General features: G+C 57.2%; 3 protein-coding genes and 1 long non-coding RNA gene across 4 annotated transcripts in view; 2 read left to right on the top strand and 2 right to left on the bottom strand.

The window, feature by feature from the left end:
• The first annotated feature begins 7,843 nt into the window (after positions 1 to 7,843).
• On the top strand, positions 7,844 to 13,489 carry CMTM5 (CKLF like MARVEL transmembrane domain containing 5). The gene is made up of 5 exons (XM_038369997.2): positions 7,844 to 8,275; positions 9,078 to 9,230; positions 10,884 to 10,979; positions 12,033 to 12,117; positions 13,250 to 13,489. Exons 1-5 carry the CDS (start codon positions 8,180 to 8,182, stop codon positions 13,270 to 13,272), a joined length of 453 nt encoding a protein of 150 aa, XP_038225925.1. The 5' UTR covers positions 7,844 to 8,179; the 3' UTR covers positions 13,273 to 13,489.
• Positions 13,490 to 17,492: 4,003 nt separating this feature from the next.
• LOC119841796 (myosin-6) lies at positions 17,493 to 50,316 on the bottom strand. Its single transcript, XM_043496003.1, has 41 exons — positions 50,251 to 50,316; positions 49,851 to 49,884; positions 49,381 to 49,582; positions 48,846 to 48,989; positions 47,760 to 47,916; positions 41,005 to 41,032; positions 40,782 to 40,890; positions 40,517 to 40,609; positions 39,856 to 39,919; positions 39,643 to 39,741; positions 39,363 to 39,466; positions 38,644 to 38,782; positions 38,199 to 38,317; positions 37,699 to 37,848; positions 36,567 to 36,737; positions 35,591 to 35,900; positions 35,009 to 35,082; positions 34,649 to 34,736; positions 34,064 to 34,181; positions 33,522 to 33,645; positions 33,284 to 33,420; positions 32,872 to 32,998; positions 31,689 to 31,817; positions 30,977 to 31,219; positions 30,436 to 30,612; positions 30,046 to 30,191; positions 29,879 to 29,969; positions 28,840 to 29,229; positions 28,127 to 28,253; positions 27,651 to 27,769; positions 27,194 to 27,390; positions 25,667 to 25,850; positions 24,471 to 24,636; positions 24,204 to 24,328; positions 21,893 to 22,201; positions 21,548 to 21,751; positions 20,368 to 20,493; positions 19,882 to 20,157; positions 18,757 to 18,852; positions 18,056 to 18,190; positions 17,493 to 17,626 (listed from the first exon to the last, which is right to left on the bottom strand). Exons 3-41 carry the CDS (start codon positions 49,579 to 49,581, stop codon positions 17,606 to 17,608), a joined length of 5,817 nt encoding a protein of 1,938 aa, XP_043351938.1. The 5' UTR covers position 49,582; positions 49,851 to 49,884; positions 50,251 to 50,316; the 3' UTR covers positions 17,493 to 17,605.
• LOC119841797 lies at positions 22,722 to 25,829 on the top strand. Its single transcript, XR_005288621.2, has 3 exons — positions 22,722 to 22,921; positions 24,500 to 24,656; positions 25,697 to 25,829. It is a non-coding gene; the product is annotated as an uncharacterized LOC119841797 (long non-coding RNA).
• Positions 50,317 to 58,848: 8,532 nt separating the features above from the next.
• LOC119841795 (myosin-7) overlaps positions 58,849 to 67,452 on the bottom strand; it is a 25,277-nt gene continuing 16,673 nt past the window's right edge. The window contains exons 30-40 of the mRNA XM_038369434.2: positions 66,967 to 67,163; positions 65,701 to 65,884; positions 64,268 to 64,433; positions 63,999 to 64,123; positions 63,314 to 63,622; positions 62,975 to 63,178; positions 61,626 to 61,751; positions 61,224 to 61,499; positions 59,721 to 59,816; positions 59,168 to 59,302; positions 58,849 to 59,008 (exon numbers count right to left, since the gene is read on the bottom strand). Of these exons, the coding sequence (XP_038225362.1) occupies positions 58,988 to 59,008; positions 59,168 to 59,302; positions 59,721 to 59,816; positions 61,224 to 61,499; positions 61,626 to 61,751; positions 62,975 to 63,178; positions 63,314 to 63,622; positions 63,999 to 64,123; positions 64,268 to 64,433; positions 65,701 to 65,884; positions 66,967 to 67,163 (1,839 nt within the window). The 3' untranslated portion in view covers positions 58,849 to 58,987. The remainder of the gene's footprint in view (positions 59,009 to 59,167; positions 59,303 to 59,720; positions 59,817 to 61,223; positions 61,500 to 61,625; positions 61,752 to 62,974; positions 63,179 to 63,313; positions 63,623 to 63,998; positions 64,124 to 64,267; positions 64,434 to 65,700; positions 65,885 to 66,966; positions 67,164 to 67,452) is intronic.

The raw sequence follows: 67,452 nt of genomic DNA, 5'->3' as shown, positions 1-67,452 counted from the left end.
TGACCCACCAGCCTAGGGTGACCAGATGTCCCGATTTTATAGGGACAGTCCCGATATTTGGGGCTTTTTCTTATATAGGCTCCTATTACCCCCCCGTCCAGATTTTTCACACTTGCTGTCTGGTCACCCTACAGCAGCCCCCATTCCCCTCCCAGAGCCGGGGAGAGAACCCAGGAGTCCTGGCTCCTCATCTTTCCTCCTCGTTCACCCTGGTGTCTCCCCTCCAAGCCACAAAGCAACCTGTGGGGAGAGCTGCTGAGTTAACCCCAGGGTTTGGGCAAGGGGCTTCAGCCCCACACCCAAGGGAACAGGGGTGAACCCAGTCCAGGGCTATTAAATATGATGGGGGGGCAGGCCTCATGATTAGCAGCCCCTATACAGGGAGCCCCCACAGACTGCCCCATGGAAACTGAGGCACACAGGGGCATGTGAATGAAACCCAGGAGTCCTGGCTCCCAGCCCCCTCCCTACCCTGCTCTAGCCACTAGACCCTGCTCCCCACCCAGGATTGGACATTAACCAGGCCTTTATCTCTGGGCCTGAGTGGGGCGGGATTCACAGCTGGGGGTCACCTTACTGCCTGTCTTGGAGCATGGGGGAATCAGGGCCCTGCACCCCCACTTCCGGCGATTCCCCGTGACTCTCAGCCAGCCAGTAACACAGAGGGTTTATTAGCCGACAGGATCACAGCCCAAAACAGAACTTGTAGGTACAGACAACAGGACCCCTCAGTCAGGTCCACCTTGGGGGTTAGGGATCCCAGACTTCGGTTCTGGGGCTCCCTCTGTCTCCCCAGACAGTTCCAAACTGAACCCCCCTCCAGCCCCTCTTCTGGCCTTTAGTCTGGGCCACCTGATCTCTGTGTTCTCCAACCCCTTCAGCTGGCACCTTGCAGGGGGGGGCCCAGGCCATCAGTGGCCAGGAGACGGGGTGTCGGCCATTCTCTGTGCAGACAGCATCACACTGGCCCTCTAGGGCTCTGCAACAATCACACCCTCTTATCCCACCGCCTAGATACTTCAGAACTGCATAGGGGAAACTGAGGCACCCCCACCATATTCAGAGAAAACATTAAGAACAGTCCCACTTCATCACACTGCCTCACTCCCAGCCACTTCTTGGAGCCCTGGCCCCACTGCCCATAGCCCTGCTGGTGCCCCTCACTCTCCCCAACACGCAGCCCCTGCCAGCCCAGCTCTGCCCCCCCTCCGCCCTGCCGGAGCCCCTCACTCCTGACCCACAGCCCCTGCTAGCCAAGCTCTGCCAGTGCCCCTCACTCCCAACCTGCAGCCCCCCTGCCAGCCTAGCCCTGCCGGTGCCCCTAACGCCCAAATCGCAGACCCCCTGCCAGCCCAGCCCTGCCCCCCCAGCCCTGCCGGTGCCCCTCACTCTCCCCAACACGCAGCCCCTGCCAGCCCAGCTCTGCCCCCCACCCCCCAACAGCTCTGCTGGTGCCACTCATTCCCCACACGCAGCCCCTGCTAGCCCAGCCCTACCCCCTGGCCCCGCTGATGCCCCTCACTCCCAACCTGCAGCCCCTGCTAGCCCAGCCCTGCCCCCCCGCCCTGCTGGTGCCCCTCACTCCCGACCCGCAGCCCCTGCTAGCCTAGCCCTACCCCCTCCCCGCTGGTGCCCCTCACTCCCGACCCGCAGCCCCCGGCTAGCCCAGCCCTGGGACCCCCCGCCCTGCTGGTGCCCCTCGCTCCCGACCCACAGCCCCCAGCTAGCCCAGCCCTGGGACCCCCCGCCCTGCCGATGCCCCTCGCTCCCGACCCACAGCCCCTGCTAGCCCAGCCCTGCCCCCCTGCCCTGCCGGTGCCCCTCACTCCCGACCTGCAGTCCCAGCCAGCCCTGCCCACCCCCCGCCCTGCCGGTGCCCCTCACTCCCGACCTGCAGCCCCCTGCTATCCCAGCCCTGCCCCCTCCCCGCTGGTGCCCCTCACTCCCGACCCGCAGCCCCCGCTAGCCCAGCCCTGTTCCCCCACCCTGCCAGTGCCCCTCACTCCTGACCTGCCCTGGGCGCTGGGCTGTTTGTGTTGCTATGGGCACTGCTGTGTTGTGGTTTGGGATCAGAGCCACCCGAGCGGGGTGACTCCCCAGTATCCTATGCAAATCTTCCTGCCCACGGAAACCTGCTCCCAAACAATCCCTGTGTTCCCCGGAGACCGGACCCTGCCCCTCCCCCATGGGGCTAGCATCCCCCCCCACCTGTGGGCTGCCCTTAGGAGGGGCTAGCAGTCCCAGGGGCGGCGTGGGGGTCCCAGGGAGGGGGCTGAGGGGGCTAGAGGTCCCGGGGGAGGCCTGGGAGACTTGGGGAGGGGGCTGGGAGTCCCGGGGAGGGGGTTGGAGTGCTGGAAGACTTGGGGAGGGGGCTGGGGGTCTCTGGGGGTGGAATATATCAGGGAAAGCCCTGAATTAATGCCCTTAATGTGGTATGTCACTGTACAGGCAGGCTGGTTGCCAGGACTCCTGGGTTCTCTCCCAGCTGTGGCTGAGGTTTCTTCATCTGATCTCACTATTGTGACACCCCCCCACCCCCGAGCATTAAACATCCTGATTTCTGCTGCAATCCAGTCAGAGAGAATTGGGGCCGGGCTCTTCCCCCTCCCACCAGAGCTGGGCCCTGAGTCCCTTGGCCAAGCCGACGCCAGCCCAGGACTCCAGCACCTGGTGATTGAAGACAGGGGCAGCTCGTTCCAGGCTCTCTGGGCTGGGCAACCCCTAGTGATGGCGCTGGCAGTGCCCCTCACTCCCAACCCACAGCCCCTTGCCAGCCCAGCCCTGCCTACCACCCAGATCTGCCGGTGCCCCTCATTCCCGACCCGCAGCCCCCTGCCAGCCCAACCCTGTCCCCGACTCAGATCTGCCGGTGCCCTCATTCCCGACCCGCAGCCCCCTGCCAGCCCAGCCCTGCCCCCCGCCCAACTCTGCCGGTGCCCCTCATTCCCGACCCGCAGCCCCCTGCCAGCCTAGCCCTGCCCCCCGCCCAGCTCTGCCGGTGCCCCTCACTCCCGACCCGCAGCCCCCTGCCAGCCCAGTCCTGCCCCCCGCCCAGCTCTGCCGGTGCCTCACTCCCGACCCGCAGCCCCCTGCCAGCCCAGCCCTGCCAGTGCCTCCCATTCCCGAGCTCCGCGTGGGGTGCCGTGGGATTGTGAGCGCTGGAAATTACCCTAATCTGAAGTGAACATCCAGGAAAAAAAATTTGCATTGGTGATACGATGGAAATTTGCCCGCTATAAAACAGGGACTCCCAGCATGGGCAGGTCGCAGGTGACGGAGGAGAGCGGGCATGGCTGAGACGCTGCAGGTAAGAGCCCGGACACCTGGGTTCCGTCCCCAGCTCTGGCAGGGGAGTGGGGTCGAGGGGTCGGAGCAGGGAGTGACTCCGGGCCAGGACGCCTGGTTTCTACCTCGGCCTTGTCCTCCAGCCCGGCCCTCTGGCACCGCGTCCCAGGACAGAGCATGACCCCAAAGATCCTTCCTGGGCTGGGGGCCTGGGCATCACCCACGAGACCCTCACGCTCTGCGGCCCATGGAAGGGACAAGCCCGGCTTGGGGTGTGGGGGTGACAACGGCTCAACAAGCATCAGGGAGTTCCGCTGGCTAACGCTGCGCATGGACTTGGGTTTGTTACCTTTGCTTGCTGGCTCCCAGGGGTATCCATTAGGAGGGGCCAGCCACCCGTCCCCACTTACCCCTTCCCTCCATTCCTCTGTGCTCCCTCTGTCCATCCCCATGTCCCCCTGCCATCCCTCCATCCCCCTGTCCCCACATACCCCTGCCATCCCTCCATCCCTCCCTCTGTCCCTCCCTCGCTCCGTCCCCACATACCCCTGCCATCCCTCCATCCCTCCGTCCCCCTGTCCCCACATACCCCTGCCATCCCTCCATCCCTCCCTCTGTCCCTCCATCCCTCCGTCCCCATGTACCCCTGTCATCCCTCCATCCCTCCCTCTGTCCCTCCCTCGCTCCGTCCCCACATACCCCTGCCATCCCTCCATCCCTCCGTCCCCCTGTCCCCACATACCCCTGCCATCCCTCCATCCCTCCCTCTGTCCCTCCATCCCTCCGTCCCCATGTACCCCTGTCATCCCTCCATCCCTCCGTCCCCCTGTCCCCACATACCCCTGCCATCCCTCCATCCCTCCCTCTGTCCCTGCCTCTCTCTGACGCTCTCTCTCGCCCCCCGCAGGCCGTGCTGTTGGTGGTGCTCTGGGTGGCGTCCCTGGGCAGGGCCCAGAGATGTCTGGGCGACACCGAGTGCTGTGAGCTGGGGGAGGTGGAGAAGGCCGGGGTGTGGCTGAGCGAGGGGCGCTCCCAGGAGCCCCAGAGCTGTCACTTCATCTCCCAGCCCACCCGCCAGGGGGAGGAGCCCCAGTGCCAGGGGCGGTCCCATGGGCCCCCCAACACCCGCTCCATCGCACCCTGGAGATACCGGTAAGAGTGACCCCCTATCCAATCCCCACCCTTCTGTACCCCAATACACGCCCCTGACCCTCAACCCTCACCCTGATACCCAGCCCCCACCCTCTGTACCCCAATACACAGCCCTGACCCTCAACCCTCACCCCGACACAGCTCCCTGCTGCTCTGTACCCCAATACACAGCCCTGACCCTGGCCTCCACCCTGGAACCCACTGACCCTGCTTCTGACCCCCCCCGCCCCGCTTCCTGTCTTGGGCCTAGGATCTCTCTGCATCCCCAACTTGCTCGGTCCCAGACCCACTCCCAGTCTCGCTCCCCCTCGGTCCCAGACTCCCCCCCTCGGTCCCAGTCCCTCCCCTCGGTCCCAGTCTCTCTCCCCCCTCGGTCCCAGTCTCCCCCCTCGGTCCCAGTCTCTCTCCCCCCCTCGGTCCCAGTCCCTCCCCTCGGTCCCAGTCTCCCTCCCCCCCCCTCGGTCCCAGTCCCTCCCCTCGGTCCCAGTCTCTCTCCCCCCTCGGTCCCAGTCTCCCCCCTCGGTCCCAGTCTCTCTCCCCCCCCCGGGGTCCCAGTCCCTCCCCTCGGTCCCAGTCTCCCTCCCCCCCCTCGGTCCCAGTCCCTCCCCTCGGTCCCAGTCTCTCTCCCCCCCTCGGTCCCAGTCCCTCCCCTCGGTCCCAGTCTCTCTCCCCCCCCTCGGTCCCAGTCTCCCTCCCTCGGTCCCAGTCCCTCCCCTCGGTCCCAGTCTCTCTCCCCCCTCGGTCCCAGTCTCTCTCCCCCCCTCGGTCCCAGTCCCTCCCCTCGGTCCCAGTCTCTCTCCCCCCCTCGGTCCCAGTCCCTCCCCTCGGTCCCAGTCTCTCTCCCCCCCTCGGTCCCAGTCCCTCCCCTCGGTCCCAGTCTCTCTCCCTCCCCTCGGTCCCAGTCCCTCCCCTCGGTCCCAGTCTCTCTCCCCCCCCTCGGTCCCAGTCCCTCCCCTCAGTCCCAGTCTCTCTCCCCCCCCCTCGGTCCCAGTCCCTCCCCTCAGTCCCAGTCTCTCTCCCCCCCCTCGGTCCCAGACTCCCCCCCTCGGTCCCAGTCCCTCCCCTCGGTCCCAGTCTCGCTCCCCCCTCGGTCCCAGCTCCCCCCCTCAGTCCCAGTCCCTCCCCTCGGTCCCAGTCTCGCTCCCCCCTCGGTCCCAGACTCCCCCCCTCGGTCCCAGTCCCTCCCCTCAGTCCCAGTCCCTCCCCTCGGTCCCAGTCTCGCTCCCCCCTCGGTCCCAGCTCCCCCCCTCGGTCCCAGTCCCTCCCCTCAGTCCCAGTCTCTCTCCCCCCCCCTCGGTCCCAGACTCCCCCCCTCGGTCCCAGTCCCTCCCCTCGGTCCCAGTCTCGCTCCCCCCTCGGTCCCAGACTCCCCCGCTCGGTCCCAGTCCCTCCTCTCGGTCCCAGTCTCTCTCCCCCCCCCTCGGTCCCAGTCTCCCTCCCTCGGTCCCAGTCCCTCCCCTCGGTCCCAGTCTCTCTCCCCCCCCTCGGTCCCAGTCTCCCCCCCTCGGTCCCAGTCCCTCCCCTCGGTCCCAGTCTCGCTCCCCCCCTCGGTCCCAGCTCCCCCCCTCGGTCCCAGTCCCTCCCCTCAGTCCCAGTCTCTCTCCCCCCCCCCTCGGTCCCAGTCCCTCCCCTCAGTCCCAGTCTCTCTCCCCCCCCTCGGTCCCAGACTCCCCCCCTCGGTCCCAGTCCCTCCCCTCGGTCCCAGTCTCGCTCCCCCCTCGGTCCCAGACTCCCCCCCTCAGTCCCAGTCCCTCCCCTCGGTCCCAGTCTCGCTCCCCCCTCGGTCCCAGACTCCCCCGCTCGGTCCCAGTCCCTCCTCTCGGTCCCAGTCTCTCTCCCCCCCCTCGGTCCCAGTCTCCCTCCCTCGGTCCCAGTCCCTCCCCTCGGTCCCAGTCTCTCTCCCCCCCCTCGGTCCCAGTCTCCCCCCCTCGGTCCCAGTCCCTCCCCTCGGTACCAGTCTCTCTCCCCCCTCGGTCCCAGTCCCTCCCCTTGGTCCCAGTCTCCCCCCTCGGTCCCAGTCTCTCCCTGTCTCTCTCACTGCGCCCCCTCTCTCGCTCTCTCCCCGCAGGGAGGACTGTGACAGCACCCGCTTCCCGCAGCGCCTGCTCCAGGCCGAGTGCCTCTGCCCGCACTGCGTGTCGCTGGCCCCCCCGCACCACCGGGACCGCCGGGGCAACTCGGCGCGGGTCAATGCCAGCACCACGGTCTATTACCGGCGCCCCTGTCCCGGCCGGCCTGGCGCCTACTTCCTGGAGCCCCGGCTGTATCCCATGGCCGTGGCCTGCATCTGTGTCCTGCCGCAGTTCTGAGCCACAGCGGGACCCCAGCGGGGTGTGGGACACGCCGCGGGACCCTGGGGGGCAGAGGGATTCGGAGACCCAGGGGGCCATAATGGGGTGGGGACGTAACTCAGGGGGATGAGGGACCCAGAGAAAAAGGGAGAAACCCATTGGGAAAATCCAGGGGGCTTGGGGGGCACAGTGGACCCTAATGAGGTGGGGGAACCCCAGAGGGCCTGGGGGGCAGGTGGCAGAGAAGGCTGGGGGGCCAGTCGAGGAGGGGGGGTGACCCTGGGAAAGGCCTCACCAGCCATGGGGAAGAGGCACCTTCAGGGCTGAGTTTTGGGGGGTGCCTGGGTAGAATGTTGGCGGGTCCCTGGCTCTCATTTTAGGGGACACAGAAGAGGACTGCGTTTAGGAATGAATTTCGGTCCACTTTTGGAGACTGCCTGGTTCTAGTTTGGGGGCACCCATGGGGCTGTTTGAGGGGGCAAAGCTAACTCCCATTTTTGGGGTGTCTATGGGGTGACCCCAGAGCTCAGTTGGGAGGGTGAACAGCCTGAATTTTAGAACGGAACTTGGAGGACCGTTTCGAGGTGAAGGTGAGCTGAGGTGGGGGTGAACCTGGCTGTAATTTAGGCTGCACCTCAGGATGAATTTTTTGTGGAGGCAATTAGAATTCCTGCCAGGCCCCCCTTCATTTTGGGGGTCCTCTCAGCCCCCCCAACACCTGCTGTTACATTGATCCCCATTTAATCTCTTGATGGTGTTGAGAAGCTAAAGACCTTGGTTTTTATGGGCAATAAAAGTTTTACAATGATCGTAATTGGTGTGAAATTGGGGTGCGGGGGAGAGTATTATTATTGAGGTCCCCAAACACAGTGCCCCCTGCTGGTAGAGGCTGGAGTAGCCGGGAGCTCCCACCACAGCCAGTGTCCCCACCCTGCTCCCCACGGCACCCCCTGCTGGCAAAGGCCGGGGCTGGCATATCCCGGAGCTGGAGAATGGACCCAATTCAGAGCCCCCAACAATCAGCCCCCTTGTTTCCCACGTACCAGCTGCTCCCAGCCCCATGGGACAAGCCGCCTTTGTCCAGTGCCAAAGGGCAGCTGGGCAGACCCGTCCTGCAGTCGGGGGGAGGATATGGGGGACCTGGAGGACGGCTGGCGACATACGTTCCCCAGGGCCCAGACTTCACTTTCTGGGGCTTCTTCCTCCTTTTTCACCCCTTCCACACTCCCCCTTTCATTCGCCTGGCCTGCGTTTCACTCCTCCCTTCCCTTGCCGCACCTGCTGGCCTCTTTCTTTCTTTCTTTCTTTCTTTCTTCTTCTCCTCTCCCTGATTTCTCCCCCCCCGTGGAGTCTGGGGAGGTGGGGGCAGGCCAGGCTGGGAACACACCCTGTCTTCATCCCGCCCCATTCCCTCCTTCCCAGCCCCAGTGAGAGGCAGCGCGGGCTCCGGGATGGGGGAGCCGGGGGAGCCCGGGGGGCTGCGGGATCTGGCGCTGGACTGGCAGTTCCTGCGCTCCACCAAGGGGGCGCTGCTGGGCACCGAGCTGGTAAATGGACCCCCAGGACGGACCCTCCCAACCTCCTGCCCCACAGACCCTGCCACCCCCAAGCCCTGAGACTCCCACCTCTGAGACCCCCAGAACCTGCCACCCCCAGTTCAGAGACCCCCTGGCTCTGAGATCCCCACCCCCCTGGTCCCCTCTGACCCTGCCTCCCCCCCAGCCCTGAGACCCCCAGCCCCCCAACTGCCATACCCCCCACCTCTGAGACACCCTGGCCCTGAGAACCCCAGAACCTGCCATCCCCACCTCTGAGACTCCCTGACTCTGAGACCCCCAGAAACTGCCACCCCCACCTCTGAGATGCCCTGGCTCTGAGACCCCCACCCCCTTGTCGCCCCGACCCTGCCATCCCCCCCAGCCCTGAGAACCCCCTGGCCCCTCAACTTCCATACCCCCACCTCCTAGCTCTGAGAACTCCCCCACCTTTCAGCCCCCCCAAACCTGCCAAAACCCCTTACTCCCAACCCCTCGACCCCCCTGAACTTAATGGGAGAAGGGCGGACACCCGGGAGGGGGGGGTTCAACTGGAAGCAGACTCATGGGGGGTTGGGGGGGAATGCTGAGAGTGGGGACAGGGGGCAGTGGATGTGGTGGGGGACAGGAGTGGGGGTGCCAGTGGGGGTGTGTGACTAGAAGCCCCAGGAGAGAGTGTGGGGGGGGATACCTGGGCTGGGAACCCTGGAGAGGCAGGGGGAGGGGGACGCCTGTGCTGTGGGTTGGTGGAGGTCAGGCTGGGGGGGGTGCCCCAGCCCCACACTCACCCTCTACTGTCCCCCCCCCGCCCCAGGCCCTGTGTTTTCTGATCTTCCTGCTGCTGACAGTCTCGGCGTCGGCCTACATGGCGCCCGCCCTGCTGGAGACGCTGCTGACGGCCACTGCCCTGGGCCTGCATCTCACCCACTGCCAGGAGAGGGCGCCCCGGATCCACTGGCCCTGCCTGGTGCGTGGGACCCCCCCCAGCCCCCCAGCCCCTGCCCCGGATCCACCGACCCTGCCTCGTGCGTGGGAACCCCCCCCACAGCCCCCCCAGCTCCTGCCCCGGATCCACTGGCCCTGCCTGGTGCGTGGGACCCCCCCCCAGCCCCCCAGCCCCTGCCCCGGATCCACCGACCCTGCCTCGTGCGTGGGAACCCCCCCACAGCCCCCCCCAGCTCCTGCCCCGGATCCACCGACCCTGCCTCGTGCGTGGGAACCCCCCCACAGCTCCCCCCAGCTCCTGCCCCGGATCCACTGGCCCTGCCTGGTGCGTGGGACCCCCCCACAACCCCCCCAGCTCCTGCCCCGGATCCACTGGCCCTGCCTGGTGCGTGGGACCCCCCCCAGCCCCCCAGCCCCTGCCCCGGATCCACCGACCCTGCCTCGTGCGTGGGAACCCCCCCCACAGCTCCCCCCAGCTCCTGCCCCGGATCCACTGGCCCTGCCTGGTGCGTGGGACCCCCCCACAAACCCCCCCAGCTCCTGCCCCGGATCCACTGGCCCTGCCTGGTGCGTGGGACCCCCCCCAGCCCCTGCCCCGGATCCACCGGCCCTGCCTGGTGCGTGGGACCCCCCCACAGCCCTCCCAGCTCCTGCCCCGCATCCACCGGCCCTGCCTGGTGCGTGGGACCCCCCCACAGCCCCCCCCAGCTCCTGCCCCGGATCCACCGGCCCTGCCTGGTGCGTGGGACCCCCCACAGCCCCCACAGCTCCTGCCCCGGATCCACCGGCCCTGCCTGGTGCGTGGGACCCCCCCACAGCCCCCCCCAGCTCCTGCCCCGGATCCACCGGCCCTGCCTGGTGCGTGGGACCCCCCACAGCCCCCCCCAGCTCCTGCCCCGGATCCACTGGCCCTGCCTGGTGCGTGGGACCCCCCCACAGCCCCCCCCCAGCTCCTGCCCCGGATCCACCGGCCCTGCCTGGTGCGTGGGACCCCCCCAGCCCCCCAGCCCCTGCCCCGGATCCACTGGCCCTGCCTGGTGCATGGGACCCCCCCCCCAGCCCCTGCCCCAGATCCACCGGCCCTGCCTGGTGCGTGGGACCCCCCCAGCCCCCCAGCCCCTGCCCCGGATCCACTGGCCCTGCCTGGTGCATGGGACCCCCCCCCCCAGCCCCTGCCCCGGATCCACCGGCCCTGCCTGGTGCGTGGGACCCCCCCACAGCCCCCCCCAGCTCCTGCCCCGGATCCACCGGCCCTGCCTGGTGCGTGGGACCCCCCACAGCCCCCCCCAGCTCCTGCCCCGGATCCACTGGCCCTGCCAGGTGCGTGGGACCCCCCCACAGCCCCCCCCCCAGCTCCTGCCCCGGATCCACCGGCCCTGCCTGGTGCGTGGGACCCCCCCAGCCCCCCAGCCCCTGCCCCAGATCCACTGGCCCTGCCTGGTGCATGGGACCCCCCCCCCAGCCCCTGCCCCGGATCCACCGGCCCTGCCTGGTGCGTGGGACCCCCCCACAGCCCCCCCCAGCTCCTGCCCCGGATCCACCGGCCCTGCCTGGTGCGTGGGACCCCCCCACAGCCCCCCCACGCGCTGCCCCATGTCTGTTCGCCCTGCCTGTGCGTGCTGGCAGGTTCCCCTGATGGGGACCCTCCAGTCTGACCCTCCCAACTGCCCCCCAGGATTTCCTACGCTCCGCCAGTGCCACCCTGGTCTTCCTGGTGGTGTCGCCGGCTGCCATCGCCACCAGCCAGGAGGGGCCGGCCGTCAGCGCCTTCGTGAGTGACCCCCCCGCCGCACCCCCCCGACAGCCCCACTGCCCCCCCCCCCGACAGACCATCCCCCGACATCCCCCCATCACCAACAGCCAGGAGGGGTCGGCCATCAGCACCTTTGTGAGTGACCCCCCGCCGCACCCCCCCCGACAGCCCCACTGCCCCCCCTCCCTGACAGACCATCCCCCGACAACCCCCCATCGCCACCAGCCAGGAGGGGCCGGCCGTCAGCGCCTTCGTGAGTGACCCCCCCCACCGCACCCCCCCGACAGCCCCACTGCCCCCCCCTGACAGACCATCCCCCGACATCCCCCCATCACCAACAGCCAGGAGGGGTCGGCCATCAGCACCTTTGTGAGTGACCCCCCGCCGCACCCCCCCCCCGACAGCCCCACTGCCCCCCCTCCCTGACAGACCATCCCCCGACAACCCCCCATCGCCACCAGCCAGGAGGGGCCGGCCGTCAGCGCCTTCGTGAGTGACCCCCCCGCCGCACCCCCCCGACAGCCCCACTGCCCCCCCCTGACAGACCATCCCCCGACATCCCCCCATCACCAACAGCCAGGAGGGGTCGGCCATCAGCGCCTTTGTGAGTGACCCCCTCGCCGCACCCCCCCCGACAGCCCCACTGCCCCCCCTCCCTGACAGACCATCCCCCGACAACCCCCCATCGCCACCAGCCAGGAGGGGTCGGCCATCAGCGCCTTTGTGAGTGACCCCCCGCCGCACCCCCCCCGACAGCCCCACTGCCCCCCCTCCCTGACAGACCATCCCCCGACAACCCCCCATCGCCACCAGCCAGGAGGGGCTGGCCGTCAGCGCCTTCGTGAGTGACCCCCCGCCCCTTCCCCCTGCACTGCCCCTCCCCCAGTGACAGTCCCCCCACTGCTCCTTTCCCCCAACAACAGAACCCCCCAACCTCCACGCCCATAGACCCCTTCGTATCCCCAGCCCTCCATCCCCCTGCTAGCCCCTCCCCACAGAGGCTCCCCACGGCTCCTTCACCCCACTGAGGTCTCCCCGCCCCCCCGGCTCACCCCCACCTCTCTCCCCCAGACCTTCGGTCTCATCCTCATCGCCGTGTTTGCCTACGACGCCTTCAGCACCTACTGGACCGAGATCAGGCCGGAGCCAGCCCAGGGTGAGTGCGGCCCGGACGCCTGGGTTCCCCAGCCGGTGGCAGTGACAGTGACAGTGGGTTGGGGACAGGCCCAGTGTCACGGGTGCCCGGGCGATGCTCTGGGTTTACTCCATCCGAAGCCAGGCAGGACTCTGGGGGAGCCTCCTCTCCGGGCGCAGCCTGTCTCCAGGGCAAGAGGCTCACCCGGCTTCCCCCTGCCTGGGTCTGACCTCGGAGCATCCAGCCTCCCCTGCCCCTCCGCGCGCTTCCCACAGCCAGTCCGCCCAGGCGGGGTCCTGGGGGGGCCAGAGGGCCCTGCCCCCCAACTCCGCAGTCAGACGGGACTCTCAGCCAGTCAGTAAAACAGAAGGTTTATTAGCCGACAGGAACACGGGTCCAAAACAGAGCTTGTAGATACAGGAAACAGGAGCCCAAAGTCAGGTCCATCTTGGGGCCAAGGAGGCCAGAACCCCGTCTGGGCCCCCCTCCATTTCCCCAGCCAGCTCCAGACTCCATTTCTCCAGCCCCTTCTCTGGCCTTTGTCTCTTTCCTGGGCCAGGAGGCCACCTGATCTCTGTGTTCTCCAACCCCTTCAGTTGGTACCTTGCCGGGGGGGGGCCCAGGCCATCAGTGGCCAGGAGACGGGGTGTCGGCCATTCTCTGTGCAGGCAGCATCACACTGGCCCTCTAGGGCTCTGCAACAATCACACCCCCTTATCCCACCGCCTAGATACTTCAGAACTGCATAGGGGAAACTGAGGCACCCATGCAGTATTCAGAGAAGACATTAAGAACATTCCCACATTGTCACACCCAGCAGTGGCCCAGACTCCTGAATTCCCCAGCCAGGAGCAGTGACAGTGGCTTGGGGAGAGGTTCAGCAGTGGCCCGGATGCCTGGGTTCCCCAGCCAGGGGTAGTGACAGAGGGTTGGGGAGAGGTTCAGTAGTGGCCCGGATGCCTGGGTTCCCGAGCCAGGGGGCAGTGACAGTGGGTTGGGGACAGACCCAGCAGTGGCCTGGACCCCTGGGTTCCTCAGCTCGGGGGAAGTGACAGTGAGTTGGGGACAGGCCCAGCAGTGGCCCGGATGCCTGGGTTCCCCAGCCCGGGGGTCCTGTGAGATGCTAAACTTTAACTTTAACTTTCTTTTCTAGATGGCAACGGGAACCTGGCATAAGAGGAAAATTGCCCCTGGCTGGGGACAGAAATAACCCCCCTGATCTCCCCCCCAAAGCTCTGCCAGTGCCCCTCACTCCTGACCTGCAGCCCTCCTCCTCCCAGACCTGGGCCCCCTGCAAACCCCCAGTCCTTGAGGAAAAGGGGCGAGTTGGGCTCTCGGTTTGTTTGCATTTACATTGTGCAAAGGGGGAAATTACATGTGCTTTGGTCTGGTAGAGAGAGAGAGAGAGAGAGAGTGTGTGTGTGTGTGTGTGTGTGTGTGTGTGTTCATGCGCCCCCTGCTGGCGGGGACGGGCCCTGCCCTGTGTGTTGTGGTGAGTTGTGTCACCCCCAGCCCCATTCTCCCACCATGGGAGGGGGAACGTGTCAGTGCTGGGCTAGAGCAATAGAGACCCAGGGGAAGGGAGACCCAGAACCAGGGGTGGAGAGAGAGAGCAGGGAGGAGGGGAGGAAGGGGGCAGGGCAGGGGAGGGGATAGGGAGGGGGTTGGGGGGAAGGAGGAAGGTAGGAGGGGTGGGGCAGGGGAGGGGCTGGGGGGTTGGAGGGGGCTGGGGAAAGGAGGAGAGTAGGAGGGGCTGGGGGGTTGGAGGGGGCTGGGGGGAAGGAGGAGGGTAGGAGGGGTGGGGCAGGGGAGGGGCTGGGGGGTTGGAGGGGATTGGGGAAAGGAGGAGGGTAGGAGGGGTTGGGGGGTTGGAGGGGGCTGGGGGGAAGGAGGAGTGTAGGAGGGGTGGGGCAGATCAGGGGAGGGGCTGGGGGGTTGGAGGGGGCTGGGGGGAAGGAGGAAGGTAGGAGGGGTTGGGGGGTTGGAGGGGGCTGGGGAAAAGAGGAGAGTAGGAGGGGTGGGGCAGGGCAGGGGAGGGGCTGGGGGGTTGGAGGGGGCTGGGGGGAAGGAGGAGGGTAGGAGGGGTGGGGCAGGGGAGGGGCTGGGGGGTTGGAGGGGGCTGGGGGAAGGAGAAGGGTAGGAGGGGTGGGGCAGGAGAGGCTGGGGGGTTGGAGGGGATTGGGGAAAGGAGGAGGGTAGGAGGGGCTGGGGGGTTGGAGGGGGCTGGGGGAAGGAGGAGGGTAGGAGGGGTGGGGCAGGGCAGGGGAGGGGCTGGGGGTTGGAGGGGGCTGGGGAAGGGGAGGGGTTGTGGGTTGGAGGGGAAGGGCAGGGGAGGGAAGGAGGGAACCGGGGGAAGCAGCGCTGGCTGGGGGGGGGCGGGTGTCTCCCCAGGGGGTGGAGCAGGGGCTGGGGAAAGGGAGGCACGGAGGGGAGGGGGCTGGGGGGCGGGATGGAGGTGGGATAGAAGCGGGGGGGGGGGAGACGCAGCGGACGTGGTGCAGGGACCCGGCTGCTGCTGCAGCGAAGCCCCTGGCCCAGGGGAGGCAGGTACCGGACCCCCCCGCGCCCGACCCCCCTCCCCCATATCCTCCAACCCCCACCGCTACCGACTCCCAGGCTCATCTCCCCTCCATCCATCTGCCCCCACTTCCACCCCCCTTTCCCCGACACCCCATTTTCCCTCCAGCCTGCTCACCCAGGGTGCTCTGTAGCCAACAGAGTATGGGGGCAGTATTTGGGGGTACAGTGGGCTGGGGGCATTTTGGGGGTGTGTGTTCAGGAGGTTGGGGGAGACACAGAGGCAGGGGTTGGGGGTTATTTTTTTGGGGGTGCAGGCAGGGCTGGGGAGGTTTGGGGGCTGGAGATTTTGGGGGGCACAGAGGCACAGTAAGGCTGGGGGACTTGGGGGTACAGAGGCTGAGCTGGAGACCTTTGGTGGGCTGGAAGTTTCGGGGGCCACAGAGGCAGGGCTGGAGGGTTTGGGGGGTTCTTTTTGTGGGGGTGGGGATCCTTGGGGTGATGGGGGAGGGGCTGTCCCCAGGTCTCTGTGCTGGGCGTGTGGGAGTGTACAAAGGAGTGAGCCCAGGGTGTTTGCACTCGTGTGTGTCTCCCAGCCTTTGCATGCATGCTCGTTTCCCGGTGTGGCTCTTCCAGCCTTTGCACAAGCACACATATCTCAGGGTGTGTCTCCTGCCGTTTGCACAAGCGCACGTCTCCCAGTGCCTGCAGCTCCCCATGCATGTGTCTCCCAGCCTTTGCACAAGTGCACATCTCCCAGTGCGTCTCCCCATGCATGTCTCTCAGAATCTGCACAAGTGTCAGTTTCCTGGCATTTGCACAAGCATGCGTCTCCTACCATTTGCACACATGTGTCTCCCAGTGTGTGTCTCCGGCACCCCCCCCGGCATTTCTCCAAGCCTCCGTGACGACCTTTAACCCGCCTCTCCCTTTTCCGCCCCATACAGACGCCGCCATGAGCTGACCCCCTCCTCCCATGTCGGACGCCTCCCGCCCCAGCCGGGCGCCCCCCTACCCTTGTGGCCGCTGCGGGGTCAAGTTCCCCTGGCTGTGGGACTTGCGCTCCCACGCCCGCTTGCACCCTGAGGGCTGCGGCTAGGGCTGCCTGACCTGCGGCAAGGCCTTCGCCCGCTCCTCCGTGCTGGCCAAGCACACCCGCACCCACACGGGCGAGCAGCTCTACCCCTGCCAGGCCTGCCCCAAAGCCTACGCCACTGCCTCGCAGCTCACGGAGCACCAGCGGGTGCACGCCGGCGAGCAGCCCTACCGCAGCTCCATCTGCGGCAAGACCTTTGCCTGCTCCTTCCTGCTGCACCGTCACCTCAAGATCCACACTGGGGAGTGGCCCTACCTCTGCTCTGAGTGCCCCAAAGCCTTCAAGACCTCGGGGCACCTGCGGAAGCACCGGCAGATTCACACCAGGGACGGCGCGGCCGGGGGGGAGGAGACAGTGGCCAAAAAGTGAGGTGGGGCCGGGAGCAGAGTCAGAGGTGGGAAAGAGGGTGCCACCATGCCGTACAGGGAGCCTCACCCCCTCGCACTGTAGGGAATGCTCATTGGGGTCCCTTGGAGACGGGGTGCAGAGGCTGCGGAACCCCCCAAATTGAAAGCAAGGTGAACCCCCAAATTAAAAGCCAGCATCCCCCCCAAATTGTCACATTGCAGCCCCAAATTAAAAGCCAGGATCACTGCCATATTTGCAAGTTGCAGCCCCCACATTAGAAGCCATGTTCTCCCCTCAAACTGGCCGCAAGATTCGCCCCTAAATTCAGCTGGAGATTCACCCTTTGATTGGCAAAATGTGGGTCCAAAATCAGAGCATGGCTCGCTCACCCACAGGGGACTCGGGTTCCCCCAAATGCTGACAGCAGGATTCAAGCCCCAAATTGACAGGTTCACCCCAAAAGAGCAAAGTTCCTCCCCCAAACTGGAATCAGGTTCACCCCAAAACTGACAGCCAGGTTTGCCCCAAAATGTTGACAGAATGTACCCCCAAATTATCAGCAAGGTTCACCCCAAAATTCACAGCAAGATGCACCTCCAACTTTAGAACCCCCAAACTGAAAACAGGCTGACCATCATTAATAGAAAACACATCCCAAATTTACAGAGGACACCCCCAAATTAACTGCTCTCACCCTAAAATTTCATAGCATGGGTGACAGCCAACATTCATAGGATGATTCCCTCAAGTTCACCCCAAATTTCTTAGCAGATTCATCCCCAAATTAACAGCCTGGTTCATGCCAAAATTTCACAGCGTACTCCACCCCAGCTGTAAATAAGAGGGAAGCAGATCTTCCCCCCCTCCATAGACTCTGGGCCCCTGGGATTCCCTCTATCCCTCCTCTGGTGAGGGGCAAGACACCCCTCTTTTTTGAGAGGGCTGTTTGATGAGGGGGTGCATATCTATATTTCTCTGTTGGGGCCTGATGTGTTCTGGGACTGGGAATTGCCAGATCGTTGTGTCTGTACTGACGTCCCCCACCCTGAACCCTGAAATGTTTGTGGTGTCCCCCCACCCTGAAAAAGGACTCAGTCATCCTCCCTCATACAGTAAAATGTGGTCTGGTCCTATATACCCTATATGGGCCCGGTGTAGTTATTGGGAGCTGCAAGCGGAGTGCAACTCCCGCACTGGCCACCAGGGGGCATCTGAATAGCTGGGAGTGGCCCGGATGCCCCTGGGTTCTCCAGCAGGGGGCGCCCTGAACCTGGAGCGGTTGGGAGAAGGGCCCAGACTCCTGAGTTCTCCAGTGCGGGGGAGGGCCTGGTCCTGGATGAGGGAGGGGTCCAGTGCGGGGGAGGGCCTGGTCCTGGATGAGGGAGGGGTCCTTGGGCATCAGGAATGGGGCGCTGTGACACCAGGATCAGAAGTTTGCTGTTCCATTTTATTAATGACTCTCTATTAATGTTACGTTATTAAGCCCAGTCTTGAGATGGGGGTGTGTGTGGGGGGATTCCCAGCCATGATCTGAAAAATTGGGTCCCTTCATTCCTCATCGTGGAGCTTCTGGAAGAAAAAGCAGAGAGGAAAAAGTGAGAGAGAAAGAAAGAAAGAAAGAAAGAAAGAAAAGGAGAGTGTGAGAGAAAAAAATGGAATAACAGAGAAAAATGGAGTGATAAAGACAGATGGAGGGACAGAGAAAGAGAGTGAGAAAGAAGATGGAGCTGAAAGAAAGAAAGATGGAGTGATAAGAAGGAGCGATAGGGAGAGAAAGAAAGAAATATGAAGTGATAGGGAAAGAAAGGAAGAAAAAGAAAGATGGAATGATAGAATAAGAAAGAAAAGGAATGAAAAACACCGAGTGATACAAAGAGAAAGGCTGAGTGATGCCCTTGGTGTGACAGGGTGGGGGTCAGGGCTGGGGTTTCTGGGTTAGGCCAGATGGACCGAGCGCTGTCCCCCCGGTTCTTCCCCCCGCTGGTCCCTGTCGCTCACCTTCCCCCCAGTGTCACGGCTCTTGGCCCGCAACTTGTTGACTTGAGACTCGGCGATGTCAGCCCGCTCCTCCGCCTCGTCCAGCTCGTGCTGCACCTTCCGGAACTTGGCCAGGTTGGTGTTGGCTTGTTCCTCCTGCCAGGGAAGAGAAACCGGGGCGTTACCCTGTGGAACTGCCCTCCACTGGATATGCAGTGGGCCCTGGACTCAGCACAGGCAGGACCCTGCACCTGCCTGGGTACTGCCCTGGGGAGGAGGGGAATGTCCCTGCCTCATTGGGGGCATAGAAAACCAATGGACTGTGTTAACGTGTGGAGCTTCCTGCTACTGGATTTGCAACAGATAAGAGCAGGAATGGGTACTAACAGGTTAGACCCAGGTACTAACAGGTTAGACCTATCCATCCTCTCAGCTGTCAACCTGTCCATCCATCCCCCTCCCCACTCAACTATCCACCCATTTATCCCTCCCTCCCATGCACCTGCCTGGCTTCTGCCCCAGTGGGAGTTGACACAGAGAACAACAACAACAAAATTAACATGTTTGCCTGTGGAACTACCAACCACTGGATAGTCAGTGAACACAAGCAGGCCATGGTTTGGAGGGGGAAGGCAGGATTGGCTGGGATGAATGGCCAATGAGGGAAGGGGGAGCCTGGGCTGACTGGGCCAAGGGGCTGATCCGGAGGGTAGGATACTCACCGCCTCTTCCGCCTGCCTTTTGTAGGCTTTAACCTTCATCTGGAGTTTGTCCACCAGGTCCTGGAGTCTCATCAGGTTTTTCTTATCCTCCTCGGTCTGAGGACAGAGGGGGAGAGAGAGAGAGAGATGGGGATGGTGGAGGAAGCATTAGTATAACAGCATCCCTGTCACCCCTGACCTCTCCGGCTGTGGGATATCCAATGCCATCTGGAAACCATCTAGACTCCAGTCTCCAGACCTCATCTAGAATGGAAAGGACAGCTAGAAAATGGTCCTTTTCTCTAATTCTAGAATTGACTCTAGATCAGATGGGGGACTTATGAAGAGCCGGACGTCAGGGGGGAACGGGTAATGTGGGGAGGGTCTAGAGTCTGATTCTAGAAGGGAAGGGTGGGTGGTCGGGTGGTAGGGCCTGGCTCTAGATCAAAGGGGGCCAGCAAATCAGGCCTTTTAGTTCAAGTTTAAGAGCAAGAAGACCTAGAGAATGACTCCAGACTCATATTTGTCTTCCCAGGGGGAAAGCGTCTGAGAACCAAAGATGCAGTGGGGAGCTTATGCTTTGATTCTAGAAACAAGATGGGTTTTAAAGTTCTGTTCTAGACCCAGAAGGCCCAGACTTGGGCTGTTCTTCACACACAGACCTTTCCCCACTGCTCCATGGGCAAGTTCCTTCAGAATGAAAGCGACCCATTGGGGGACATGGCAGCAGGTGGGGTCTGATATTTGATTCTAGAACCACCACAGCATTCTAGAATTTCATTCTAGAACAGGGTGCTTGGCTCATGCTAGGCAGCGTCAGCCATCTCCACGGAAAAGCCTCTTTCAGAATGGAAGGACCCACTCTGAGTACAGTGTCTTTGGCTCTGGAACCGAGACAGCGTTGAAGAGTACCCACTCCAGAAGAGGAGCAAAGGAATGCTCTGTGCTGCTGTCCTCCCTTCCCCCAGGAAGATGGAAAAGCACTGCAGGGGTCCCGCCCCTCAATGCTGGAACTAGGAGCAATGATCTAGAAGCAGGAGAATACCACCTGGAGTATATGTTCTAGATCAGGAGAAAATCGTCTGGAGTAGGGCTTCTGGAGAAGGTTTTTTTCTAGATTAACATACCCCCCCAGCCCCCAGGTACCTGGTAGGTGAGCTCCTTGATGCGGCGCTCACACTTCCTCATGCACTTGATGCTCTCCACGTTGCGCTTCTGCTCCGACTCCAGCTCGTTCTCGAGCTCCCGGACTCGCACCTCCAGCTTCTGCAGCTGCTTCTTGCCGCCCTTGAGGGCCAGCTGCTCGGCCTCATCCAGCCGCAGCTGCAGATCCTTGATGGTCTGCTCCATGTTCTTCTTCATCCGCTCCAGGTGGGCGCTGGTGTCCTGCTCCTTCTTCAGCTCCTCCGCCATCATTGCCGCCTGCCGGCCAGAAAGAAGAATCATTCCCTGCCCCCCTGACACAGCCAGTCCCCCCACCCTGGGACCAGATCAGAGCTGGTGCCCCCTGCAGGGGATGGCCCATGCCCCAATTCCCGCCCCCCTGAGCCAGCCTGTCCCTGGCTTGGGACCAGATTGGAGCTGGCGCCCCCTACAGGGCACAGGTCCCGTGTCCCATTCCCTCGCACTCACGTCGGTGATGGCTTTCTTGGCCTTCTCCTCGGCATTCCTGCACTCCTGCACAGCCTCCTCCACCTCTGTTTGCAGCTGGGACAGATCTGCCTCCATCTTCTTCTTCTGGTTGATCAGGCTGGTGTTCTAGAGGAACACAGGGGTGGGGGGCGCCAGGATGACCAAGAAACAAGGTGTCATCCAGTTATCAAGATCTCTGTTTCCTGTTCTTTCTGGAAGAGCACCTGGAATCCACCTGGAACCAGGATCCAGAGCTACATGGGAACTGGCGGGGGGAGCCTTACAGGGATCTAGCTGTGTTCTAGATCATGACGGAGCGCCAAGCACAGACACACACTGGGTTCTAGACCCATGCAGGGCCCCATGCTCTGCCCCCAGTTGGTTCTAAATAACAATAGGCCTAAAAATGTGCTCATTACATTGGGTTCTAGATAACAGTGTGCTTAATGCAGATCAATGCTTCAGGTTCACCTAGACTTCACCATGACTCATACATGGCCATTAACTGGGCTCTAGATCGCTTCATGCACAGCCATAAGCCAGGTTCTAGACATCAAGAGAGCTCCACACATGACCACAAGGTGGTTTCTAGACTGAGCGTGACCCTTCTGATAGTTATGCTTGGGTGACTACCTGACCAATAATACTCTAGAACACTGGAAGAACTATTGACAGCAGTGAGAAGATGTTCTAGACTGGAATTAACAGAGGAGGATAGATATGCTACACCATCATGGAATAAGATTAATGCCTTGTTCTTGATTGTCACAAAATGTGCGTGCCACTCAGCAGCAGTGGCCTCAATATTCTAGATCATCATTCTAGAGAGGAAAGCCAAGGTTCTCAGACCATCTCCACTGGGGTTCAACAAATCCACACCAACGTTCTAGCTCTTGCAGCTATTCTAGAGCGAGTGGATTTTTGTGCTGGAGAAACGAGTTGGTTGCCTGCGGTATAGATCATCATCCTGGAGAACCACAGACCCATCATCCACGCTCCCGGGCACACAGAATTCTAGATGTGGCTGCTCCGGAGTGTGACATTCTAGGTCACTCCTGCTGCAGTGAACGAGCGCTCTAGACGACAGATCTCTGCACGTCATCCCAAGGACAGGAGATTGGGTGCAAAGGGAGCTCCAAGATTGGGGAGTTAGGAGTCAGGGGGTCCCCAACTCTCTAACCTGGGTGTGGAGCAACTGGACTCTCTCGCTGGCTTCTATCAGCTCCTGCTCGGCCAGTTTCCGGGCACGCTCCGTCTGCTCCACCACGGCCCGCAGCTCCTCCAGCTCGGCCGTCAGCAGGGAGTTCCGCCGCTCCACAATGGCAGTGTTCTCCTTTAAGTCCTCATTGGCCCGGATAAAGTCATCCAGCTGCAGCTGGGAGTCCTGTGGACACAAACATGTAGGGCTACAGGAGACCCCCCCCACCAGCCAGCATATCCCCTGTCCTGGGGCCAGGTGGGAGCTGCCCCCCCTCCCCCACAGAGGGGAAAGGCCCCATTCCCTGCCCCCTGAAGGCCCTGTTACCTTGAGCTGGGTCTGAGCAGCCTTGAGGTGGCTCTGGGCCTCAGCTGCCATGCGGTTGGCATGGCTCAGCTGGATCTCCATCTCGTTGAGGTCGCCCTCCATCTTCTTCTTGACCCTCAGCACCTCATTGCGGCTGCGGGTCTCAGTGTCCAGCGAGGTCTGCAGCGAATCCACCAGCCGCAGGTGGTTGCGCTTGGCCTGCTCCATCTCCTCGTCCTTCTCCGCCAGCTTCCGCTCGAAATCTGCCTTGAACTGGCTAAACTCCAGCTGGGCCCTCAGGATCTTCCCCTCCTCGTGCTCCAGAGATGCCTGGGGGGTGGGAGGGAGGATGAACGAATGAGAGAAAAGAGAGAGAGAGAGAGACATTAATATATAAGGGAAGGAAGGAAGAGAATTAAATGGAGATGAAAGAAAATGTAGAGATGAAAGAAAGAAAGAAAGAAAGAAAGAAAGAAAGAAAGATGAAGTGAAAAAAGGAAGAATGCAGAAGAGAGAAAGAAAGGACAAAATGGAGACAAAGACATAAGAAGGAAACAGAATGAAATGAGACATGGAAAGGAATGAATACATGAAAGAAAGAAAGAATCAGTGAATGAAAGCAGGAATGAAACAACGGGGGAAAGAATGAGTGAAAAATGAGGTAGGGAAAGAAATAATGAACCAGCGAATGAAAAGAGGAATGAATGAAGGTGTGACGGGGTGCGCTTGCCCCGCACTGGTACTGCAAGGGTTAACACTGCTCTCTGGGCCCAGGAGGCCACGCCCCCTCAACCCTACTGGGCATGCTCCAGCTGGAGACTAGGTATAAAAGGGAGCAGCTCGGCCCATTGGGGGCTGACCCTGGAAGATGGAGGTCATGCGCTGCAGGCTCCAGCCAGAGCTGCCGAGACCCAGGACGATGCCTGAGAAGTGATGGAGCTGCTGAGAGCTGCATGGACCAAGAGACCCGGAGATGCCAGGACCGCTGCCCTGGGGACAGGGCGGGAAGTAGCTCAGGGGGACTAGACGTGCCGAGTGGCTGACCCCGTGGTGAGCGCACTTGCCACTGCCAGGGCCCGGAGCTGGGAGCCGGCGGAGCAGGGAGGGCCTGGGTCCCCCTACCTGGCTGCCACCCGCCTCTAGGTGGCAGCCTACTTCCCTGACTGGCCACTAGGCCGCACAGCCCTGCTGAACAGGGCAGCCCTACTGACTCTGCTGCAAGGCCATGCAGCGCAGAGAGAGAGCAGCCACAGTGACTCTTACCCCGGAGTCCCACTATCCCAAACAAGGGTGTGATGAAGCTGGGGATTTCTGTTGTGTTTTACATGAATACCATGTGTGTGCCTCCATTTCCCTGCCTGCTGCATGTTTAACAAGGTGGTGGGAGAGGGTTTGTTGTTGCAGAAGGCCAGGTGTGACTGTGCCTGGCAGCTGGGTGCCCCAGACAATGACCTGGAGAGGGGGATCCCCAACAACTGATGTCCTGGAGACTGACCTTGGCAGTCAGCTGGTTCCGGCCAGTGGGAGGACAGAGGGCTGAGGAGAGAGGACCCCGGTGTCCTGACCAGCCAGTTCCAGCCAGAGGGGAACAAAGGACGGAAGGGAGGGGCCCCAGCAACCTGTTTACTGGGGACGGAGGACAAAGGACAGGGGAGGAGCTGTTGGGGCCAGTGATATCAGGGTCTCTGGGCTGGCGAGAGAGAGAAGCCAGAGCCCCCCTAGATGCAGGAGAGACCTAGGTGTGCTGGGCTGAGGGAGGCCAGGCCCGAGGGTCCAGAGTTTCCCGTGCTGGGTTCAGACACTCAATAAACCCTCCTGTTTTACGCTGGCTGAGAGTCGCTCCGGTCTAAAGGTCAGGGGGGCATTGTTCCCTCTGGGCACGGAGGTCCCGGGGTACCAGAGCGAGGGGACTCCCTGAGGGGGCCCAGGCGAGCGACAGGCGTGCTGAGGGCTCAGAGAGGTGCAGTTCCAGGAGGCAGAGGGAGAGAGTGGGCCCCCGAGAAGGCTGTGCCACTGAAGGAGGTTCCTCCCAGGGAGCGTACGGAGCTGGGAGAGAGCACGAGTTCTGTGAATCCGAGACAAAGGGGTGATCGTATGGACTCAGCCATGAGGAGATAATGACCCTCACCCCACCCCAAGAGGGGACGGGGTGTGCTTGTCCCACGGCAGAAGGAATAAAAGAAAAAAGGGGACAGAGAAAGAATGAGCCAATGGAGATAGAGAATGATGAACTGGAAGAGCAGACAGACCAACCAACCAAGCCGGCGCTCGGGGGGGTTCCCGGCTGACCCCCATGTGGCTCTGGGAAAGGGTGCTCGGCCATGCCCCTCACCTCAGCCTCCTCCAGTGCCGCCTGCAGCTCCATCTTCTCGGCGTCCAGCTGCTTCCGCACCTTCTCCAGCTCATGCAGGTTCTTGCCTCCCTCACCCAGCTGCTCTGTCAGGTCCGAGATCTCCTCTGCAGGGGGAGAGAGACTGCACTAAACGGGAGGCGTTATGGCTAGGGTGGGAGATTGTCCTACCCCAGCCTGGAGCCAGTGGGCGTTGTGCTGCAGGGAGTGGGGGCAGGGGGTGCCGGGGAATGGGGCGGGGAGTCTCACCCTGTAGATTCTTGTTCTCCCTCTTGAAGGTCTCCAGATGCTCCAGCGACTCCTCATAGGCGTTCTTCAGCTTGAAGAGCTCGGTGCTGAGCGACCGCGCCTCCTTCTGCGAGGACTCCAGCTCCGTCTGCGACTCCTCGAACTTCTGCTTCCATTCAGACAGGATCTGGGGAGATGTGGGGCATGGTGAGAGAGTCAACCCAAAAGAGGAGCCCTCTGCCCACCCAAGATCTCTCTCCTCTTCTCTCTCCTCCTCCTCCCTGTCTTTGTTCACTGCCCTCTTCTCTCTCTCTGTGGCTGTATTTAGGCTCGGAAGAATTGGCTTTTTATCGGTCAACATCAGGAACTTTGATTTTGCTGCAGTCACACCCACTCATGAAAAAATATTTCCACCAATAATGATTGAAATTTGCAAACAGCAAAGTAAGAAAAACCCATCTTGGGAAATTATTTCAGGCTATTGACTTTGTCTGATTTGCCACATGATGTTGCCAGTGTGTGTTTTAACAGTCAGAAAGCTCTAAATTTTGGTATTGCAAGACATTTGTTGCCATTAGATGATGACATTCACCTGCCTCCCCCGGCCCCAATTGTCTGACCTTGCCAGAATTTCCAGTAACATTTAAATCAATTAAAAATAAAGAAACATTAAAACTCCATTTTGTGGCCACTGCGAAAATTTAAATTGATTAAAAAAAAACTTAACATCAACATTATCTGTTGAAATTATACGAAGACAAAAATGGAAAATGGCCAAATCTAGCTAGCTAGCTTTCTTTCTTTCTTTCTTTCTTTCTTTCGCTTTAATCTTAATTCCTATTTGTGCTATTTCATTCATTCTTTCATAAGCTTTTTTTTCCTTTGTCATTGCTGTATTTATTTCTTCCTTTATTCTATTCATTTCATTCATTTATTGGCTCAATTTTATTCTCTTTGCTTTGTTTCATTCTTTCCTTCCTTCATTCCTTTGTTGTTTCTTTGCCCTATTTCTTTCTTTCATTGTGCCCTCTGCTTGCTTTTTTCTTTGGCTCAATTTTATTATTTTCCTCCTTTCTTCCTTGACTCATTGCATTCATTCTTTCTTTGCTCTATGGCATTCCTTCTTTCCTTTTTTCTTGTTTCTATTTCAATTATTCCTTCCTTCCTCTCTCTCTCTCTCTCTCTCTCTCTCTCTCTCTCTCTCCGCCCAGCCCCACCTTGTCAAAGTTTCTCTGCTTCTTGTCCAGGGCAGCTGCGGCAGCGTTCGACCGCTCCACATCCACCATAAGGTCCTCGATCTCATTCTGCAGCCGGTGCTTGGTCTTCTCCAGTGATGAGCACTTGGCGTTCACGGCCTCCACAGCCTCCTCCACCTCCTGCAGCCGCTGCGCCAGCTTCTTCCTGCCACCGGGGGGTGACAGACATCAGTCACTGGGGAGGGGCCTAGCCCCTTTCCCTCCCCTCTGGGCTTGGTGTTACAGGGGGTCCCCAGCAGAAAATCCCTGAGACACTGGCCTGGTGTGGTGCATTGGATCCTTATGCTTGAGACCATTCTAGACAAAAAAGCAACTCTGGTTGCCTGTCTAAGGCTCTCGACCATCCCAGCATGGAGCATCCCACTGTTGTGGTGTTGGCCCCCATCTCTCATCTGTTCACACCTTTCTAGACCCACTTTGGAGCAGGGAAGCTAGAATTTGCTCTGAGGTTCAAGATCAGAGGCCAAGCCACCCATGTAGGCCCCAATTGAGCGTGCAGTGGTAGGGCTGCAGGCTTGGTCTGTACCTCCCTCCCTGAGGTTCTAAAGGAAGATATAGACCATTCTAGATCTTCCCCAGGGAGATCTGCTGAGCCCCCCTTTAAGGTTCTAGGGCAAATGAGAGCCTGCCGGGAACAGATGAAAAAGTCCATGAGGTTTGGCCTGGATCCCAGCACTAGTTCTCTAGAAGGCCGTGTTCTAGACCATAGCTCCGGTCCATAGATCAGGACAGTGCTTGTGGAACAAAGCTCCAAGGGCCCATCGTTACGTGGAGATCATGGAGCCTACAAGGTTTGGGCCTGGACCTTGTATCTGATGATCTAGACTGTTCTAGGACTGCTTTCCAGAACAGCCACACAGATTCAACCTGTTATTCTAGAACAAATCTCCCAGCGTAAAACTTCCTGAACACAGGTGAAAGAAGTGGTGCGGTTTCTCTGATATCCTCTGATATTGCAGAGGATTGGTCTATATTGACCTAGAATGAACTCTAAGTTCCATAGGGTAGTCTGGCTAACTTTTCGAGAAGGGCTTCCACCTACCTTAGTGCTGGTACTGTGGGTGGAGGACTCGTGGTGTGTGGGGGGGGGGGGTCTCTCCTCCAACCAACAAGCTTTTTGCTAGTCTTATATTCTGAGAGTGAAAATATAACCCGAGCCAAAAGCTTCCCTGTTAGAGGAAGCATCTGAGAACCCCGTTGTCCAGGGCTGAGCTGGGAGCGCTCAGCAGGAAAAAGGGGTGGGAGGGATGGGAATGAGAGATGAGGAAAGAAATAAGGGAGATGGGGAAGAAAAGATGTAAGAATGACGGGGGAAGGAGAGAGAAAGAAAGTTAAAAAAGGAATGAAAAAACCCAAAGAATGAAAAGAAGGAAGAACAAAAGGAGAAAAGAAGGTAAGAAAATGGCAAAAAAAGCCAAGAGGCTGGGAAAAGAAGAGGAGAGAAGGAAAAGGCCACCCACGCCCACCACGGCTCTGCCCGGCACTCACTTGGCCTCCTCCAGCTCCTCCGTCCGCTGGATGGCGTCCGTCTCGTACTTGGTTCTCCACTGCGCCACCTCGGAGTTGGCCTTGGAGAGCGAGCGCTGCAGCTCAGCCTTTGCCTCCGTCTCCTCCTCGTACTGCTCCCGCAGCAGGTCGCAGTCGTGCCGGGCTGACTGCAGCGCATGGGCCAGGGCGTTCTTCGCCTGGGGCGGGGGATGAAGAGCTCTGCTGGTGCCCCTCACTCCCAATCCGCAGCCCCCTGCTAGCCCAGCCCTGGGCTCCTCAGATCTGCCGGTGCCCCTCACTCCTGACCCGCAGCCCCCTGCTATCCCAGCCCTGGGCTCCTCAGATCTGCCAGTGCCCCTCACTCCTGACCCACAGCCCCCTGCTAGCCCAGCCCTGGGCTCCTCAGATCTGCCGGTGCCCCTCACTCCCGACCCACAGCCCCCTGCTATCATATCACCTTGGTTTCCTCCTCCAGCTGTCTCTTTAAGTCCTCCATCTGTTGGGTGTAGGACTGTTTGCCCCGGGTCAGCTGGGAGATCAGGGCCTCCTTCTCCTCTAGCTGGCGGGACAGTTCACCTGTGGGGGGCAGAGAACAGGGTAGGGCAAAGGTTGGGTCAAGATTACAGAGATAATCAGGGTTAGTGGGTCAGGGGTACAATCAAGGTTAGTGGGTTAGTGTCTGGGGTACAATCAGGTTTAGTGGGTTAAGGTCAGGGTATAATCGGGTTTAGAGGGTTAAGGTTAGGGTTATAACCAGGGTTAGTGGGTTCGGATGATGGCTGGGTTTAGGCTGAGTAGTTAATGCTGGTGCTAGACCAAGGTAAAAGTTGGGGTAGGGCTAAAATTAGGGTTAGAGTTAAGATGAACATTAGGATGGGGAGGCGGTGGAGCCTCAGGGGCAGAGCCCCAGTGCTGTCGAGGGAGGGGCCTCACCATTCTCCGTCTGCAGTTTGGCTCTCTGGGTGCTGGTGTCATTCAGTGCTCGCTGTGTCTCCTCCAGTTTGGCCCGGTGCTCAGCTGCCTGGTCCTCCAGTGTGCGGGACAGCTTCTCCAGGCTGACCTGGGCAGGGATGGGGGAGAAGTGGGAGAACAAATGAACAAAGAATGGATCGAAAATCCCCCCAAAGAGAAACCAAAAGAGAAGAAGCGAGTAAGGAATGCGTGAAAACCTGAAAGAATGCAAGGCTGAAAAAGAATGAATGGAAAAAGAATGAAAAAGTGAAAGTAAAAAGAAGGCATGAAAGAATTAAAGAAAAAAGAGAAAAAGAACAAGAATTAGATGAAAGGAAAAAAGTGAAAGGAAAAAACCCAAAAGGAATTAAAGAGTGAGGGAAATGGAACAAAGGAGTAGAAGAAAGGAAGGAGAAAATGCAAGAATGAAGAAACAGTCATTGAAATGAAAATAACAGAGTGACAAAGAAAGGAATGAAACAAAAGAATGAAAAGAGAAAAGAAAGAAAGAACAAAAGAAAAGAGAATGAAAGGAAAATGAACAAGACAAATGAAACCAAACCAAATAAAAAACTCAACAAATGAGAAAACAAAAGAAAAAAAGGAAAGCAAGGAACAAAAAATGCTCCAAACCTGGCCTCTTCCATCAGCCCTGGCCCCTCCCTCTCCACCCCTGGGCCTGCCCCCATGGGCACCTTGGCTTTGAGCAGCTGCTCCACATTGGAGCTGATGTCGTCCAGCTCCAGCTTGAGCTCACTCTTCTCCTTCTCCAGCTTCTGCTTGACGCGCTGCAGGTTGTCGATCTGCTCACCCAATTCGGCCACTGAGTCGGCGTGTTTCTTGCGCAGGGTGACGGCCGTGGCCTCGTGCTGCAGCGTGGCCTCCTCCAGGTCCCGCCGCATCTTCTGGAACTCCGCCTCCCGCTTCTTGTTCAGCTCGATCTGCACCGAGGTGGCACCGCCTGCCTCCTCCAGCCGCTCACTGATCTCCTCTAGCTCTCGCGACAGGTCCGAGCGCAGCTTCTCCACCTTGGCCCGGGCCGTGTGCTCTGCCTCCAGCTCTTCCTCCAGCTCCTCGATGCGCGCCTGCAGCCAGAGAGAGACCCATGGGCTTAGACAGACCGAGAACACCACACATTCTACAGCAGTCAGGAACACGTGGGTCTGGGTGTAAAGTAAAACAATGTCCTAATCTGCATCTAGAACATGGTGGTCTAGATCAGATTAAAAATCTGGGTTCTAGAAACAGAAGGACACAGGGTTCCTGTTCAATCTGGAGAGAGCAAAATAAAACCATTTCCTCAGATCAATCTTGAATACCTAGTGTGCTAGACCAGAAAGGGGAATCTGGGTTCCAAAGCACAGGGAGAATGAACTAGAATTGCAGTTCTATAGTTGTAGAGTGATGTCAAAAGTACCCCATGCAGGCAGAGACTCTCTTATTCTAGAGTGGAATAGAGGGCAATGATAGAAACAAGACACACTATTTTGTTTTAGAGATGCACAAACATGAGGTTCCAGAAGGTATATTTCCTTTCGGGTCTGGACTGGTGCTAAGATGGCCGTCTAGAACCCAAGCACTCACTTATGGTAGAGCGGCACCAAAAGTGACAGTCTCTTGTCTGGGTATTGAGGTAGTCTCCTAGAACAAAAATGATGCAGCTCATTCCAGAGCAGCTTCTCCAGTTCTGGGATGGAAGTGACGGATGTTCTAGAGCAAGAGAAAGGCACCCACCTGCAGCTCCTTCAGCTTCTTCTGGAGTTGCAGGCCCAGGGCTTGCTCATCCTCTATCTTGCTGTTCTGCTGGTTGATGTCAAACTCCTTCCTGCAAAGAGATTTATAGAGATGAGTCCCCCTCTGCTCCAGAGCACATTGGATTGTGCAAAGAACAACCCTCCTACTTTTTCAGCTTCTCTTCCAGCTGCTGCTTGTCATTCTCCAAATCCATGATATTCTCCTGGGTCAGCTTCAAGTCTCCTTCCAGCTTCCTCTTGGCTCTCTCCAGGTCCATCCGAATCTTCTTCTCCTGCTCCAGGGAGCCCTCCAACTGAGAGAGAAAAAGGTGTGTTATTGGTAAAACTTTCATCTCCGAGGCATTCCCAAACTCAGCTTGGAGGACATTGAACCCAACCCAACCAAGCTTGAGGACACCCAACCATTCAGTCCAACCCCTAGTGCTGTGCTCTGACACTGTGGTCAGCACTGACTGTATATGGAGACTAACCCCTACTAAGTCCCCTGACCCTGCTCCCTGCAGCTAAATGCCTCCTTGGCATCCAGGATATACTCACATCATCGGCCTGCTGCTCCAGCTTGAGTTTGGCTTTGGTCAGAGTGTTGACCTTGTCCTCCTCCACCTGCAGGTCATCCAGTGCTTGTTGATGAGCTTCCTGCAGAGACTTCTTCTCCTTGGTCAGTTTAGCTATTATCTCATCCAGACCGGCCATCTCCTCTGTCAGGTTCTTCACCTGGTGGAGAAGGAATCTGGGATGTGAGGATTCTGGGATTAACAGGTCTGGACCCAAATGCGATATCTCAAGTGGGGTCCTCACTTTTTTTTCTCAACCCAACTGACCTTGTGCGAATTCAACCCAACTTAACCAGCCTTGAATTGGCTCAACCAAAACCGATTCAACCAGCCTGGAGGACAGTCAACCCAACCCAGCTCAACTCTACCAGCTTTGAAAACATTTAACCCAGCCAGTCTGGAGGATACTCAGCCCAGCACAACCAGCCTTGAGGACATGCAAGTCAGTCTCATCCAATCAGTCTTGAGGAGACTCAACCCAACCCAAATAGCCTTAAAGCCATTCATCCCTTCTACTACTTCACCTTGTTCTCTATCGCGTGTTTCTCCTTCTCCACCTTGGCCAGGGTCAGCTCCAGATCATCAATGTCCTTCTTGAGCTCCGAGCACTCGTCCTCCAGCTTCCTCTTCTTGGCTGTCAGCTCAGCATTCATCTCCTCCTCATCCTCCATTCGCTCTGTCAGCTCCTTCACCTTGGCCTCCAGCTGGATCTTGTTCTTGATTAGCTGGTCACAGCGCTCCTCAGCATCATTCAGGTTGTCCTGCTCCTGTGAGTGGAAGTGGAGCAGGGGGGAGGGAGAATGTACGGGACAAGGAAGTGGGGGGGTTGGGTGTCTTACTCCTGATCGTAGAGTTAGGGCTCGGGTCCAGCCATAGGGTCTATGGGTATCTCATTGCTCATGGCATGGAGACCAGGGCTGAGAGCCCCCTTTTGGACTATGGGGCTTAGACAAGATTTGGTATGGAGGGTTCCCCTTATGCAAAGCTGGGGGGACAGAGCTCAGGGCTTCCCATTGGGAAGTGTGGGGCTCAGATGGGGTTGGGTACCCTGTAATTCACAGATGGGGGAAGAGAAGGACTGAGGGCTCACCCATGGATTGTGGGGCCCAAAGGGGGTTCAGGGTGGGGACCCCCATCATGTACAGTCCAACCAGTCGTAAGATCAATCAACCCAACCCAAAGACATGGGCCCTGGGTCTTGGGGGGATCTGGGGCAGAGGGAACCCTATCACTAACAGCCTGCACTTGCAGCTGGAGATCATTCTTCTCCTGCAGCAGAGAGACCATCTTCTCCTCCAGCTCTCTCCTCCGGGCCTCCGACTTCTCTAGCGCCTCCTTCAGGCGCCCAAACTCTTCCTTCATGGTCTGCACAGGGGCAGGGGAAGGATTAGACCAAAAGGAACGTATAGGCCAGTATTGCCCCATCTCACTACCCTGGACCAGAGTAATGAACCCATCCATCTGTCCATATATATATATATATATATATATATATATATATATATAATATATCCATCCCCCCCTCTGTAATATCCATCCATCAGTCTGCCCACACATATATTACTCCATCCCTCCCTCTGCAAGATTCATCCATCCACCCAATCTACAGCTATGCTAAACAGTTAGTCTTTTCCATCTCCCCTTGAGAAAAATAATTTCCACTGCCTGAGTGAAACCAGAACTGAACCCACCATCCCAGGTGAGCAGCCATCTGCATTGGGCTGCCTTCAGTTCTTTCTTCTGAGCAGCTACACTTGACCTAGAACCCAAGTAAATTCCCCAAATGGTTCCAGTTAACCTAGAAACCAGCTGAGGGTTTAGTGGCTTAGAACAAAGTTGTGTCTTGCATTTGGTCTAGCTACCAGCTCCTTTTCCTAAGTAGTTCCAGTTGACCAAGAACCCAGCTGCTGGTTGTATATGATCTAGAACACATCCCTGAAGCCAATTTCAGCTAACCCCGAACCCAGCTCCTCAAACTGAATAGACCCAACTGAACTAGAATGCAGCTGGAGCTGCATGTGACCTAGAACCCAGATTATCAAATCAAACAGTTCCAGATGGCCTTGATCAAAACTACAGGCTAATTTCACCTAGAATTCAGTCCCTCATCCCAATCAAGTCAAACCAACCTAGAACCCATCTCTATCTAGAACCCACCAGAGGTTGCGTTAAACAAGAACCCAAGTTTGTTGCATTAACCTAGAACCCAACTCTGCAAACGGTTGACATAAAACTCACCTCCTTTTCCTACTGATTTGCATTTGACCTAGAGCCCACCTCTGTCCCTGAGCAGTCACAGCTGAACTAGACCCTCATGCAATTGCCATGGGCCTAGCGCCCATCTCTATCTTCTGAGCTCTTCCAGATAATCCAGTTCCCCAGGCCCACTGCAGCTCCTGCTCCCACTCTTTGACCTCACCTGCATCTCTTTCTCCGTCTCAGCGCTTTTCAGGAGCGGCTTGATCTTGAAGTAGAGTTTCATCCAGGGCCAGTTCTTCACCCCCATGAAGGCCCGGATGTTCCACTGAATAACCAGCAGGGCGTCCCTGCATGATGGCAGAAAGAACCACTGAGGGTGACCCGAGCCCTGCCGGGTGTCCCCAAAGCTCACAGCTTGGTGGTTGGGAGGTAGAGAGGGTGATCCACCTGCTGGGACCCAACCAACTTGTTTCACCCAATGGCCGTGCTGATTTTGCTGCTCTGGAGGGTCCCAGATGGATGAGTGTGTGGGGCTTAGACCCATCCAGTTGAGTTCTCCATAGGGTCTTCCAAGGAAGCCCCCTGCCTGGCCCCACTCAAAGCCCCTCCTGTGCCGGTGTGCCCCCTCTCACCTGCGTTCTAAAATCTTCTTGAACTCAATGCGCATGAGCTGCCCCCGTGATTGGGCCTGGATGCGGGTGATGATCCGGGCGAGCCGCTCGTCCCGCATCTCCTCCAGCAGCCCCAGCAGCCCGGCCTTGAAGAACACCTGAGGGGGGGGGATTAGACAGATAGATAGAGAGAGGGGGTGGATGGGACAAGACAGGTAGATAGAGGCTCCGCCCACCTGCATGGGCTCCTCCCCCTCACCTTGGTGTGCCCAAATTTGTACTGGCTGGAGTCGATCTCGAGGGAGCCAAGCAGCTTTTCCGCCCCCTTGCGGCTGTCGATGAACTGGCCCTCGGGGATGGCCGCTGGGTTCAGGATACGGTACCTGGGGGGAGGGGATCGTTAGAGACCCTGGATCTCTGAGCCCATCCCGTGATGCTGTGAGCTTCCCCTGGAGCAGTGTCCCCTACCCTGATGCTGAGAGCTTCCCCTGCAGCAGTTCCCCCTCACCCTGACGCTGCCAGCTTCCCCTGCAGCAGTGTCCCCTCATCCGGATGCTGTGAGCTTCCCCTGCAGCAATGCCCCCTTACCCTGATTCGGCGTGCTTCCCCTGGAGCAGTGCCCCCTCTCTCTGATGCTGTGAGCTTCCCCTGCAGCAGTGCCCCCTCTCCCTGACGCTGCCAGCTTTCCCTGCAGCAGTTCCCCCTCACCCTGACGCTTCCAGCTTCCCCTACAGCAGTGCCCCCTCATCCTGATGCTGCCAACTTCCCCTGCAGCAGTGCCCTGGGGGGGAGCAGACCCACCTCTGTCTGAAGTCCCCGTAGAGGATGCGGTTGGGGAAGCCCTTCCTGCAGATGCGGATGCCCTCCAGCACCCCGTTACAGCGCAGCTGGTGCATCACCAGGGGGTTGTCCATCACCCCTGGGGGCAGGAAGAGAGGCGGTTACCCCAGGTCAGTGGTGGTCCTGCTCCTTAGGCCCTTCTCTAGTCCCTTCCCCACAACCCCAGCCATGACATTTTAACCCCTCCTCTTAATCCCTTAGCCCCTCCCTTCCTCTTAGCCCTATACATGAGAAATGAGTCCCAACCATTTGCTTCTTAGCCCTGCCCCCTTTGTCATTCACCTCCCATAGTCCCATCCCTTAGCCCCACCCCTTTTCCCATAGTCATTAGCCACACTCCAATATCTTTTAACCACACCCCCTAGCCCTTTAGCTCCACCCCATTCTCTGAGCCCCTCCCATGCTCCTTAGCCACACCCCTTTCCTTAGCCCCACTCTTCGCCCTGTCCTTTTGTCCCTGAGCCCCTCCCCTCCCTCCAAGGCCCACATTCTCTTTGCCCCTTGCCATTGGCACCACCCCTTTCTCAGAAAGCCCCGCCTCCTCACCTGGTGCCTTCCGCTCATTGGGGATGATGCAGCGTACAAAGTGGGGGTGGGTGGTTTTCAGATTCGCCATTAGCTTGTTCAGATTCTCCTGGGGGGGGAGGGGGAAGGGAAAGAGGGAGGTGGGTCAGTGCCCAGGGGGGCAAGGTTAGTATCTGGTAGTGTAGGGCAATGGCCCAGTGAAACCCTCACCCTAGAGAAGACCTCATGGTGAGACACTCCCAACTCCCTTCCAGGTATTTCCCTTCCTCTCTTGTCCCCTCCCCATGGGCATCTCCCTCCCCTAATGGGAATTCTTCCCCTTTCTGGGGTTCCCCCTCCCCACAATGCCACCTCAGGATCAAGGGTGTCGGGGCCTCATACCCGGTGCAGCGCTGAGACCGTCTGGAAGGAGGAACCTTTCTTCTTGGCTCCCTTCCCCTTCCCCCCATCGCCGCCTGCAGGGGAGAGAGCGCAGGAAAGGGGGCATGAGGAGGTGGGGGTAGGTTGGGGGTTGGGGCTGTTCTGTACCTGGCTGGGTCTCTCTCGCTTCCCATCCATCTGTCTGTCCCCCATCCCTCCCTCCATCTCGCATCTATACATCCTCCTCATCCATCCCCCCATCCAGCCACTTTCCTTCCAGTCATCCATCCATCCTCCCCATCCCTCCCTTCCTCCATTCATTTATCCCCTCTATTGTCCATCCATCAAACCTCCTCTTATCCATTCCTCCAGCCAACCCTCCACCCATCCCTCTATCCAGCCACATTCTGTCCTTCCTTCCATCCACTGATCCATCCATTTTTCCACCCATCCAGCCAACCATATCCCATCCATCCATCCTCTCCCTGTCTCTCCATTCCTCTCTCCTTCCACGCCTTCATCAATTGCTCCATCCTTCCTACCTCCTTCCACACCCTCTCCCATTCCTCCATCTCTCTCTGTCACCCTGCCTTGTTTTCTCACCACTCTCGGCCACAGCGTAGTTGGCGAAGAGGAGGGCAAGGAGTTTGAGGGCAGATTTCTGGTAGAGCCCCACCACCGTCTCATTGAGGGGGTCCTTGTTCTTTTGTAGCCAGCCAGTGATATTGTAGTCCACCGTGCCGGCATAGTGGATGAGGGAGAAATGTGCTTCCGGCTTGCCCTTGATGTTCCGTGGCTTGCCGAAGTTCCCTGACTTGCCCAGATGGTTGTCGTAAAGCTTGGCCTTAAAGGTCATGTCCGATGCCTTGGGGAACATGCACTCCTCCTCCAGGATGGACATGATGCCCATGGGCTGGTGTGGGGATGGAGAAAAGAGATGGATAGCATGAGAAAGGAAGAGAAGGATAAAAGGAGTTAAGAAAAGATGAGCAGAAGAGGAGAAGAGATGAATACAGTGAGGAAGGGAAAGAAGAAAAGGATAGAAAGAGAAAAAAGAAAAGAGAAGGGATGATAGAATGAGAAGAAAAGAAAGAGAATAGAAAAGAAAGAATGGGAAAGTAAAAGAGAGAGTTCAGTTTTAAGATTCAGAGACTGGCTGCCTCAAGGAAGTGGGGAATGGGACATGGTAGAGGTCTCTTTATGCCTGACCTGGACCCAACTTGGGCCCAGGTCCACCCAAGCTGAGCCCAGGAGGGTCAAGTTGTTTTCTGACCCAACCCTGATCCTTCCCCCTGACCCTGAGTCAGCGCCCCTGCCTTCTGCCCATGGGCTTGGCATGGCACCAGTGGCTGCGTGCCCTGCACCTGCCATCCGCTGCCCCCTGCCGTGTTGGGTGTGCTGTGATGCCAAGCCCCCGGGCAGGAGGAGGAGAGCCAACCTGATCTGAACCTGACACTTGTAGCTGGGTCCCATCAGGCTTGGGTTGGGCTGCAGGGCTTTAGGAAATTGGTCCTTTCCCCTCTAGGGGTCGCCAGCTCCTATTTGGCCCCCAGGAGGGGGCTGTCTCAGGGGGAGGTACCTTCTCGATGAGGTCTATGCAGGCCTGCAGGTCCATGCCAAAGTCGATGAACTCCCACTCGATCCCCTCCTTCTTGTACTCCTCCTGCTCCAGCACGAACATGTGGTGGTTGAAGAACTGCTGCAGCTTCTCATTGGTGAAGTTGATACAGAGCTGCTCGAAGCTGTTGAACTGGGGAGGAAATGGGGGGAACAAGAGACGAGTGAGAACAAAAGAGCCCCCTCTGCTATGGAGAGCCCAGAGCTCAGTGGTTTTCCAACTTTGTTTCTGATGACCCAGTTGAAGAAAATTGTTGATGCCTGTGACCCAACGGAGCTGGGGATGAGGGGTTTGGGGTGTGGGAGGGGCTCAGAGCTGGGGCAGAGGGTGGGGGCCAGGAATGCGGGGTTCAGGGTGTGAGAGGGGGCTCTGGGCTGAGGCAGGGGGTTGGGGTGTGGGAGGGGGTCAAGGCTCTGGGGTAGGGCTAGGGATGAGGGCTTTGGGGTGCAAGAGGGGTTCTGGGTCTGGGGGTCTCAGGGCTGGGGTAGGAGATTGGGGTGCAGGGAGTGGGGCACAGGCTTACCTGTGATGGCTCCCAGTCAGCGGGCCAGCGGGGGAGCGGGAGCTAAGGCACCGTGGACTACGCTCTGCCCCAGAAACGGCCAGCAGCAGGCACCGCCCCCCATAGGCACTGCCTGGCCAATGGGAGTGCGGAGTCGGTGCTCCTGGTGGGGGCAATGCACAGAGCTCCATGGCCCCCCCACCTAGGAGCCATACCTGCTGCTGGCTGCTTCCGGGGTGCAGTGCGGTGTCAGCACAGGTAGGGACTAGCCTGTCTTAGCCGGCAGTGCTGCTGATGGGACTTTTAATGGCTCAGTCGGCCATGCTGACCAAAGCAGCTGCAACCCAGTGCCTTCCGTTCCATGACCCAGTACTGCAGTTTGAAAACCACTGCCATAGAGGCAACTGGGGAAGACATACCAGAGGCGTAACTGTGCCTACCAGGTGGTGCTTTTCTCTGGAGTCACCTAATGGAGGAAGGGAGGAACTGCACCACGGCCACATCTCGCTACAGCACCCTCTGCTGAGAGAGGCTGGGGCTGGAGTAGCTGGGAGCTCCCCCACAGTGTCCTCTGCTGGGCGAATGACTTACATCAAAGATCTCAAAGCCAGCAATGTCCAGCACCCCGATGAAATACTGACGCGGCTGCTTCGTCTCGAGGGTGTTGTTGATCCTGGTCACCATCCAGCCGAACATCTTCTCATACACGGACTTGGCCAGGGCTCCGATAGAGTAATACACCTGTGGGGATCGCCAGGGGAATGTCAGAGATAGGGAGGAGGGGTAAGCGTTTGAGGAGAAAAGAATGGGGTGAGACATGTGTGAGCTCTGGGGAGGGAGAAAGAAAGAAAGAGATGGAGGAAGGGGGGAAGGGAGGAAGGAAGTGAGGAAGAAAGGTAGGAGGGGAGGAAGTGGGGAAGTAAGGGCGGAAGGAAACAAGGAATGGGGGAAGGAAGTGAGAGAGGAAGGAAAGAAGGGAGGAAGGAAGGAAAGGAAGGAAAGGAAGGAGGAAGGGAAGAAGGGAGGGAGGGAGGGGGAAGGAAGGAAGGAGGGAAGAAAGGGAGGAAGGAAGGAGGGGAGCAGGGTCTCACCTGCTGGACATTCTGCCCCTTGGTGACATACTCATTCCCCACCTTGACCCGGGGGTGACACAGCCCCTTCAGCAGGTCGGCTGAGTTCAGCCCCATCAGGTAGGCAGATTTATCTGCATCTGCAGGTGGAGAGATGTGGTCAGTGATCCCCCCAGCTCTATGTGTGACCATCCCCCTCCTGCTTCCTCCCCATCCGCCTCCCAGTGGTCCCTCCCCACACCACCATCCCCTCAACCCCCTTGACCACCCCCACCCACCGTGGTCCCTGCACCCCACCTCCTGCCGAGTTTCCCCCCCCCCCCAACTCCCTGGATCTGTCTGCTGTCTTCTGGTGGTCCCTCCTCCCTCTGCATTCCCGGATGCCCCCAGTGGTCCCCTCCCTGCATGGCTCACTCTCCCCATCCGTGTCCCCATCGCTCCCCCTGGTGCCTTCCCCTCTGCCCACCCTCGGTGCCATCAGGCTCGGCCTGCTCTTCGCGTTGCTTCTGCTTGAACTTCATGTTCCCATAGTGCATGATGGCTCCCGTCAGCTTGTAGACGCCGACCTTCTCCTCGGGCGTGAAGCCCAACACGTCGAACGCACTCTGGGGACCCAGGCAGGGGGAGGGAAGGCAGGGAGGGTCAGGTTCAGGGGCAGCCTCTCCTCCAACCCCAACGCTGCATGACGTGCCTCCAGGGGCTTGGAGACTCTTTAGTGCGGGGGTGGGGACTGAGTCCTCATTTCCCCCGTCCTTCCATGCCATTGTCCATCCATCTGTCACCACACAGGGCCTCCATCCATCCCTCTTTCCCCACACACATTTTCCCATCCACTCACCAACTGTCCATCCATTGTTCCCCATACACCCCTCTATCCATCCATACACACACCAACCACCTATCCATTATTCCCTATAGATGGCCCTCTATCCATGCATCCATCCCCATATGCACCCTTCCTCCCATCCATCCATCCACCCATCCAACTGTGCAGCCAGCCATTCAGCCATCCATCCATTTACTCAACTCTTCATCCATCCTTGCAGATGTCTGTCAACACACCCACACTTCATGTCATGGAAACTGCCCCCCCCCCATAATGTATCATCTCCCAGTGAAGCCTTGCCCCCGGGACCCTGAGACCAGGTCTCTCCCTGCTCCTCCCCACAGCCCATTGTCTCTCACGTCGGTGGCCATCAGCTCCTCGGAGTCATCGATAGAAGCAACAGTCACTTCTCCTTGGGAGACGAAGCTGTAGTCATAAGGGTTGTTTGTGATCAGCATCATGTCTGCTCCGGGTGATGTGGGCAGGTTAGGGGAAAGTAAGAAAGGAAGGTTGGTTGGTTAATGGCTGAATTGATTTCCAGGATTTCCTCAGAGCCGATAGTGGGCCCTGATCCTAGACTCAGAGAAGAGCTGCTCGCCATGGGGCATCTTTCCCACTGCTGCCCCCTCACTGACTCACCAAGAAGTTCTGGCTTTTGATTGGACAGGATCTGGTAGAAGATGTGATAGTTCCTCTCTGCCTTGAGCTGGAAGATGACCCGGGATTTCTCCAGGAGATCTGATAGATAGATAGATAGATGGGGTGGATGGGGATGGATAGATAGATAGAGAGATTAGATAGATGTGGATGGAGAGATAGAAAGCTGAGAACGTTGACACTCCTCTCACTCACAGGTCTCGATATCTGCTGAAGCCAACTTCCCTGTCGCCCCAAAGTGGATCCGTATGAATTTACCCTAGAGGAAGAGAATGTGTGGGGTGTGTCCAATGGGGGAAGTGGCTGATACATCAAGGACAGCCCCACAGATGCCTCCTAACCCAGACAGAGTCCCACAGATCTACCCAACACTCCAGACACAGCCCCACAAACCCTCCTTCCCAGTTGTCATCCCACCAATAGGCACCCACTCCAGGGCTGGAGCACCCATGGAAAAAAATTAGTGAGTGCACAGCACCCATGGGCGACCCCACTGATCAGCTCCTATCCCTCCCAGTTTCTCCCGCCCCCCGTGATCAGCTGTTCAGGGGCATGCAGGAGGTGCTGGGGAAGGAGCAGGGGAGGGCGTGCTCAGGGGAGGGGGCAGAAGAGGATGGGAAAAGGCAGGGTGGGGTGGAGCTTTGGGGGCAGGGGTGAAGTAGGGGGTGGGGCCTGGGGTGGAGCAGGGGTTGAACCACCTTCGGGGAAAGGAGGAAGCTGGCACCTGTGATCCCAGCCCCACACAGACACCCCTGACTTCCAGCCTCCCTTTCCCCCAGGTACAGCCCCTGGACACACCCACAGAAACACCCAGACATCTGACCCCCAGCCCCACCGAGACTCCCCAGATACTCACGAATCGGGACGAGTTGTCATTCCGCAAGGTCTTGGCGTTGCCAAAGGCCTCCAGGGCAGGGTTGGCCTGGATGATTTGATCTTCCAGGGTCCCCTTGAGGGTCAAAACAGAAGGGGGGGTTAGAACTGGCGACAGATCCTCCCCACTACCTCCCCATACTACCCTCTGTAGGGCACTGTCATGGGGAAGCTTGCAGCACTGGGAGGTACTGAGCTAACAACATGGAGGGGGTCTACAGCGGGCAGCATCAGGGTGGAGATCTCACCTTGTTGGCGCTGGTTCCTTCTTTCTTGCGGTCGCTGATGGCCGCGATGCTGGCGAAGTACTGGATGACCCGCTTGGTGTTCACCGTCTTCCCTGCGCCGGATTCTCCGCTGGGAAGAAAGAAGGAGGCGAGTGAGATGGGGGGTGGCGTGGGGGGGCAGGAGGCAGCTGGGGTCTCCAGGGGGACAGTGGGTGGGGTGGGTGGGAGGAAGGTAGGTACTCACGTGATGAGGATGGACTGGTTTTCTCGGTCTGGAAGAGAGAAGAGGGGTTAGCAGGCAGCCGTGGGGGGAGTAGGGGAGTGGCAGGGGGTGTGAGGGAGATGTGGGGTGGCTGGGATTGGAGGGAGGGGGAATGAGTAGGAGGGAACCAGGACAAGGAGTGGGTAGGGCAGGAGGGGGATTAGGTCTGGGAGGGTGGATGTGGAAGGGGTACGGGACAAGGAGAGGGTGAGGGGAGCGACTGGAGTGGGAGGTGGGTGGAATTGGGGGGTCAGTTAGGGAGTGGGAAGGATGGGGGGGTAGGAGGGAAGGGAGGTGTCCAGGTGTGTGGGTCAGGAGAGTGATGTCAGGGACAGGGTGGGGTGTCGGGGAGATGCACCTCTCAGCTTGTGCTGGTAGGTGTTCTTGGTGAGGCAGAAGGTGTGTGTGTGTGTGTGTGTTGGGGGTTAGGGTTATAGTTATGATTGGGGTTATATTTATGGTTATGGTTAGGGGTATGTGATGTAGTGGGGATTTTCCCTTGTTATGTTGTATGTGAGCCTGAGTCTTACTGTTATGCATGAATGCTGGGTGTACCTCAGTTTCCCTGTGTATTGCACCAATGTCTAGGTGGTGGGAATAAGGGTGTGTGACTTTGTCGGGGTTGCTCCAGCTGCCTGCATGGATGCCATGGCCACCCCTTCATAACCTGAGACCCAGGAGGGGGATGTGACCAGGTGACTCTTGGCCCAGGAAGCGAGACAAAGGCCGGAGGAGGAGCAATGGGCAGGACAGGGGTCAGGCAGCTGGAAGCGAGTCAATGTCGGCTGGCTTGGGGCGCAGGGGGAGGACCAGAGCCCTGGTTCTGGGCTCCCCGACCCCCAAGATGGGCTTGGCTGAAAGTCACTGATTTCTGTGCTAACAAGTTCTGCCCTACGCTGTGTTCCTGTCGACTAATAAACCTTCTTCTTCAGATGCATGGAGTGAAAATTACAGATGCAGACATAAATATACTGACACATGAAGAGAAGGGAGTTACCTCACAAGTGGAGAACCAGTGTTGACAGGGCCAGTTGGAAAACTACAATACCCACCTGGGGAAGTGAGGAAACAGACTGACAGAGCGAGACGGGTACCCAGAAATCACTTACTACAGGACAGGCCCAACAAGCAAAATAACAGAACACCACTGGCCATCACGTACAGCCCCCAGCTAAAACCTCTCCTACACATTATCAACGATCTACAACCTATCCTGGAAAACGATCCCTTGGGAGACAGGCCAGTCCTCGTTTACAGACAGCCCCCCAACCTGAAGCAAACACTCACTAGCAACCACACACCACACAACAGAACCACTAACCAAGGAACCAATCCCTATAGCAAACCTCGTTGCCTTCTCTGTCCCCATATCTATTCTAGTGACACCATCAGAGGATCCAGCCACATCAGCCACACCATCAGGGGCTCATTCACCTGCACGTCTACTAATGTGATATATGCCGTCATGTGCCAGCAATGCCCCTGTGCCATGTACATTGGCCAAACCGGACAGTCCCTATGTAAAAGCATAAATGGACACAAATCAGACATCAGGAATGGTAACATACAAAAGCCAATGGGAGAACACTTCAATCTTCCTGGACATTCAATAACAGATTTAAAAGTAACCATCCTTCAACAAAAATAGCTTCAGAAACAGACTTGAAAGAGAACCAGCAGAACTAAAATTCATTTGCAAATTTAACACCATTAATTTGGGCTTGAATAGGGACTGGGAGTGGCTGGCTCACTACAAAAGCAGCTTTCCCTCTCCTGGAATTGACACCTCCTCATCTATTGATGGGAGTGGACTACATCCACCCTGATCGAATTGGCCCTGTCAACACTGGTTCTGCCCTTGTGAGGTAACTTCCTTCCCTTCATGTGTCAGTATAATAATGCCTGCATCTGTAATTTTCACTCCATGCATCTGAAGAAGTGAGGTTTTTACCCATGAAAGCTTATGCCCAAATAAATCTGTTAGTCTTTAAGACCAGACTCATTGTTGTTTTTGTGGATACAGACTAACACGGCTACCCCCTGATAATAAACCTTCTGTTTTACTGGCTGGCTGAGAGTCTCGTCTGACTGCAGAGTTGGGGGGCAGGACCCTCTGGCTTCTCCAGGACCCCGCCTGGGCGGACTCGCTGTGGGAAATGCACAGTGGGACAGGGGAGGCTGAATGCTCTGAGGTCAAACCCAGGAAGATGGAAACCGGGTGAGCTTCTTGCCCCGCAGACAGGCTGCTCCGAGAGAGGAGGCTCCCCCCGAGTCCTGGCTGGCTTAGTAGGGAGCAGTTCCAGAGCATGGCCCTGGTGACTGTTACAACTGGTGGCAGAGGTGGGATAAACTGCACCCCATGGACAGAGCATCCTGCAGTAAGTGACTGGGGAGCAGTAAAACGAAGGGGGACTAATGAGAGACGGGTGGGCTGGAGGCTCTGAGAAGTGCGGTTCCAGGAGGCGGAGGAGCCTATGGTTTAACCCTGAGAGAGTGGACCCCCAAGAAGGCTGTTGCACTGAAGGGTTCCTCCTGGGGATCATGGGGAGCTGACAGAAAACAGGCCTGTGAGTCTGTGCCCACTTGGGAACAGCGTGGAGATGGCCCGTAACCATCTCCTTAAGAAGGACGTTGTAGAGCTGTGCAGAGAGATGGCATTGTAGAGCTGCGCATTGGAAAGCTCACTAAGGCACGGCTGATTGCTCAGTTGGAAGAGGAGGATCACTCTAAGGAGCCGGTTCCTGCCCCAGCTGGGGCTGCGAGAGAGGCTGGGAGCAGCCGGGTGTCTCAGAGACCTGTGTCCCCAACCAGCTGGGGGTCTTCACCGGGTTCCCCATTGGTGGATCTGAGACGGATGCAATTGGAGCTGAGATCGAAGGAGTCAGAGGACCATGAGAGGCAGGGAAGGCGTGAAGCAGAACAGCAGGGGAGACAGAGGCAGCAGGAAATGGTGATGGCTGAACTGAGAGGCAGAAGGACCCATCCAGGGATGAGTCGAGATGGACCCTGGGGTGCCAATTCCACAGGGAACCTCGACACTAAATTGCTGCCCCAGGTTAAGGAGGGGGGATATAGATGCCTGTCTCGTGGCCTTTGGGAAGGCTGGCTATCGGAACCAGGCTGGCCCTGCGGAAAGGCTCCGTGTCTAGCCCCCTTCCTGGGTCCCAAGGCCATAGAGCTGTTTAGCCAGATGGGCGGTGTGGGCGACTAGCTCCCACTCTTGGTCCCAGCATATTTGTCTGCATGGACCCTCCTGGGCTCAGGACCCTTGGACCCCTAGTGGGAGCGGAAGGTGATGGTCAATGGGGAGACATTCCTGGGGTGGCCAGACCCTGGGAGAGTGAACTGTTGTCAGGCCCCGGGTGGTGCAGCCCCCCAGATGCTGCGGGGCTGTGTGACCTGGGTGAAGGTCCCAGGGATGAAGCTCCTCACCCTGCCTATGACCCAGATCCCTGTGCAGGAGGGGTGGGGCTGGCTGGTCGTTGGGGTTCTCCAGGATATCGGCTGTGAGGCCCTGTTGGGGGGTGACTGTGTCTCTTTGGGACAGGATCCAGGCCCTGCTCCTGTAATGGCCGAGGGCCTGAATTTGAATCAGGGAACCAATGGGCTGAGACTGAAGCGGTCAGCATGGCTAGGCAGAGGTGCTGCTAGGCTCAGGATACCTGCCTGCCAGTAACCAGAGCCCTGGGGCTGAGTGGGACAGAGAGATGCTCCCTGCCCCCCTGCACACGGGTGAGGTGGCTCACACTGGCTCTGATGCTGTGAGCAAAGCAGCGGGCTTGCTGCCGGCCCTCAATGGGACAGCTGGGGCAAAGCTGAGCCCAGGGGAATCAGAGACCCCAGCTGAGTGTGGGGAACCACAGCCAGGGCGGGACAGCTGCCAACCAGGGCTGCCTTGTCCAGAGGTGCAAAAGGCCTGGGACAAGGGTAAAGCAGCCTTGAGACACCTGCCTGTCATAGAGGAGCCTTTTCAGAAGGTGTCCCTGGACTGGGGAGGGACGGATGGGAGGGGAAGGCCTCCCCCGATGGAGAATCAGTGGTGGAGCATGTACTGACTTTCCTGACCTTGCTGAGCTCATGGGTCCGGCCAGGGAGAACCTAGCCGCAGCCCAAGGGAGGCAGAAGGTCTGGTACAACCACTCAGCCTGTGGCACCGGGAACCAGGTGAGGGGTCTCATCCCAGTGAGGAAGAATAAGCTGCAAGCTGCCCGGGACGGGCCCTTCAAGGTCATCAAGCAGCTGAATGAGAAGAACGATGTGATGGAACTGCCCAGCCGGGCTCACAGCCACTGAGGGGACCAGGTCAACATGATGGAGCCATACCATGACAGGGAGAGGCTGGTGCTGGCCATGTGTGGCCACTGGGAGAAGGGGGAAGATCCCCTGGTGGGTCTTCCCTGAGACAGGAGCCAGCCCTTGCTGGAATCAGTTCCCCTCTCTGACCAGCTAACCCCTGCCCAGCAGACAGAGATCAGAGAGATGCTGCATTCATACCCACAGCTGTTTTCCAACCGGCCTGGGCTCACTAACTGAGCTGACCACTGGGTGGAGACGGGAGCCAGCCTCCCATCAGGTGTTCCCCATTCAGAGTAACTGGGAACACAGCCCAGGCCCTGGAGCGAGAGGTCAGAGACATGCTGGCTTTTGGGGTGATGCAGCCACCCACCAGCCCCGGGTCTCTCCCATGGTGCTGGTCCCCAGCATAGATGGGCTGATCCAGTTCTATGTGGCCTATCAGAAGCTCAGTGCCATCACCATGTCTGGTGCCTGCTCATATATAAGCCTGATGAGATCCTAGACAAATTGGGGGGACTCAGTACCCCATGACCCCACCCCGTGGGGCTGTACAAGTCCCTGGTCCTACCTTTAAGCCTCAAAGAAGCGCCGGTTACCTGCCAGCGCCAGGGGGATCAATTACTGAGGGGGATGGAGAATTTTACCCTAGTGGACCTGGATGATATTTGTGCCATTAGCCAGACCTGGGAGGACCAGGTGTCCCAGGTGAAGAGGGGGCTCAGTTGCCTCCAGGATGCAGGGTTGACTGTAGAAGCTGGGATGTGGGCATGGCAGAGGTGTTGTTCCTGGGCTACAAGGGGCGAGCGGCTGCCTAAAGCCAGAGCCGGCCAAGGTGGGGGTGATGAGAGACTGGCCTGCTCCCAGACTAAGAAACAGACCCAGGCCTTTATTAGGATGGTGGGGCACTACCGGAGGTTTCTGTACTACTTTAGCTCTGTGTCAGCTCCCATCATTGAGCTGTGCAAGAAGGGGAAGCCAGAAAAGCTGGTCTGGACCGGGCAGTGCCAGAGGGCTCTCTGTGAGCTGAAAGACCATCTGGCCAAGGGCCCGGTGCTGGGAAACCCAGACTTTGAGAAGCCCTTTATGGAGTTCACCGGTGCCCCAGACACAGTGCTGGGCACGGTACCAACACAGGCCAGTTCAAAGCATGGGGGACACCCCATCATGTACCTGAGCAGAAAGCTGCTGCCCCGGGAGCAGGGCTACGCGGCCATAGACAAGGAATGCCTGGCCAAGGAGTGGGCTCTTAAAAGGCTGCAGCCGGATCTCTTTGGGCGACGCTTCACTGTGTACACGGACCACTCGCCCTGCCGGGGCTGCACCAGATGAGAGGGGCCAATGCCAAGCTCCTGAGGTGGAGTCTGTCCTTCCTGGATTTTGACATGGAGGGGGTCTATGTTAAGGGGAGTGCAAATGTTATGGCTGATGCTTTGTCCCGAGAGGGATGCCTGAATTTCCCTAAGTCACAGGCTAAAGTGACCCTGCTCAGTTCGGTCTCGAAAGGGGGAGGGATGTGACGTAGTGGAGATTGTCCCTTGTTATGTTATATGTGAGCCTATGTGAGTCTTACTGTTTTGCATGAATGCTGTGTGTGCCTCAGTTTCCCAGTGTATTGCTCCAATGTCTAGGTGGTGGGAATAAGGATGTGTGACTTTTGTGGGGGTTGCTCCAGCTGCCTGCATGGATGCTATGGCCGCCCCTTCATAACCTGAGACCCAGGAGGGGGATGTGACCAGGTGACTCTTGGCCCGGAAGTGAGACAAAGGCCGGAGGAGGAGCAATGGGCAGGACAGGGGCCAGGCAGCTGGAAGCGAGTCAGTCTCAGCTGGCTTGGGGCACAGGTGGGAGGGACAGCTCAGTGGTTTGAGCATTGGCCTGCTAAACCCAGGGTTGTGAGTTCAATCCTTGAAGGGGCCATTTGGGATCTGGGCCAAAAATTGGGGATTGGTCCTGCTTTGAGCAGGGGGTTGGACTAGATACCTCCTGAGGTCCCTTCCAACCCTGATATTCTATGATTCTGTGGACTTGGCTGAAAATCACTGATTTCTGTGCTAACAAGCTCTGTCCTACACTATGTTCCTATCAACTAATAAACCTTCTGTTTCACACTGGCTGAGAGTCACGTCTGACTGCGGAGTGGGGGTGCAGGATCCCACACCAGGCGGACTTGCTGCAGGAAGCACACGGTGGGGCAGGGGATGCTGAATGCTCTGAGGTCAGACACAGGAAGGTCGAAGCCATGTGAGCTTCTTGCCCTGGAGACAGTCTGCTCAGAGAGAGGAGGCTCCCCCAGAGTCCTGACTCACTTCATAGGGAGTAGTTCCAGAGCATCGTCTCCGTGACAGGGAATAGTTAAGGATAGGGTTATGGCTGGGGTAGAGTTAAGGTTAGGGTTATATTTATGGTTAGGAGTATAGTTAAGGATAGGGTTAGATCCCTACCCGTTAGCATGTTCTGGTAGGCGCTGTCAGAAATGGAGAAGATGTGGGGCGGGGCTTCACTTCTCTTCTTGCCCCTGTAAGCAGCCACCACCTCCGCATTATAGACCGGCAACCACTTGTAGGGATTGACTGTCACGCAGAACAGTCCTGAGTAGGTCTGGAGAGGGGGAACAGGACAGGGGGAAGGATGGAGAGAGAGCGAGAGAGAAGAGTCAGACTAGCGGGAGAAGGCCCATGGTAAAGAGATTGAGAACCTACCCTAGAGTGAGTGAGAACTGATGGAGAGGGTCAGTGCTATGGAGCAGCCCCCCTCCGCTGTTCTAGAACAGGGGACACCTTCCCTTCTTGATCTAGAATGGGAGATGATGCACCATCTCCGGTATAGAACTGGACATGATGCCCCTTCCGTGATCTAGAAGCAGAGACACATCCATCTCCCCAGTCTAGAATGGGAGACAATGTGCCTGCCCCATCTAGAATGGGATAAAACACCTCTTCCCTGATCTAGATTCAGAGACACACCTGTTTCACCAATATAGAACTACAGACAAGCCCCACCCATCAAGAATGGAAGAAAACACTCCTTCCTTTATCTAGATTAAAAGACAATAACCCTCCCCTGATCTAGAACATGAGATGCCAGAAAGGAAGATGATGTCACATCCTTTGATCTAGAATAGGACATGATAGATCGGGGAGGAATTATAACAGGAAACAATGCTCACTCTCTGATCTAGAATGGGAGCAATGGTCTCTTCTCTGATCTAGAACAGGAGATGACACCATCAGACCCCCATCTAACAAGGAGCTGGTGACCCCCTTGATCTAGAACAGGGACAAGACCACTCTCTCGTTGTAGAACAGGAGGGAATTTCCCTGATGTAGAATGGCAGATGATGCCACCCTGATCTAGAACAGCAGGCTACTCCCCCTGTTTTAGGAAGGAGATGATGCTCCCCTGATCTAGAAAACAGCAACTCCCAGAGGGGCATAATGCAGGGTGGAGACCCCAGGAGCTCCCCCACCCTATGGGTATCCCAGCAGCGTGGGGAAGCGAGGGGACTGCAGGGGGCCCCCCAGACTCACGTAGATCATCCAGGCGGCGTATCGCTCCTTGAGGTTGTAGAGCACGGCCGGCTCGTGGAGGAACGTCAACATGGCCATGTCCTCGATCTTGTCGAACTTTGGCGGGTTCTGCTGGTGGATGTCCGACTCCTTCACCGTCACCGTCTGGGCAGGAAGAGAGAGTCATGGGGGGGTGGATAGGGGGTGGTGCTACCTCCACCCAACTGCACCCAGCCATCCTGCGAGCTGTGGGGTCAGACCAGCACCACCCATCTCTGTTTCTTCAAGCCTCCTCCCCTTATTTGGCCTTTAACCCCTAACCCCTGGTGCCCCACAGCCTGTCCTTCCCTCTTGCCCTGACTGCAGTCTCTAATATCCTTTGCCCCATCTTCCCCTTTGACCTCTGACCTCTCACCATCCCTACCCCTAACCTCTCCTTTGACCTCTGACCCCTCACAGTCACTCCCTTAGCCTCCCTTTTGACCTCTGGCTCCTCACTGTCCCTACCCCCCAATCTCACCCACCTGCCCCCTGACTCCGGCGTTCCCAGCCTCACCTTGCGGTTCTCAGTCTCGACGGTCACCTTCCCCGCATCCCGCCTGATGATCTTTCCCTTGACGAACTCCTCCTTTTCGTCGGGCACGAAGCACTCACTGCGGATGTCGAAGATCCGGGTCTGTGCCTCCAGGCGCTCCTTGTCCGACTTCCGCAGGTAGGGGGCAGCCGCCCCGAACTCGGCCATATGGGCATCACCCATGCTGGGAAGGGGGAGGGGGGAGAGAGCTGGGCAGTGAGAGTGCCCCCTCCCCTGGTGGGTGCCCCCCTGCACTGTCAGAGCCCCCACCAGCCCAGAGATAGTGCCCCCTGCTGGGCTCCCCTCACTCCCAGCCCTGGGAACCCCCTGTGCTGCCAATGCCCACCCCATCCTGGGCAGGGCACCCCCTGCTGCCTCCCCCACTCCCAGCCCTGGGGTCCCGCCTGTCCCACCTAAATCCCTCTCCCCTTCTCTGTGTGTGAGAGACTCACCTAATTAGAGTTTCACAGGAGAGTTTGGAAAGACCTGGGGGAAAGCCAGAAAGAAATGGGGGCAGTTTAGAGTCACCCCGAGCCTCCTCTCCAAATCCCCTCCCCATCCTCCCACCCTGCCTCTCCCCCCAAGCCCCAACAATTCCCCACCCTGCCTCTCCTCCAACCCTCAACAATCCCTCCATCCCACCCATGCCGCCTCCTGCACCCTGCCTAACCCCTTCTCACCTCCCGCCCCCCACTCCCTCAACGCAGTGTCCCCCCCTGCTACCTCCCAGCCTCAGCTACCCCCACCCAGAGCCTTCCCTGCCCACCCCCACTCTCCCCCTCTTCCCACCCCATCCTCCCCCTCCCCAGCTACCGCTCTCCCCCACGGGGGTGACCTGGCCCCGCATCTCACCAGAGGCAGGTGGGGCAGCCAGAGCCCTGATGCGATCTGTGCCACCCGGGGTCCTCCGCCCCCCCTTTATAGCTCCTGTTCCCCCCACCCGGAGAGTGACGGGCCAGGGGCCGGTGTGAACGTGTCCATGAATGGAGCGGCTCAGTTCGCAGACCCCCCTCCCCCGCCTCTGTCCCCCCCTCGGGGCGCATTCCAGAGAGAGGCTGGGAGGGTCCCAGGGGCTGATAACGGGGGGGGGGCTGTCAGAGAGAGGTGGGAGCGGGAGAGAGACAGAAATCTCAGCTCCCCTCCCATTGTCTTGCCTCGCCTGTTTCTCCTGCGTATTTTCATCTTTTTTGGGGGGGGGGGTCTGAAAGATCCGGGCGCTGGAAAGTTTCTCTCCCTCTCTCTCTCTTCCCCACCCCCCTTCTCTGCTCTGCAAGGCTCTGGACCCACCAGACCCCTTCCAAAGCCAATGAGGGAACCCAGGAGTCCTGGCTCCCAGGCCCCCCTGCTCTAACCATCAGACCTCACACCCGCCCCAGAGCCGGGGAGAGAACCCAGGAGTCCTGGCTCCCCATCTGGGTGACACAGAAGTCAAGTCAGTCAATTCTGTCTGGTGTTATTATTGTGATAAGAATTAACATCGAAAGGAATAAACCCGTGATGGGGGGGGGAGGAGGGACCCGTGATGGGGGGGAGGAGGGGGGATCCCGGGCTGAAAGGCTCAGGGCCGTGTGATATCAGGGGGTCCCCCAGTCCCATCACACACATCACACCGCAGGGCCTTCCTTTGTTCCATTCGTTTCAGTGGCTACAGGCAAAATTTAGTTCCCATTGTATCTACCCCTCCACACCTCATCCCTCCATTCCCCCCCTCCATCCTCCCTGGACCCCTCTGTCTCCCCAGACCCCCCATCCCTCCCTTTCTACCCCTCTCCCAGCTATCCACCCATCTCCCCCGACGCCCCTCTCTTCTCCATCCACCTCCCCTTACACCCACCAGCTGGCTCTTAGTTGCGGAGTTAGGTGGTTGTGCTGTATTGTTTGCGCATTCATTCCTTGGGGTCAGTGTAGTTGTGACTTGTTTAGCTGACCCTTTGGGGCTGGGTTGCTCCATTAGGAGATGTCACTTTTCTGCTGGCTGACTTGTGTGCGTGGGTGTATGGGTGTGTTTCATTAATTGCTTGCTGTTAAAATTGTTTAATTGGCAGTTGTCTGTTGAATTATTTAGTTGTTTGGCTGTTCCCTGTGTTCATTGTTTAGCTGTTTGGTGTGTTAGTTGTTTTGTTTGGTTGTGTTAGTTTTTTGATTGTTGGGTTACCTGTTTTGGTGCGTCAGTTTGTTTAGTGTGTTAGCTGTTTGATTGTTGGTTGTGTTCGTTTTTTTGATTGTTGGGTTAGCTGTTTTCATGTGTTAGGTGTTTCTTTTAGTTTGGTGTGTTAGTTGTTTTGGTTGGTTAGGTTTTGCTTGTTGGTTGGGTTAGTTTGGTATGTTAGGTGTTTGTTTATTTGTTGTTTCTTTAGTTATTTGGTATGCCAGTTATTTTATTGTTTCTTGTGTAGGTTTGTTGCATTAATTATTTATCGTGTGTTGTGTTAGTAGTTGTTTGCTGTGTTTTTTTAGGCTGTGTGCTTTGTTAGTTGTTTGCTGGGCTGGTTATTTGTTGTGTTAGTTGTATGCTGTGGCAGTAGTTTGGTTGTTTGCTGTGGCATTTTGATGTGATATTTGTTTCTTTCATTGTTTGTTGTGTTTGTTGTTTGATTAGTTTGTCATGTTCATTGATGTTTCAGTTATTGGTTGTTTGGTGTGTTAACTATTTGTTTAGTTACTTGCTTGTTAGTATTTATTTGGTGTGCTACTTGTTGGTTTGTTCAGTTGGTTAGCTATAGTTTGCTTAGAAATGTATGTCTTTGCTGGGTTAGTTCGGTTGTTTGCAGAGCTCACTGGTCAGTTGTTTTGTTGTTTGGTTCATTGGTTCTTTTGCTGTTTGGAGTGTTCACTATTCAGTTGTGTTTATTGTGTTAGTTGGTGCATTGGTGTGTTAGTTCCTTGCTGTGTCAATTGCTCCTGTGTTGAGTTGTTTAGCTCTTGGACTATTGACTCCTGTAGTTGTTGGTGTGTTGAGTTGTGTAGCTGTGGGGTGTTCAGTCCTGTAGTTGTTGGGATGTGGTGTCCTGTAATTGCTGGGGTGTTGAGTTGTGTGACTTTAGGCTGATGAGTTGTGTAGCTGTTGGGGTGTTGAGTCGTATAGTTGTTGAAATGTGCAGCTGTTGAGGGTTGAGCTGTGTAGTTGTTGGTGGATTGAGTTGGGTAGCTATAGGGCTCTTGAGTTGTGTAGTTGTTGAGTTGTGTAGCGGTTCGGGGGTTGAGTTGTGTAGTTGTTGAATGGTATCGTTGTTGGGGGTTGAGTTGTGTCGTTGTTGAGTTGTGTAGTTGTTGGGGTTGAGTTGTGTCGTTCTTCCCTCTCAGCTTTGCTCCCTGCTGGGTTCTGTCTCTGTCCGAACTCCCCTAGCCCCCCTCCCAGCCCCAGGGTCGCCAGCCCCCGCGGCCCCCCAGGGAGGCTGCTGAAGGGCAACGGGGGGGGCAGCTGGGGCGGGCCCCGCTCACGCCGGGGGCCTCTTTCCTCTCCCTCAGCTGCTATTGTTGACTCAGGCGCTGGGGAGATGCACCGGCGGGCGGGGGGACAGGCCCAGGGGCAGGATTTGCGGGGGGGGGGGGTCCGGTTTGTGGGGCCTGGGGATTAGCAGCTCCCCCGTGTGTGTGTGTGTGTGTGTGTGTCACTCCGAAGGTTTCGGGGCACCAGGCGGGGCTGGGGGTCGGGAGTGAGGGGCACCAGGCGGGGCAGGGCGGGGCAGGGCTGGGGGTCGGGAGTGAGGGGTACCAGGCGGGGGGGGGCGGGAGTGAGGGGCACCAGGCGGGGCTAGGTCGGCGGGAGTGAGGGGCACCAGGCGGGGGGGGCAGGGCTAGGTCGGCGGGGCTGGGGGTCGGGAGTGAGGGGCACCAGGCGGGGCTGGGTCGGCGGGGCTGGGGGGCGGGAGTGAGAGGCACCAGGCGGGGGGGGGCAGGGCTAGGTCAGCGGGGCTGGGGGTCGGGAGTGAGGGGCACCAGGCGGGGCGGGGCAGGGCTAGGTCGGCGGGGCTGGGGGTCGGGAGTGAGGGGCACCAGGCGGGGCTGGGTCGGCGGGGCTGGGGGTCGGGAGTGAGGGGCACCAGGCGGGGGGGGCAGGGCTAGGTCGGCGGGGCTGGGGGGCGGGAGTGAGAGGCACTGGGGGGGCAGCATGGAAATTCTGTCACTTCGCACCCTGCGGCTGTTGACGGGTCTCCTGCTGGGCCCCGATTGTGGCGGCCTGTCCGGCTACATCAGACAAAAGAAGCGGGGAGGGGGGTTCATTATCGCAGGGCCCAGAGAGCCCGGTCGGGGAGCGGGGGGGGGCTGGCTTTGTTCCCCGGACACAATGTCCACTTAGTCAGAGTCAAGTGTATCCCCCGAGAGAACAACTGCGGCCCTGGGAAAGGTGAGAGATTCCAGCGGGGGGGCCCCACTCCTCCCCCGCCAGCCCGGCCCTGCCCCCCCCCGCCAGCCCGGCCCTGCCCCCGCCGACGCCCCTCACTCCCGACCCGCAGCCCCCTGCTATTCTACCTCATTGCAACAGCCTGGCAATAACGGGGGCTGCGGGTCGGGAGTGAGGGGTACCGGCAGGGTGGGGGGGGCAGGGCTGGGCTGGCAGGGGGCTGCGGGTTGGGAGTGAGGGGCACCGGCAGGGCTGGGCTGGCAGGGGGGCTGCGGGTCGGGAGTGAGGGGTACCGGTAGAGCAGGGTTGCAGGGCTGGGCTTGCAGGGGCTGTGGGTCGGGAGTGAGGGGGCACCGTGGGCCATGGGGCCTCGGGGGGTGTCACAGTGGTTTCACCTGCTGGAGTTGGCGCCTCCATTGACGTCAGTGAAATACTTTCCCTGGTGAGGGGTGAAGGAGGTGACAGCTGGGGGGGAGGAGGATCCTGGGGCGATGGGGAAAGGGCGGGGCTGAGGGGGTGGAGAGAAGTGGGGGCTGCAGGAGGAGGACAGGTGGGGAGGGGACATACGGGGTGGGGGATTGGGGGATGGAATGAGGGTTGTGTAGGGCGGGGGGCTGGGGAGAGAATGTGAGGGGCTGGCAGTGGGGCGGGAGAGGAGGAGGGAGGGCACAGCCAGGGAGCGATGAGGGGTTGTATAGGGCAGAACAGGTGGGGAGTCAATGTCGGGGGGGGAAGGGGAGGGGTGAAGGGGGATTGTGGGAGGCTGGGCTGGGGGGCACAAGAGGGGTGAACCTTGGTGGGGAGCTTAGGAGTCCCCAGTCTCGGGGTCCCCTCCCACTTGCTGCTCCCCCCTCCAGCCTGTGGGGGAGGGAAAAGACCTGCAGGAGAGAGTAGGGAAAACAGGCACACATCCAGGAAAGGGTTAACAGCTGCTGGACTCCTGCCCCCCCCATCCAGTACAGTCCAGGCTATAGCAGCGAAGAAGAAGGTGGGTCCATGGGGTGTCGGGGGGCCGACGGGAGACAGACAGACAGAGCCTCCACTGGGAATCACTCTGATGATCCCTGAGCCTCCTCCTGGACTCCTGGGTCCCATTTCCCTGTCATCCCCCAGGGCAGCCATCAGAACGGGGGGGAGGGGGGGCAGTCTGGGGTCTGGACATTAGGGGGAGCCCCTGTGGGGATTCGGAGCTTTCTAGGATAGACTGATAGACAGATGGATGGGGGGGGATGGATGCAGGAGGCACATGGGGATAGATAGAGGGGGGCGTATCTGCTTCCCCAGCCTGGGGGGAAGGCACAGAAGAGGGACAGATGGGGCAGCCGCACCCCAGGCATAGACTCTGCACCCAGCTCCCCTCAGCCTGCCCGGCGCCATCCCGGGCCCGCCGCCTTTCTGGTCCTTCAGCTCCAGTCCGTATGTTCTGATTTATAGTAATCCAGACTGTGTTTGTGCCCATCCACCCCTCCCTTGACCCCTCCATCCATCCATCCACCCTTCTATCCATCCATCCACCCATCCACCCATTCTCCCTTCTATCGATCCCTCCACCCTCTCTCCATCCACCCCTCCATCCATCAACTCTTCTATCCATCCATCATCCACCCTCCTCTCTATCCATTCATCCATCTACCTTCCCTCTATCCATCCTTCTGTTCACTCTTCTATCCATCCACCCCTCCATCCATCAACTCTTCTATCCATCCATCATCCACCCTCCTCTCTATCCATTCATCCATCTACCTTCCCTCTATCCATCCTTCTGTTCACTCTTCTATCCATCCACCCTTCTATCCACCCCTCAATCCATCCACCCCTCCCTCCACCCATCCCTCGACCCCTCCATCCATCCTCCCGTCTATCCATCCCTCCACCCCCCATCCATAGATTCATAGATACTAAGGTCAGAAGGGACCATTATGATCATCTAGTCCGACCTCCTGCACAGTGCAGGCCACAGAATCTCACCCACCCACTCCTATGAAAAACCTCACCTATGTCTGAGCTATTGAAGTCCTCAAATTGTGGTTTAAAGACTTCAAGGAGCAGAGAAGCCTCCAGCAAGTGACCCGTGCCCCATGCTACAGAAGAGGGCGAAAAACCCCCAGGGCCTCTCCAATCTGCCCTGGAGGAAAATTCCTTCCCGACCCCAAATATGGCGACCAGCTGAACCCTGAGCATATGGGCAAGATTCACCAGCCAGATACCCAGGAAAGAATTTTCTATAGTAACTCAGTAACTCCCTCCACCCACCCTCCCTCCCTCCATCCATCCATCTATCCACCCTCTCTCCATCCACCCCTCTATCCTTCCCTGCATCCACCCCTTCATCCATCCATCCACCCACCCTTCTATCCACCCCTCCATCGATCCACCTTCCCTCCATCCACCCCTCAATCCATCCACCCCTCCCTCCCTCACTCCATCCATCCATCCCTCCAGCCCTTCCTCCATCCATCCACCAACTCTTCTATCCATCCACCACTCTATCCATCCATCAACCCACCTTCCCTCCATCCACCCTTCTATCCATCCACCCATCCATCCACCCTTCTATCCACCCCTCCATCGATACACCTTCCCTCCATCCACCCTCCGTCTTCCTCCCTCCATCCATCCATCCACCCTTCTATCCACCCCTCCCTCCATCCACCTTCCCTCCATCCACCCTCCCTCCCTGTCTTCCTCCCTCCCTTCATCCACCCCTCCCTCCATCTGCCTTCCACCCCTCCCTGGCTTCCTCCCTCCCTCCTTTGCCTTTGAAATAGGTTTACATCTAATCAAATCAAGCTTCCTCTAATCCCTCTGACTGATCTCCCTCTCTGGTCTAATCCCGGTCAGATAAACCAATCTGTCCACCCCACTCCCTGCTAAACCCTGGACTCTATTTATATTGACTTCCCTCTAATCTCTGATTTAATCGCACCCTTCGGTCCCTTTCCATTTCTCTTTAATCCAGTGGAGCCCAACTGGCCAATCTCCATTCTTTTTATAGATTGAACCTGTGTAACTTCTCTGGGTTCCATAAATCACTCCAATATTTTACAGAACCACCTATTTTAGTCTGTGTAATGACGATAATCTGTCTACAGTGTATGTCATCATCCATCATATGTTGTGGTTATGGACTATAATCTGTTGAATGTCTCTATCATAATGGATCTGATGGACTATAATTAGAGAGACAAGGTAGGCCAGGAAATATCTTTCACTGGACCACTGAGGTCTTCTGATCCCCGGAAAGATAGTTTCACCAACGTTATGGTGAGGAAGAGCTCAGCGTAAACTCGCAAGTTTGTCTCTTTCACCAAGAGACGTTGGTCCCATACAAGATATCACTGCACCCACCTTGTCTCTCTCATCTCAGTCCGGCCACATTACCGCTGCCAACAGATTCTCATTGAGGATTTTAGTCTCGCTAAACTATTCTAATCTGTGTGAACTCAGTACACCAAAGCCTACTCCAATCTGGTGTATTTCTGTACTTTGACTAACCTACTATAACTGCTGTAATCTCCATAGCTAGCAGACTGTGAGCTGAGAGTTTTCATAGCTATGTATCGCCCCGTTTTTCATTTCCCGTGTCCAGCCCTGGAACCAGTGTGAAAATAAACAGTCTCATTTAAATGGAGGAGAGGAAATGGGGGCCCGCAGCACTTCTGGCATAGTGGGGAAGGTGGGAATGGGGGAGAAGAGGCCATAGGGTGGTGGATGGCACCCCTCCAGACATTGCGGGGGACGGGAGGGGACATCCAGGGAGCTGGGGATGAGGTCGGTTGGTGAGATAGAAGATTGGCCAACACAAGCAACAAAGTGGGTGGCCCAGCCCCAGTGTCACCTATGTTAATCTGACATTCGAGAGAGCTAGATAAACTCCAGGATGAGCCATGTGAGCCAGCGTCCGGCTGTGCATGGCGGCGAGCGCCTGGCTCTGCATTGAATCTACTGGCCGATACCTTGCATAGACCCCTTCCCAGAAATTTTCAACTTCCTTATAGCCACGCACTTTTCTCTACTCTTGATTTTGAGCCATCTGCGCTGCTCTAGTAATCTGCCTCGAGGTTATTTATCCACCCATCATCCCAGCTATAACATCTATCAGTGTGTCTGTCCCCTTTACCGTGTCCATCCATCCGCTCCCCCTTCGGCTCTGATCTCTCCATCCCACCATGTACGCAACCGTTCATCCCCCCATGCCATCCTCAGCCAAACATCCTTCCATCCCCATCCCCAGCCAAACATCCCTCCATCCCCATCCCTTCATACCCCAATCTCCATCCCCAGCCAAACATCCCTCCATCCCCATCCACAGCCTTTCATCCCCCCATTCCCCATCCCCATATGCAGCCATTCATCCCTCCATTGCCCCATCCCCATCCCCATCCCCAGCCAAACATCCCCCCATCCACAGCCATTCATCCCTCCATCCCCATCCACAGCCATTCATTCCTCCACACATTTGAGCTAATCTGTTTCTTTGATGTATTTCAATCTTTAAATTTGGTAATTTCACCATCACACATAATCTCCTTGAATCTGTTTTTTTCTCATCGATTTTAGTTAACATTAGTCAGGCTAATCTTGTTATCTCAGTCTGAGCTAATTTAACTATTCAGTCTTCTTCAGTATCTAGGAATCATTCTACCCTCCATCCCTCCCTGTGTGATATCCATCCGTCCATCCCCCTCTCCCTCCACAACATCCCTCCCTCCCTGTGTGATGTCCATCCGTCCATCCCCCTCTCCCTCCACAACATCCCTCCCTCCCTGTGTGATATCCATCCGTCCACCCCCCTCTCCCTCCACAACATCCATCCCCCTCTCCCCCTCTCCCTCCACAACCTCCCTCCCTCCCTGTGTGATATCCATGCCCCATCCCGTCTCTCACCCCCATCCCGCTGGTTCATTGTGCAATACTGACACTGGCACTAGTGAGCAGCTAATACCAATGACAAAGCCTGGTCTCCGCTTAACTCATCTATGGGTAGAGACGACACCGGTGTGTAGGCCTGGAGGCGCTGTGCCAAGGGGAGCTGGGGGCGGGGCTCAGTGGGGGGCACCATGCTGTGGGGAGTGTTTATTTAAAGTCACACGCAGAGCGCACGGAGCTGTACAATGCATTTTATTCTACAGTCTGGGAAGCGGGGATGGGGGCCGACGCTGATATACAGAGAACGGGGGTGGGTTGGGGGGCAGAGTCTGTCGGTTGCAGCCAAGGGGTGCCTGCGGGGGGGGGTCACGGGAGTTACTCCTCGTTCAGCCCCTTCTGCAAAAGAACAGAGAGAGAGAGTGTGTCAATACGAGGGCAAAGATGTGAGGAGGAAAGAAGGGAGGGGAGAAGAGGTGACAGGAGAAATGGGGGAGGAGAGGAAAGAAGGGGTGGGGAGGTCAGAGGAGGGGGAGGGGCAGCTCATCCATGGCTCACCTTGGCTCCGATGTCCCGGCTCTTGGCCCGCAGCTTGTTGACCTGGGACTCAGCGATGTCAGCCCGCTCCTCCGCCTCGTCCAGCTCATGCTGCACCTTCCGGAACTTGGCCAGGTTGGTGTTGGCTTGTTCCTCCTGCCAGGGGAGAGAAACTGGGGTGTTACCCTGTGGAACTGCCCGCTACTGGGTTTGCAGTGCAGCCCAGAATTCAGCACAGCCAGGCACCTGTACCTACCTGGCTACTGCCCCAAGGCAGGGGGTGCCTGTCCCATTGGGGACGCAGAGAAGAATATGGGATTTGTTAACCTGTGGAACTACTCACCACTGGATTTCCAACATAAGGGCTCAGGGAAGGGTAGGAGGGGGCCAGCCTCCCTGTACTGATTGGTTACAATCCATCCATTCTCTCATCCAACCTTTCCATCAACTCTCCACCTATCCACCCACACAACTGTCCACCTGCCCATCCATCTGGGTTCTGGGGCCCGGGGGAGGAGGAGGTCTGGATTTCAGAATGCATCATGGGGAGGATCTAGAAGTTCTGGACACTCACCGCCTCCTCGGCCTGCCGCTTGTAGGCTTTGACCTTCAGCTGGAGTTTGTCTACCAGGTCCTGGAGACGGATCAGATTCTTCCTGTCCTCCTCAGTCTGGAGAGATGGTGGGGAGGGGGGAGACATTTCCACCAAATGCATCCGATGAAGTGAGCTGTAGCTCACGAAAGCTTATGCTCAAATAAATTTGTTAGTCTCTAAGGTGCCACAAGTACTCCTTTTCTTTTTGCGAATACAGACTAACACGGCTGCTACTCTGAAACCTGGATTCAGCCAGTGGCTCTGGAACCCAGCTACTCAAGAACCATGGGGGGCTGGATTAAACCCCGACCTCCGTTTGTGACCATAAGTCTACGTGTGTTTCCTGAAGTGGGGGTGGGAACAAAAGAGCCCCACAATTATTCTAGACCTGTCTAAAACTCAAGGGCTGCTGGAGCACCCTCGATCTAGAATTAAAAAAGCCAAGGGGAGGGGTGATGGTTTCTAGATCCACCATGTTCTAGACCAAAAGCCAAGCCAGTTAGGGGTTGGTTCTAGAGCAGGACTGAATAAGTGCCTGGCTCTAGAACAGCATGATGGCTGGAAATGCTGAGATACTCCAGGGTGTTATTGTATAATATGGGGGTAACACATGGGAATTTCATGCAGGGTTCGAGACTATGGAATGAATGGTGTTCTTGAATTTGGCTGTGGAACACAGAGCTAATGGGTGTGCTACACTCTAGAACATATTATTCTAGAACAAGTGAGGGAAGTCTATGGCCTGTAATATACAGGAGATCTGGGTAGATGGCCTCAGTGATCCTTTCTGGCCTTGGATCTATGACTCTAGGTCATCTATGGTCGAGCATAGATCAGGTTATGTTCTGTGCTACATGTCCCACGTTCTCGAGTAGATAGCTTGTGTTCTGGTGCAGAGGTTTCTGGAACAGGACGTGCTCACCTAGGTCTAAAATGATTAGTAAGATGTTATAGACCAGGCAATCAATTCTGTAGTATGTGTCTTGAGTGCAATGCTCAAGTCCTAGTGTGGAACGGTCAGAAGCCAGGTATTTGCAATTCAGAACAGCTAGGATTATGTTCCGGATAGGACTGTACATGCCCTGGGACATGTTGTGACGAAGTGGAGGATGGGCTCAGAGAGATGCAGTTCCAGGAGGTGGAAGGTCTTAACCCCACGAGAGAGTGGACCCCCAAGAAGGGCTGTCACACTGAAGGGGGTTCCTCCCAGGGACTGCACGGGGCCAAGAATGGGCACGACCTGTGAGTCTGTGACACGTGTCTTATGTTCTAGAGCATATGTAGCATGTTTGGGGGCTACTTGTGTTCCATGCCAGACAACTCATGTTCTAGACTGCAAGTTCTGGGGCATGCACTTCGGGTTCTAGAGCATGCATTGTGTTCTGAGGCATGCAACTTGTGTTCTGGATCATACCATTTGTATTCTGGATTGCAAGATCTGCAGCTTGTCTTGTTTCCAGACCCACCCCCTCCCGGCGGTACCTGGTAGGTGAGCTCTTTGATGCGCCGCTCTGACTTGCGCAGGCCCTTGATGCTTTCCACATTGCGCTTCTGCTCCGACTCCAGCTCATTCTCAAGTTCCCGGACTCGCGCCTCCAGCTTCTGCAGCTGCTTCTTGCCACCCTTGAGGGCCAGCTGCTCAGCCTCATCCAGCCGCAGCTGCAGGTCCTTGATGGTCTGCTCCATGTTCTTCTTCATCCGCTCCAGGTGGGCGCTGGTGTCCTGCTCCTTCTTCAGCTCCTCTGCCATCATCGCCGCCTGCCGGCCAGAAAGAAAAATCATTCCCTGCCCCCCTGAGACAGCCAGTCCCCCCACTCTGAGGCCAGATCAGAGCCGGCGCCTGTGGGAGGGGAAAGGCCCCGTGTCCCATTCCCTCGCACTCACGTCGGTGATGGCTTTCTTGGCCTTCTCCTCGGCATTCCTGCACTCCTGCACAGCCTCCTCCACCTCTGTCTGCAGCTGGGACAGATCTGCCTCCATCTTCTTCTTCTGGTTGATCAGGCTGGTGTTCTAGATCAGTGGGTGAAGGGAGATAAGCTCAGAGGCGGCATTGTTCCATCAGATCTAGACATGATTTCCCAACAGCTCAGGATCAGGGCCATCTGAGCTCCTTCCCTGGTGGGTTAGAACCCCATGCTGGCAGGTCTGTTCTAGATTTGCCTCTCTGGGACAAATGCCACTCCCTAAAATGTTCTAGCCCCTTGATCTTGAATTAAATGGGATCAAGGGGTGGTTGTTGAGACCCAGGTTCTAGACTGGCGTAAAACCAGCTGGTGGAGTACAGGCACCAGACAAACAAGAGACTCTTGTCTCTCACACACAGAACAGTGACTATTTTCTAGACTTATTCCACTCAAAATGGGCATATTATAGACTATTATTTGCACAAAAGGAGTAATTATCATATTCTAGACTGCCACCCCACCCAAATGTTCTACATTATTGCCCCAACCAAATGGTGCAGTGATCCCATTTCAGAATGTTATTTTACCTGACCGAGACAAGTTCTAGACAATTTTCCCCAAGCAATCAGGACATTGGCCATATTATACACATATTCTAGACTATCACATGACTCAAAACATGTCATGTTCTAGACTCTTAGTCAGACGAAACTTCTAGATGATTATTCAGATCAAATAAAATGATGTTTATATTTCAGAGTATATCCAGAACAAATAAATGGACACCTTGTTCTCGATGACTACTCTGAATGAACTTGGCAATGGCCATCTTCTAGACTACTATCCAGAATGTGCTGAACTCTAGCCATGTTCGAGAGCATCACCCAAAACCATTCCTGTTGTGAATGAACAGGGAAGCCCATATGATTGTGATCTTGTGCTAGGTTGTTTTCCAGACAGAGTGGATATTCTAGACTATTATCCAGAATAAATCAAGTGGCAATCACATTCTAAATGGTTATCCAGACACACAAATGGCAGTATTGATGCTCTAGACCACTTCCCAGAGCAACCAAAGTGCTGTTCAGGTTCTGGATTACAATCCAACCCCAACACGGCAGCACCCACACTCTAGATTATGGCTGTCATGTTCTAGCTCACTCTCCAGACCCAACAGGACAGTGTCAATGTTCTAGGCTCCTGTTGTGAATGAACAGGGAAGCCCACATGGGTCAGTGATGGGAACCGCTGCTGGGGCCAGGTTCTCTGCAGTGGCCCAAAGGGGGTTCCAATGCAGGGGTCAGATGTCAGGGGTCCCAATTCTCTCACCTGAGTGTGGAGCAGCTGGACTCTCTCGCTGGCTTCTATCAGCTCCTGCTCGGCCAGTTTCCGGGCACGCTCTGTCTGCTCCACCACGGCCCGGAGCTCCTCCAGCTCAGCCGTCAGCAGGTTGTTCCGCCGCTCCACAATGGCAATGTTCTCCTTCAGGTCCTCATTGGCCCGGATGACGTCGTCCAGCTGGATCTGGGTGTCCTGGGGTGGAGGGAAACAGGTCATGAGTGGGGAGACAGGGCATGGCCAGACCCCCCCTTCACAGCACAGCACCCCCTAGGACCAGGCTGGGAAACAGGGAACCATTGGGCACAGCATAGCACCCCCTGGAGGTACCTTGAGCAATCCCTGCAGCAGCTTGACTTGTTTCTGGGCCTCAGCCGCCATGCGGTTGGCGTGGCTCAGCTGGATCTCCATCTCGTTGAGGTCACCCTCCATCTTCTTCTTGACCCTCAGTGCCTCGTTGCGGCTGCGCGTCTCGGCGTCCAGCGAGGTCTGTAGCGAATCCACCACCCGCAGGTGGTTGCGCTTGGCCTGCTCCATCTCCTCGTCCTTCTCCGCCAGCTTCCGCTCGAAATCTGCCTTGAACTGGCTAAACTCCAGCTGGGCCCTCAGGATCTTCCCCTCCTCGTGCTCCAGAGAGGCCTAGGAGGTGGAAGGGGGGAAGGATGAATAAGTGAGAGAAAAGAGAGTGTGTGAGAGAGAGAGAGAGATTAATACATGAAAGAAAGAAAGAAAGAAAGAAAGAAAGAAAGAAAGAAAGAAAGAAAGAAAGAGACAAACAGACAGACAGAAAGAGAGAATATATTCAAGGAAGAATTGAACAAGTGGCAGACAGAAGAAAAGAATGAGTAAAAAAAGCAAGGGTGGATGAAAGGGGAAGACCAGGGAAAGGGTTGGAAATAGAGAGAGGGAAAATGAAATCAGAATAGGCAGAGCTGGTGCTGGGCGGGGGAGGGGGGAATGTTCCTGGCTGACCCCCATATGGCTCTGGGAAAGAGTGCTTGGCCGTGCCCCTCACCTCAGCCTCCTCCAGTGCCGCCTGCAGCTCCAACTTCTCAGCCTCCAGCTGCTTCCGCACCTTCTCCAGCTCATGGATGGTTTTGCCGCTGGTTCCCAGCTGCTCCGTCAGGTCCGAGATCTCCTCTGCGCGGGGAGAGAGACCGCGCTAAGCTGGAGGCGGGTCATGGCTAGGGTGGGAGATTGTCCTACCCCAGCCTGGGGCCAGTGGGCGTTGTGCTGCAGGGAGTGGGGGCAGGGGGTGCCGGGGAATGGGACGGGGAGTCTCACCCTGTAAATTCTTGTTCTCCCTCTTGAAGGTCTCCAGATGCTCCAGCGACTCCTCGTAGGCGTTCTTCAGCTTGAAGAGCTCGGTGCTGAGCGACCGCGCCTCCTTCTGCGAGGACTCCAGCTCTGTCTGCGACTCCTCGAACTTCTGCTTCCACTCGGACAGGATCTGGGGAGATGTGAGGGGTGAGAGAGTCACTCCAATGGAGAAAACTCCCTGCTCTGGGCCCCTCTCCCTTCTCTCTCCCTTCCTCTAGCTTTTCATTCCTTCCTGCTTTCCCTTTCCTCTGTCTCTCCCCATTTCCATAGATTCTAAGCCCAGTCACCCATGTCTCCAGCCCATATCTGACAACTGAGCTAGAACATGTCTTAAGAGATGCTGGTTCTTGATTTAAAGATGCCAAGTGACAGAGAAGCCACCGTCAGCCTAGGCTGGCTGTTCTAAGGGTTAATTTCTGTGCCCATGAAAAATTTGCACCTTATTTCTAGTCTGAACATGTCGTGCTTCAGATTCCAGCCACTGGGTCTCATTCTCCTTTAGGCATTGAGATTCAAGAGAGCCCTACCAGAAAACTCTTGCCTAGGTAGATCCTTGTAGACCACGATCAAGTCACCTAGTAAGCTCTGAGATATTACGGATCTGGTCCCCCTATCTCCGAAAGGAGAAGGAGATGGGAGCGGGGTGGAAATGTTGACTTTTCAGGGAAACAAAATATTTTTCACCTCTTAGCAACCCAAATCTGAATGTTTTCTGCTGAAAAATACCCAATTGTTGGTTGCCAAAAACTATTTTTTGCCTTCCTTGGCTCTATTTCATTCATTCTTTGGCTCTGTTTCATTCACTCGTTCTTTATTTAGCTCTCTATTTTGTTTTCTTTCCATTTTTCACTCTATTTTTTGCCTCCACTTAATTCCCTCTTTGCTCTGTTTCATTCATTTGTGCATTGGCTTTTTATTCAATTTTTCTTTGGCTCTCTCATTCTTTCTTTTATTTGTTGGCTGTGCTTCAGTCTCTCATTCTTTGGCTCCTTCCCTCTAGTTCATTTTTACTTTCTTTCCATTTTTTTGCTCTATTTTATTTATATTTGGTTTTGCTTCTTTCTTTCCTTGGCTCTATTTCATTCCTTCTGTGCTCTGTTTTCTTCTTTATTTCCTTCCTTTTAGTCTTTCTTTGATCTATTCATTCATTCACTCTGTTTTATCCCTTCCTTCCTTCCTTGATTTTATTTAATTTTTTTTGGGCTTTGTATTCAATTTTTCTGCGGTTCTACCTTCTTTCTTTCTTTCTTTCTTTCCTCGGCTGTATTTAATTCATGCTTAATTTCTTTAATTTTGTTTTTTTCTGTCTTCCTTTGACCTTGCTTCATTATTTCTTTGCTCTACTCCATCCATCCACCCCTCCATTCTCTCTCTCTCTCTCCCCGCCCCAGCCCCACCTTGTCGAAGTTTCTCTGCTTCTTGTCCAGGGCAGCTGCGGCGGCGTTCGACCGCTCCACGTCCACCATCAGGTCCTCGATCTCATTCTGCAGCCGGTGCTTGGTCTTCTCCAGCGACGAGCACTTGGCATTCACAGCCTCCACAGCCTCCTCCGCCTCCTGCAGCCGCTGCGCCAGCTTCTTCCTGCCACCGGGGGGTGACAGACATCAGTCACTGAAGAGCAACTTGGGCTCTTCCCCACCTCCCTGGGCCTTGGAGTTATGGGGGATTCCCAGCAGAAAAATGCCCGTGACACTGGCCTGATGGTCTAGACCATTCTAGACAAGTTCCCCGTAGAAAATCACCAAGACACTGGCTTGACATGTGGGATTCTTATATTCTAGACTGCTCTAGACCATTGTAGACAATCTCCCAGCTGTACATGACCAAGACACTGGCCGGATGCATGGGAACCTTATGTTCTAGACCATTCAAGGCAAAAAGAGTTTCTGGTCCATGCTGGGGAATAGAGAGAGACACACACACCTGCACTTCAGGCAAGATGGAAGGAAATAGGAGAGAAGGTGGGAATGTGGAACCAAGCATAAGAGAGGATTAAAGGAAAGGAAAGGATAAACAAGAATGAACAGGAAGAACAAACAATCAGGAAGAAAGAATGAACTGAAAGACAGGACAAGAAGAAGGAAAAAACAGGAAGATGAAAGGAAAAGACAAAGAACGAGACAAACAATAAAAAACAGGAGTGAAAGAAGGAACAAAAGAATGAAAAAGTATGAAAGGAAAAAAGAGCAGGCGGATGAAAGAACAAACAAATGAAAAGCCAACAGAAAGAAAGGAAGCAAGAGAGATGGGAAGACAGAACAAACAAAACAGGGAATGAAAGAACAACAGAAAGAAAGAAAAAAAATGACAGAACAAACGAGAATGAAAGGAAAAAAGGAAGAATGAATGATAGAAACGAGGAGCGGATGAAAGAAAAAAGAACAAAAGAATAACAGACTGTACAAAAAGATAAAAGAACAAGGGAACAAAAAGAAAAAAGGAGGGATTGAATGAGGGGGGAAAGAAAAGAGGAATGGAAGCACGGGGCAGTGGAAGGGTTCTAGACTGCTCTAGACAAGTCCCCAGCAGAAAACATCCAAAACACGGGCCTGCCACATGGGATCCTCATGTTCCAGTTGGTTCTACAGCATTCTAGACAAGTTCCCAGGACGGGGGGAAGGCAGGGAAGGGGACGGTGAGAGGGAAAGTTGCCCGGCACTCACTTGGCCTCCTCCAGCTCCTCCGTCCGCTGGATGGCGTCCGTCTCGTACTTGGTTCTCCACTGCGCCACCTCGGAATTGGCCTTGGAGAGCGAGCGCTGCAGCTCGGCCTTTGCCTCCGTCTCCTCCTCGTACTGCTCCCGCAGCAGGTCGCAGTCGTGCCGGGCTGACTGCAGCGCATGGGCCAGGGCGTTCTTCGCCTGGGGCGGGGGATGAAGAGCTCTGCTGGTGCCCCTCACTCCCAATCCGCAGCCCCCTGCTAGCCCAGCCCTGGGCTCCTCAGATCTGCCGGTGCCCCTCACTCCTGACCCGCAGCCCCTGCTAGCCCAGCCCTGGGCTCCCCGCCCAGCTCTGCTGGTGCCCCTCACTCCCGACCCGCAGCCCCTTGCTAGCCCAGCCCTGGGCTCCTCAGATCTGCCGGTGCCCCTCACTCCTAACCTGCAGCCCCTGGTAGCCCAGTCCTGCCCCCACCCCAGCTCTGTGGTCACT

The sequence above is a fragment of the Dermochelys coriacea genome, chromosome 13 (assembly GCF_009764565.3).
Source record: "Dermochelys coriacea isolate rDerCor1 chromosome 13, rDerCor1.pri.v4, whole genome shotgun sequence".
In the NCBI taxonomy this organism is placed as follows: Eukaryota; Metazoa; Chordata; order Testudines; family Dermochelyidae; genus Dermochelys; species Dermochelys coriacea.
Note: the sequence above shows the minus strand (reverse complement) of the source record. Positions and strands in the feature narration are given on the sequence as shown.

What these genes read in the sequence shown, in the direction of transcription:
- LOC119841796 (XM_043496003.1), bottom strand. Translation starts at nt 49,581, where the DNA reads ATGGGTGATGCCCATATGGCCGAGTTCGGGGCGGCTGCCCCCTACCTG. An exon ending in CTGGCTTTGAGATCTTTGAT is followed by an intron (nt 36,738 to 37,698) that starts GTAAGTCATTCG and finishes TTTCCTCCCCAG; the next exon opens with TTCAACAGCTTCGAGCAGCT. An exon ending in AAAGGCAGGCGGAAGAGGCG is followed by an intron (nt 18,191 to 18,756) that starts GTGAGTATCCTA and finishes CTTCCCTGGCAG; the next exon opens with GAGGAACAAGCCAACACCAA.
- CMTM5 (XM_038369997.2), top strand. Translation starts at nt 8,180, where the DNA reads ATGGGGGAGCCGGGGGAGCCCGGGGGGCTGCGGGATCTGGCGCTGGAC. An exon ending in CGCTGCTGGGCACCGAGCTG is followed by an intron (nt 8,276 to 9,077) that starts GTAAATGGACCC and finishes CCCCCGCCCCAG; the next exon opens with GCCCTGTGTTTTCTGATCTT. An exon ending in CAGGCCGGAGCCAGCCCAGG is followed by an intron (nt 12,118 to 13,249) that starts GTGAGTGCGGCC and finishes TTTCTTTTCTAG; the next exon opens with ATGGCAACGGGAACCTGGCA.